Genomic DNA, 71,699 nt, shown 5'->3' on the forward strand with positions numbered 1-71,699 from the left:
TTTTATGTCTTCAATTAAGGACTGAGATCGGGTCATTTCCGCGTCCAACAGGTCATCGCTTTTGTCTAGCAATTTTTGAATATGTTCCATAGCATTCTGTTGTTCAGTTGCAATTTTAGCAAGTGTTTTGTAGCTAGGTTTAGATTCACATTCAGAGTCATCTTCACTTGATGTTTGAAAGTAAGCATCGCGTGAGTTTACCTTGGCACCGCGTGCCATGAAGCAGTAGGTGGGAGCAGAGTCATCCTCATCATTAGCATCAGCGTTGGTGACGGGGTCATTGTCTTCAGTGTTGAAGATGGACTTGGCAACATAAGCAGTAGCTAGAGCCAGGCTTGCCACGCCTGAATCGGAATCCTCCTCAGACTCCACCTCTGCCTCCTCAGAAGCAGACTCCTCCTCTGAATCCATCTCATTGCCAACAAACGCACGAGCCTTGCCAGATGAGCTCTTCTTGTGTGATGAAGACTTTGAAGAAGGCTTTGAGGATTTCTTCTTCTTGTTGTCATTAGAATCATATTCCTTGCTCTTCTTCTTCTTCTTGGTCTCATTGTCCCACTGTGGAGACTCAGAGTTGTAGTGACCAGGTTTCTTGCACTTGTGGCATGTTCTCTTATTGTGATAACGATGGGAAGCTTCATCATTTCTTGAGCTGGATCTTGAAGACTTTCCGAAGCCTTTCTTCTTGGTGAACTTCTGAAACTTCTTCACAAGCATAGCAAGCTCCTTTCCAATGTCTTCAGGATCCTCAGAACAACAGTCAGATTCTTCTTCAGATGAGGAAACAACCTTTGCCTTCAAAGCGCGAGTTCGGCCATAGTTGGGACCATAGATATCTCTTTTCTCAGATAACTGGAACTCATGTGTGTTGAGCCTCTCAAGTATGTCAGACGGATCGAGAGTCTTGAAGTTAGGGCGTTCTTGAATCATCAGGGCCAGGGTGTCAAATGAGCTGTCAAACGATCTCAAGAGTGTCTTTACGATTTCATGCTTGGTGATCTCAGTGGCGCCGAGTGCGTGAAGCTCATTTGTGATATCAGTGAGGCGATCAAATGTGAGCTGGACATTCTCATTGCCATTTCTCTTGAAGCGGTTGAAGAGGTTGCGAAGAACACTGGTCCTTGAGTCTATTTGGGTTGAGACGCCTTCGTTGACCTTGGAGAGCCAGTCCCAGACTAGCTTCGCAGTTTCCGGAGCACTCACACAACCATACTGTCCTTTAGTCAGATGACCACAGATGATGTTCTTAGCAGTCGAATCCAGTTGAATGAACCTCTTGACATCAGCAGCAGTGACACCTTCACCGGCCTTGGGAACGTCGTTCTTGACGACATACCAGAGGTCGACATCAATGGCTTCAAGATGCATACGCATCTTATTCTTCCAGTAGGGGTAATCAGTGCCATCGAAGACATGGCACGCAGCGGAGACTTTGATTATCCCTGTAGTCGACATAGCTAAAACTCCAGGTGGTTAAACCGAATCACACAGAACAAGGGAGCACCTTGCTCTGATACCAATTGAAAGTGCTAGTTATCGACTAGAGGAGGGTGAATAGGCGATTTTTATGAAAGTCTTCAAAACACAGGGGCTTTGAAAACAAACAGTAGAAATAAACCTATTGATATGCAGCGGAAGGTAGACTACCCTAGACAAGCCATAGTCAAGTAAGCAATAAAGTGAAAGCACGAAGACTATTAGCAGCTAGGTAGAATGGATCAGGATGGAAGATAGTATGAAGCCAAACAATCACAGTCTTCACACAGTGAAGTCAATCATATCATGCAAGTAGGCAATGGCTTCACGAAGACAAATTGTAAGTAAAGAGAGGTATGAGATAGAACCAGTTGCTTGTAGACGACAAGGATTTGTTGGACCTATTCCTGTTGCTGTGACAACTGTACGCCTGGTTAGGGAGGCAGAGATTTAACTCAGAAGACCGCGTCTTCACCTTATTCCCTTGATCTAAGAACACTTAGTCCTCGCCCAATCACTCTGGTAAGTCTTCAAGGTAGATTTCCAAACCTTCATAGACTTCGTTCACCGGCAATCCACAATGACTCTTGGATGCTCAGAACGCGACGCCTAACCAGCTGCAGGATTCACAGTCCTCAAGTGTAACAAGTCTTCAGATCACGCGGACAGAAAGACTTCAGTGATGCCTAACACTCTTTGGCTCTGGGTGTTTTGGGCTTTGTCCTCGCAAGGATCTCAAATGCTTCGGAGGTGGGTTGCTCTCAAACGACAAAAGCCGTGCACTAACTCTGAGCAGCCACCAATTTATGGTGTAGGGGGTGGGCTATTTATAGCAGGAGGCAACCCGACCTGATTTGTCCGAAATGACCCTGGGTCACTAAGGAACTAACACGTGTCCAACGGTCAGTAGCTTGACTTGGGCTACAAGTAAAGCTGACTTATCCAGCTCAGGATAAGATTTGCTCTCATTGTCTTCGCTCGAAGACATAGGATTTGGTTGAGCATCACTTCAGTCACTCTGACTTTGTTCACTTGGACCCCACTTAACAGTGCGGTGGTTCCTATGACTCAACAAAGAAGAAAAGGAAACTACAAAACAACTATGTCTTCGCACTCCATAGTCTTCACGTGAATGTCTTCTCAAGTCATAATCTTCGTTGTGACTATCTTCACAAACCACCATTGTCTTCAATGTCTTCACACATTTTTAGGGGTCATCTCTGGTAGATAAATCGAATCAATGTGGGACTACTACCTGTGTTATCCTGCAATTCTCACAAACACATTAGTCCCTCAACCAAGTTTGTCGTCAATACTCCAAAACCAACTAGGGGTGGCACTAGATGGACTTACACTATGAACATAACTAAACCCATATGTTTATAATCCAATCTTGATGAATACTGTGAACCTAACAAGTTTTCCACCCAGTAACTAGATAGGATGGCCTCTCTCCCCAGATCACCCCAATGCACACACTCCAAAAAATTCAAAAAATTCAATAAACATAGACTCCCGAAAATTTTCAGAGATCTTGTACTCAATTTACAGTGAACTTGCTAAAGAAGCTCCCAAGCATCAAGATAGACTAAATTTGCAGTGATCTTGTACTGAAAAGAAGCATTTTGGAGTGGGGCGAGAAGAGGGGCAGCCGCACCTTGGCAAGTGGGGGCGAGAGGACCCACAACGATGAGGAGGCGCACGCGGCCATGGGGACGCGTGTCTGGGAGGCAGCGGTGCTTGCCAGACTCGGCGGCGTACGTGACCTCGATGGCCTGGAGCTCCGCCTTGGCCTCGGCGTCTCGGTGACCCACATGGCGGCGCGCGCTTGGAGAAGACTGGCTTCGTGGTCGACGGCGTCCAGCCAGCGAGGAGGTGGTGGACGACACGCAGGGGCAGCTCTGGCTCGCCGTCCTCGGGGAAGGACGCCGTCGGATAGCAGATCGAAAAAAACCAAGCTTCCTTCTCCTCACCATGATTTGCCATGGGGAGCGATGAGAGGAACGACGAGGGGGAAGCAACGCGGCAGCAACGTGGGGAGAGGGGGCTCTTGCGCAGGGAAGTTGTGCGGGGGAGCAGAGGAAGGGCGCGGGGGAGCTGAGCAAGGAGCTCCGACGAGGGGGACAACGAGCAGGGGAGCTCTGTTCTAGCGCGGGGAGCTTCGTGTTTGTCGGAGGAAAGGGAAGGGGGTTTTCGCAAAATGTCCACGGAGCACAGGAGATTTGGAGGGGGCTCGGACTGCATGAAATAATAGCCAAGGTGGCAATACCGGGTCGATCGGGCGCTGAAATCATTGAGATATTCCTGTGTGATCCAGAACACAACACTAAATATATGGACCAGGTGGTCTTGCCTGAATTGATTGCGGTGGCATCATGGTTTCTGTGGTGGTAGAGGAGAAGCATAACTCGGCAGGAACCAGTGCAATCTCCAACGCGGACGAGCCAGACAATTCAAGCTCTGTCTTTGAACTTCGTACGGGATGCATGTAAACCAATGACGATCCCGCGTCTTAATCACTGGAAAAAACCACTACTGAATTAGTTGGCCCTGAATGTCGACGCTGCATTTTCAGAGGATACTAACTCGGGGGCGTGCAGCGCCATTATCCGAGACAGCGGGGGCTTTTTTGTTGCGGCATCTACAGCAAAACTTGAACATGTCGCGGATGTGTTATTGGCGGAAGCTACAGCTCTGGTTGAAGGCTTAAAATTGGCTAATACAGTTGGGAGCAACTCCTTGTTGGTGCAAACGAATAGTCTGATTTTAGTGGAGCTCTCCAACAAAACTCTGGGCACTCGATGGTGGCAGGCCCAATTCTTGAAGAATGCCGTTTACTGATAGTTAACTACGGAAAGGTCGTTATTATGCATTGTAACCGCGAATCAAATATGGTGGCTCATGTGCTAGCGCAGAATGGAAGCGTTGATCCACCAAACTTGTGGTTGGACTCATCTCCAGTTTTTATTTCTGATTATTTAGCGGACGATGTAAGCGTTGTTTAATTTTAATAAAGCTAGCCATGATGGCCTTTCCCTCAAAAAAATTCTCATGTATGATCGCTCCGTATGTCGTCGATGAGCCTTGCTTTACTTCGTCCACCACGGTCTTGCAATCCGAGGCCACATGTATCCTCTGCTCGTACAAATCATCTGCAATTGCAAGGGCCTCCCTAACTGCCATAGCTTCAAGTGTTTAAGGGTCTGAAATAAATCTGAAAGTGATGCAAGATGCTCCCAAAAAAGATCCACCCAGTCCCTACATACAGCTCCAACTGCGTCATGAGTACCACTCCTCGTCACAGCTTCATCAGTGTTAATTTTAACATGGCCCGCTGATGGTACTAGCCAATTCGATGTTCTGGCTTTGTTGATGTTGCTCCCTGTTCGGACCGGCTTTGACAAAATCTGAATGTCAACAAGGAAAGAAGTAATAAACAGATGGGTTGACAAGGGGCTCTGAAATATTTCCTCATGTATAGCTTTCCTCCTCGCCTTTCAGATCGCCCACATAGTTACTACCAATGTTGTGAACTCCTTCGGTGTCAGGGTCTCAGGCATCATGAACAACCATTCTTTTGCTACCTTCCAAACAACCTGTTTACTATTATCCCATTTGCACATCAAAATCAACCTCCAACCGAGAAGAACCGGCATAACTTCCAACACCGAAAACATCATAGAAGATGCGAGTGAACTCCGTTTTCGATGAAATCGAGCTTGTCATCAAGATGACCATAAGCTCCAAAACTCACGAAGAGAAGAACCAAACAAGAACCAACAAAGATGATGCAAGGATGCAATGGTTTGAGCTCTCTATGAACGATACGATCAAGCTACTCATCGAGAGCCCCCCTTGATAGTACGGCAATCGATCCTATAACCCGGTCTCCCAACTACCATCATGAGACCGGTAAAATAGAAAACCTATCAAGAGCAAACCTTTGCCTTGCACATGGTCCACTTGAGCTAGATGATGACGATCTTGACTCCCTCAAGTTGGACCACCTTTCTTGGTTGTGTTGGCTCGATGAAGACTAGTTGATTGCTCCCCCATACTCCACTATGGGTGAGCCACTCTTCCGCACATCTTCACTAGTCCATTGTCACCACGATGGACGGCAAGCTTCAAGCATTTGATCTCTTCATGATGCTTCACTTGAACTTGCGCACCGCAACATCTTCATAAGTCCATTGTCGCCACAATGGACGGCAAGCTTCAAGCATTTGATCTCTTCATGATGCTTCACTTGAACTTGCACACCGCAACCTAACCCCACAAAGAACTCTCACAAAGATCATGGGTTAGTACACAAAGCGTAATCGACAATGCTTACCACACCATGGGATCGCTTGATCCCTCTCGGTACATCTTGTGCGCTTTGTGTGTTGATCAACTTGATTCACTCTTGACTTAGTCTTGATCAACCTTGACTCTTTCCAACTCTCTTCATTTGGATGATGTCTTGAAGGTAAACATGAATGATCACACAATCTTCTTCTTCAAGACATGCTTGCAATAAGTTCTACTCTCACATGACCAATCTTTGGATAATTCCTTAATAACACCTTGGTCACCACATAAACTCATGACCAATCTTTGGATAATTCCTTAATAACACCTTGGTCACCACATAAACTCCTTGAAACCAACACATGGACTTCAAGAAAAGCCTATGGACAAATCCTTCAAATATAACTCAAGGCAACCATTAGTCCATAGAGATTGTCATCAATTACCAAAACCAAACATGGGGGCACCGCATGTTCTTTCACACGATCTTCGCACAGTATTTGTGGCCCATCGTTAAGAGCCAGCCACGGCCCATGTACAGTTGCATGGCATAACATGTGCTGGTCAATGATACACATGCATGAATCGATCGATGTCGCTGCAACATCAGCGTCGTCTGAGTAGTTAGGAGATCAACACAGTTGTGGTGTTCGCGAATTGGATGAGAAGATGAGATGAATCATCGACTCAACACCATACTGCCATTTGATCGGACGAACAGAGTTGCCTCGATCTCCTTTACATTCCAGCTGTAGAGCCGACATGACGCTTGATCTCGTTGCAGGCGTTGCGTAAATTCTGACAATGACAAATTGGCCCCTCCTCTGGCCTTGTAGGTTGCAACTGAAGCAAGGAGTGTACGAACAAGGTGGGTCTCGGGAACACAATCTTGTCTTGATGATGACGCTAAGGCTGGCCATAGTGGGAGTAACATAAGTAGTCTCATGCACTTGGGACTCGCAAACATACTTATGTGGCAGGCAATTAAAGAAAAAAGAGATGGTTATAGTAACATAGGTAGATACCGTAACATAATAAAAGTTATGCTATTATGTGTCATGCATGACAATAAATGAGACTACCTATGATACTAATTTATGATACTATGTACTATGGATGTAGTATCAATTATCATACATTAGTATCATATGCATGATATTAGTATATGATACTCCCCACTATGACCAGCCTAACAAGCAAGAAACAAGGAAGAAGCGACACACATCGAATGTTACAAATGCACGGTTATTTAGGGAACGCGAATTCTAAGATATTAGGTACACTCCTCGAGTGCGGAATTACAAATTCTAGGATATTTATATGCATGGATGGATGTTGAGGTCGGCGCCACTGCTTCCATGAAGTTTATATTTGAATCTCTAAGATGACCTATATTTAAGAACGGAGGGAGTATTATCAACAACTTGGAAAACAAACCTTGGAGACCATCATAAGTTCATTTCGGCACGCCATCCATCCATGAAGATGCAGGCACGCCATCATGATGCGTCTCAAGGATTTCCTTGAGAAAAGAAGAGCAAAAAGAAAGAAACCTTCAGCCATGCAACACATTGATCTGATCTCCATAGCCGGATGCAGGCAGACCACCGAACAACAGAGGACAGCGCCACCCTTTCGCATCATTGCCAACCCAAACCACCCCCCTAATCCCCCTATGGCGCCGTACTACATTGGCCTCTGTCCCGTTGATTCTGGTGCAAAAGCTGCACTGCCATTGATGGTCCTGTTCCACCTTTACTACTAGCCAGCCAGCCCCTCCCAAAGATTCCTCTCCTCTCATCTCCTTCTCGGGTGCACTTTGTTCGATCAACGAAAAAGCATCCATTCAATTCTATACCATGTGATGTCTCCGCACTTCCTTTTCCAAAGGGCAGAGGAGAAGGACCACGATGCTCTCTCTGTCACTGTCGCTGCCACACTGTTCCCTTCCCCCACTCGTCCATAACTGCGTGCCACCTTCGCACTGTGCCACTACAAGAATCAAGAATGCCTAACCACTTTGGCGGCCTAAATGCTTCATTCATAATAAAGCTCCTGCTAATCCAGTCCAGTGGGTCTCTTCAGCTCGGTTGATAAGTGTCGCAGGCCCTCGTGCTTCTCTGTTTCCTTCCCGGGCGAGGAGGCCGAGGACGAAGCTGCGTCGTCCACAAGGTGCTTTGCTTTAGCTCCGGATGTATCCATTTCCATCTGTTTGCATGATGCCTCCCTTGCAGTGCAGTTCACAGATGCTTGCAGCTGCACTTGGATCCCAATCTCATCACAAGCAATAAAGAAACCATATTCGCCTCCATGGATTTGCTCAGCCCACATGGCGCCCTGCCCATGCACATTCCCTCCTTCTTCTAATCTTCTTCTACCTTTGATGCAGCTGCTCCCATGTGATGTGCGCCTAAGCTGAGCTGAGCAGAGCTCGCCTCACTCCGGACTGACAGCACGGCACCGGTGGATTGGATCTGTCCTTCCGAGATCGATGGACCGGTCCTGCTACTTCCCGCTGCGGTGGGAGAGCACCGGCGACCAGTGGTGGTACGCCTCGCCCATCGACTGGGCGGCCGCCGACGGCCACTACGACATCGTCCGCCAGCTGCTGCACCTCGACCCCAACCTCCTCATCAAGCTCACCTCGCTCCGCCGGATCCGCCGCCTCGAGGCGCTCTGGGACGACGACGCACGCTTCGTCCACGCGCCCCGCCACCGCGCCTCCGTCGCCCGTGGCCTGCTGCTGGAATGCGAGTGCAAGCACGGCGCCGAGAACACGCTGCTCCGGGCCGGCTACGGCGGATGGCTACTCTACACGGCGGCCTCCGCGGGGGACGCGGGCTTCGTGCAGGAGCTGCTGGACAGGGACCCGCTGCTCGTCTTCGGCGAGGGCGAGTACGGGGTCACGGACATGTTCTACGCGGCGGCGAGGGGCGGCAACGCCGACCTGTTCAGGATGCTGCTGGACCACGCCATGTCCCCGAGGTGCTCGACGTATGGTCGCGACGGGGATGGCGCCGGCGCCGGCGGCCGCGCCTCGGTGTTCCGGCTGGAGATGATGAGCAGGGCTGTACACGCTGCCGCCAGAGGAGGGAGCGTGCGGATGCTGAAGGAGCTCATCGACGGTCGCTCCGACGTGTCGGCGTATCTTGATATCCGTGGATCCACCGTGCTTCATGCAGCTGCTGGGAGAGGGCAGCTCGAGGTGAGCCACCTGTGTTCCTGCCATTGCTTACATCTTCCTCTCTAGATGCTGTTGTTTAGTTTGTCTTCGTCGTCTAGTTTAGATCTCGTTATCAGTATGCTTACATGCTTTGGAATTTTGGTGCGCAAAATCGGTTTGCTTGAGGTATATTCGCCTTTCCGGTGGATAATTGGAATTGTGTCCACTATCCAAAATGAAATGTCTAGTGTCATTCAAGGATAATCTATGATAATTATCTAGGAGTACTTAACTTTAACAGACAAGCACTATGATCTAATACAACAATCATAGCAGTAAAGGTATTATTGTTACTACCATCGTGATCAACACTTGGGAACGAGAGGTCTTTTGGATCAGCTCGAGCAATTCATGATCCAGTTTTTTTGTTAGAAGGTTGGTAGTGGTACACAATACTGAAACGTCAAAGCTCCAATCATGAGACCCCCTTCCAATAAACTGAGGCAAAAGCGAATGTACTTCTACTTCTGTCCGGATAGAAAAAGAATTGGTACCAAACAACTTTTAGATCTACGGCTCCCTTTCTGTTTTCTTGATGGTGATATTCAGCCAACTTTCCTTCTGTTTCTTAATGTCACATGTGATCGTTCTTGCTACTGGTGTCATTGAATTGTTAGGTGTGCAAAGGTCCATTTATCTGAAAATTGGAAAATATCTTATGCAGGTTGTCAAGTACCTGATGGCCTCTTTCGACATGATCAACTCAACCGACAACCAAGGGAACACTGCACTACATGTAGCGGCCTACCGAGGGCACCTGCCCGTTGTAAACGCACTGGTTGCTGCATCTCCATCAGCCATATCAGCTGTCAACAATGCAGGCGATACGTTCCTCCACTCGGCGATCGCAGGGTTCAGAACCCCGGGGTTCCGTCGGCTCGACCGGCAGCTGGAGCTCACCAAGCATCTCATTCGAGAGAGAGCCGCAGACATCAGGAAGATCATCAACCTGAGAAACGACGCGGGCCTCACCGCCCTGCACATGGCTGTGGTTGGCTGCGTGCACCCGGACCTCGTCGAGCTCCTGATGACCACGCCGTCCATCGACCTTAACGTCGAAGATGCTGACGGCATGACCCCGCTGGCGCTGCTCAAGGAGCAGCTGCGATCAACCACGTCGGAGAGGCTCATCAAGCAGATAGTCTCCGCCGGAGGGGTGCTGAGCTCGAGCGTGCTGAGAAGCCGGTCGGCCGTCGTTTCGCAGATAAAGATGCGGGGAGGGATTGCGATCAGTCCGGGCACCATGTTCAGGATATCGGATGCGGAGATATTGTTGCACTCGGGCATTGCGGCGACGGAGTCCCGAAGGGCTAGCTCGTGCTCTAGCGATGGCAAGTGTGACCCTGTACATGCGGATGCAAACGGCGAAGGTGATGAGAACCATGGATCGTCGGAGAAGAGGCTCAGCTCTGCCAGCCGAGCCAAGGACCGTCTCAAGATGATGCTGCGGTGGCCTCGCCACAGGGAGAAGATGTCCAGGACGCCGAGGAAATCCGAGGACGGCGGCCCGCTGGACACCATCAAGAAGCTGAACAAGCATGTCGCCGACACCCCGACCCCGCTCAGGCAGGCCTTCACCAAGACGACGGCGCTCAACAACAAGCGCACGCTCGCGGTCAAAAGCTCCGCCCCCAGCTCGGCCAGCAAGAAGAAGCTCATCCACGGCATCATGGAGGCGATGCCGCACCTCGCGGCCTCATCGCCAAAGACCCGGTCCCCGCCGAGCACGCTCCCGAGGTCCTCCATGTCCTCCGCGCCGACATCCACCAAGCTCAAGGACATCTGCTTCGAAGAAGAGGAGAGCACGATGGTGACGCCGCCGTTCGGCAAGCTCAAGGACATCATCCTGGACAACGACGAAGGCGCGGACGATCCGTCGTGCTCGAACTCGTCCTTGGCCGACGAGGGGGTCGGCGTGGCCGCCCGGAGGAACCACGGCTGCGGGAACGGGAGGCTCATCAACATCTGCTTCGGCGCGCAGGGGCTCACGGTGGAAGACTCTGCCAGCGGGCAGCAGACGAGCAAGATGTTCAAGCAGCAGTGCCTCCGGGTGTCCTGACCTGGCCTGCGTTCGGCTTTGCGGTTCAGCGATATATGTGTGTGTGTGTTGAACTCCCCCGGCTCGGTTTGGTTTGGTTTGGTTTGGCGTGCTGCTCCGCGTACAAGAGCAAATGTTTGTTGATTTGCTGAGATAAATTCCGTGTATGTATCATAGTAAGGCGTGCTTGACTTTTGCAAGGGCTTGAGCTTGCTATCATCAAGTTATCGACGTGATTCCCCTATACATATACACGAAATGTTTGAGCTGTACCAAGCAAACTTTGGAGCCCGTTTAAAAAGCACGAAAAAAATTTAATTGAATTTCCAAAAGAACCGAAATAATTTTACATGCATGTATTATATGTTTGTGTATTACTTCTTTGTAAATTTTACCTGAATAGTTATGCTGTTAATGAGGGATTCGGTTTAGCTAAAGGTATGCACTGAGTAGGTAACAAACATAGTTGGATAATTATCATATAACTCAGAGAAAGCCTATATTACTTTTAGAGAGATTGCATTGGTGGTAACACGTGAGCACAATATAGTAGTAGAGCTAAAAAACCTAGCAAAGATTGTACTTCCTCCGTCCCATAATGTAAGACATGTTTTGACACACATTATGGGACAGAGGGAGTAGATAGCAAGGGAAGATACTAACATGTCGAAAGTATAATGATGAGCAAGAATGAACACAAGAAACCTAGTCAGCAGATTGATAACCTGCTTTTGAGAACAAACATGTTTTCGACAGCTCTCGGCATGCACCAAACAGGCTCGCCATCTACAAGACCTGAATAAGAAGCTTCGAGAACATGTCCGCCTGTAGAAAATCAGAAGAAGACAAATGAAGTTTCATGAACATGAAAATTCAAAAAAAAATCTTGAACATGATTTGGACTTATGCTAATTACCAATTTCACTTTGATTACCTAAATTTTCCATGCTTTTGTACTAAGTTCTGAAAAGATACCAATTGTAAAAACTCACAAGGTCTAAGCAGTTGACTATATGTTAATTGCAATAACAAATTGGAAAGAACAAAGAAGATAGAAATATTGACCAAGACGTTCCATGGTCACATGGGATTGAAATTAATTATTACACAGCCAGTCAAAGCCTTCGGTTGAAACAATGCTATGAGGTATAAGGAAGCAAGTCCAAAACTTGAAACGGTGTACATCTATGTAGCACAGCATGAGGAAATCAGAACAAGTTTTAAGAACACGGATCCAAGCAGCTTTATGTACCATCGTAATTTATGTTCCATGAATGACGTGAAAAACATAATAACTATGTGTACAGCTCAAAATCCAATGCTCTCATAAAGCTCCTTCCTTACTTTACACAATACAAGCAAGAAAAGGGATAACCCGATGAAATTACCCCCTGTGGCATATATGAACTATGGAAGCTCCAAAATAATCCACTACATGGCATGAAAAATGAATGTGCACCACAGACTGAAATTGGAAGATTTCAATCCCATATGCCAAAAAAATGAAAGAAGATTGAGTGGATGCTCCAGCCTACTGTCTTGTGATGGTAGGCTACTCCTAACTAAAGTTGTGTTCTCTGCTCTGACTATGTTCTTCATGAGTACTTTGGCTCTTCCTGCAAGCACCATTGAACAAATCAACAAATACTTAAGGCATTTCTTTTGGAGAAAATTTGGTCAAGAACAACAGGGACCAGCTCTTATTTCATGGAAGAAGGTTTGTCAGCTAAAGGATGAGGGGGGATTAGGAATACTGGATATTGCTCTCCATAGCAAGACACTCCTGATGAAAAACCTCCACAAGTTATTCAATAAAGAGGATTTGTCATGGGTTAAATTAATCTAGAGTACTTACTACAACACACAGCTTCCAGGGCACAAGATGGAAGGTTCCAGCTGGTGGAAGAGCCATTTAAAGCTTCTTCCACTGTTCAAAGAAAATTACAAGTGCACAATGGGTAATGGACAAACCGTCCTTTTTTGGCATGACAAGTGGCTGGATACTTCTCTTATCACAAATTCTCAGAGTTGCATTCCTTTGTCAAAAATGATACACACACAGCAGCCCCATGGATATCAGAAGAGAACCTCCATCTACTGCTTCACACTCCACTCTCAGAACTACTAGCATACAAGCAACTGAACGATCTCCAAGGTCTAGTGAATATGCATTGGAATGACCAAAGAGGGGATAAATGGAAGGGCTCTGGGCAAGGCCAACGCTATTCCTCAATCAGAATGTATAAAGCTATATGGCCAAGACTGAAAGCAATTTCCTGTTCAAATGGATCTGGAAGACTTCTAACAGACTAAGGCATACAATTTTCTTCTGGCTGCTATTACATGATAGAGTCAAGACCAGAAATTTGTTGAGAAAGAATATACATGTGGACAACTATAATTGTGTTTACTGTAGGGAGCACACGGAAGAAACCTTGAGGCATCTTTTCTCGGATTGTACCTTTGCACAAGAATGCTGGGAATGCATTGTTCCAAACAGAAAGCTAGGAATATCAAGCTTGGATGACATCATGTGTGACGCCCCCGATTTGACCGTACACTAATCATACACGCAAACGTGTACGATCAAGATCAGGGACTCACGGGAAGATATCACAACACAACTCTAAAAATAAAATAGGTCATACAAGCATCATAATACAAGCCAGGGGCCTCGAGGGCTCGAATACAAGTGCTCGATCATAGACGAGTCAGCGGAAGCAACAATATCTGAGTACAGACATAAGTTAAACAAGTTTGCCTTAAGAAGGCTAGCACAAAAGTAGCAACGATCGAAAAGGCAAGGCCTCCTGCCTGGGACCTCCTAACTACTCCTCGAAGCCGAACTCCATGTAGAATCATCCTCGGGATCTCTAGCTCCTGGACTCCAGCATCTGGTTGCAACAATCAGGTATAGAAAGGGGAAAAGAGGGAGAAAAGCAACCGTGAGTACTCATCCAAAGTACTCGCAAGCAAGGAGCTACACTACATATGCATGTGTATATGTGTAAAGGGCCATATTGGTGGACTGAACTGCAGAATGCCAGAATAAGAGGGGGATAGCTAATCCTGTCGAAGACTACACTTCTGGCAGCCTCCATCTTGCAGCATGTAGAAGAGAGTAGATGGTAAGTTCACCAAGTAGCATCGCATAGCATAAACCTACCCGGCGATCCCCTCCTCGTCGCCCTGTTAGAGAGCGATCACCGGGTTATATCTGGCACTTGAAAGGGTGTGTTTTATTAAGTATCCAGTTCTAGTTGTCATAAGGTCAAGGTACAACTCCGGGTCGTCCTTTTACCGAGGGACACGGCTATTCGAATAGATAAACTTCCCTGCAGGGGTGCACCACATAACCCGCACGCTCGATCCCATTTGGCCGGACACACTTTTCTGAGTCATGCCCGGCCGCGGAAGATCAACACGTCGCAGCCCCACCTAGGCTCAACAGAGAGGTCAACACGCCGGTCTAAATCCTATGCGCGCAGGGGTCTGGGCCCATCGCCCATTGCACACCTGCACGTTGCGTACGCGGCCGGAAGCAGACCTAGCCTAGCAGGCGTTCCAGTCCAATCCGGCGCGCGCCGCTCCGTCGCTGACGTCAAGAAGAGCTTCGGCTGATACCACGACGTCGAGTGCCCATAACTGTTCCCGCGTAGTTGGTTAGTGCGTATAGACCAAATGGCCAGACTCAGATCAAATACCAAGATCTCGTTAAGCGTGTTAAGTATCCGCGAACGCCGAGCAGGGCCAGGCCCACCTCTCTCCTAGGTGGTCTCAACCTGCCCTGTCGCTCCGCCATAAAGTAACAGTCGGGGGCCGTCAGGAACCCAGGCCCACCTCTACCGGGATGGAGCCACCTGTCCTTTCAGCCCCCTCATCAGAATCACTTGCGGGTACTCAGCGAGCCGACCCGACTTTAGTCACCACATGTGTCATGGATATAAAGTATATAGTATATACCCGTGATCACCTCCCGAAGTGATCACGGCCCAGTAGTATAGCATGGCAGACGGACAAGAGTGTAGGGCCACTGATGGAACACTAGCATCCTATACTAAGCAGTAGGATAGCAGGTAAGGGTAACAACTGTAGCAACAATGACAGGCTATGCATCAGTATAGGATTAACCGAAAGCAGTAACATGCTACACTACTCTAATGCAAGCAGTATAGAGAAGAATAGGCGATATCTGGTGATCAAGGGGGGGCTTGCCTGGAAGCTCAGCCGAGAAGGAGGGGTCATCGTCGACGTAGTCGATCACAGGGGCAACATCGGTCTCGGGGTCTACCGGAGAGAAGAGGGGGAAGAAACAGTAAATATAAAGCAAACATAGCATCACAAAGCATAACGTGGTAATACGACGTGTCGGGTGTGACCTAACGTATGTCTACACGAATAGGTGAAGGGGGAAATTCAACTGGGAATGTTTTCCCGGTTCCGGACCTGTGCCAGACAGATGACCGGAGGGGGAAAGTTCCATGTTCAGCATGCTAGAGGCATGTGACAAATGAACGGACCGCGTATTCGGATTCGTTGGATTTTTCTGAGCAACTTTCATGTAGAAAACATTTCCATCCGAGTTACGGTTTGTTTTCTATGAATTTTTAAAGATTAAAGTATTTTCTGGAATTATTAATATTAACAAAAAAGGAATTATGACGTCAGCAGAGTGTCAACATGACATCAGCAGGTCAACAGACCCGCTGACTGGTCAAACTGGCCAGTGGGTCCCGCATGTCATAGACAGAGGGCTAGCAGTGGTTATTTTAATTGCACAGGGGGGTTAATTAGCAGCGGGGCCCCACATGTCAGTGACTAATTAGTCTAACAAGTTAATTTTATTTATAAAAAATGTTTAGTTAGCCTAATTAACAGACGGGGCCCACATGTCAGTGCACAGTAACTGCGTTGACCAGAGTCAACGTGGTCAACTAGGGCGCCGGGGCCCCCGGCAGCCTCACTGGGGTGGCCCCCATAGGGCCACGTTGGCGCCAGGTCAGCACGGCGGCCGGAGCAACGCCGGCGACCAAAACGCACGGCGGCGCGCACGGGAGGCCGCCGGTTTGCGCTACGGTGGCTCAAATCGGATGCGGCTCGACTCGTTCGAACGAGAAGACGACGGCGAGGCGATCTGGGGTGGTGGCAGAGGCTGCGGTGGTCGGGAACGTCGACGGTGAGCGGCGAGGCGGACGCCGGACTTCGGTCGTCATCGGGATCGGGGCTGGGTGCGTTAGCTGGCAACCCAAGCGGCTAGACGAGGCCTACGCGGTGCGGTGAGCGCGATGGTGGCACGCACGTGACCCAAGGGTCACCGTGGCTATGCCGGCGACAAGCGCGAGCGGCGGAGTGTTCGTTCGTCGGTGGCATCAGCGGCTACGAAACGTGGGCGAGCTAACGGAGAGGGGGGGGAAGCGGGAGCTCACAGCGGAGCCGTAGGGAGTGGCAGTGAGCTCGGGGAGGGCGCGAGGTAGCCGGAATCGGCGACGAACGCCGGCGATCCGAAGGTTGAAGACGAGCTCGTTCCGGTCGGAGTAGAGGCGCTCGGCTCGGTCCCGATGGCGTAGGCGATGTAGACGATGACGAGGAAGACGGTGAGCTCCAGATCGAGGCGCGGGAGGCACGGTGGCCACGGAATCGAGCGGCGACGGCGGCGAGCATTTTGGGTGAGGTGGGGAACGAGAGAGGGAGAGGCACGCAGGGGCGAATGGATGAAAATGACGAGAGGGGAGGCCACGGTGGAGATCTTATCCACCCCGACGGCCTGTAGCGGCGTGGTCGGCGAGGTGGGTTCGGCGGCGACGGCGGGCGCGCCTCGGTCGCTTGAACAGAGAACGGGGGAGAAGGAGGAGGCCGTGGTGAGCTGAGCTCTAGGCACTGTGCACTTAGGCCTGTGCACAGTGGCCTTTTCTATTTTCCTTTTTTTATAGAAAAGGGGTTTAGTAATATTTTGAGCTTCCATATGATTTTGCAAAAAAGTGAAACTTGGTCACATAATTACTTTGCAATATCCAGCACTGCCACAAAAAGTTTGGGCATTTTTGGACTTCATTTGAATTTATTCAATAATGAAAACGACATTTTAAAGGCTGTTTTTGCTCTGTTAAAATGCATTAGGCCCATTTAGAAATGATGATGATGTTGTGTTCCTTAACAGTAAATAGTTTTGGATTATTTGCTAAAAGGTGAACATTTTTCCAACAAGCTTTGATCAACTTCATTTTGCACTTGCAAATTGAATTTGATTCCAAAGTGGAATTTCAAATGAGATTTGAATCAAAGGTGATTAAGCACTGTTTGGAAGAATGATTAGCTTAATCACAGTGGGTTACCGTAGCATGACACTGAGGGTGTTACAAATCTCCTCCACTACAAGAAATCTCGTCCCGAGATTTTAAGGGGTAGAGTAAGGGGGGAAAACTCGGGAATGACGGAGCTCAACACATGATAGGTGCTGAAGGAAATATGCCCTAGAGGCAATAATAAAGTTATTATTTTATTTCCTTATATCATGATAAATGTTTATTATTCATGCTAGAATTGTATTAACCGGAAACATGATACATGTGTGAATACATAGACAAACAGAGTGTCACTAGTATGCCTCTACTTGACTAGCTCGTTGATCAAAGATGGTTATGTTTCCTAGCCATAGACATGAGTTGTCATTTGATTAACGGGATCATATCATTAGGAGAATGATGTGATTGACTTGACCCATTCCGTTAGCTTAGCACTCGATCGTTTAGTATGTTGCTATTGCTTTCTTCATGACTTATACATGTTCCTATGACTATGAGACTATGCAACTCCCGTTTACCGGAGGAACACTTTGTGTGCTACCAAACGTCACAACGTAACTGGGTGATTATAAAGGTGCTCTACAGGTGCTTCCAAAGGTACTTGTTGGATTGGCGTATTTCGAGATTAGGATTTGTCACTCCGATTGTCGGAGAGGTACCTCTGGGCCCACTCAGTAATGCACATCACTATAAGCCTTGCAAGCATTGTAACTAATGAGTTAGTTGCGGGATGATGTATTACGGAACGAGTAAAGAGACTTGCCGGTAACGAGATTGAACTAGGTATTAAGATACCGACGATCGAATCTCGGGCAAGTAACATACCGATGACAAAGGGAACAACGTATGTTGTTATGCGGTCTGACCGATAAAGATCTTCGTAGAATATGTGGGAGCCAATATGAGCATCCAGGTTCCGCTATCGGTTATTGACCGGAGAGGTGTCTCGGTCATGTCTACATAGTTCTCGAACCCGTAGGGTCCGCACGCTTAACGTTACGATGACGGTTATATTATGAGTTTATGTGTTTTGATGTACCGAAGGAGTTCGGAGTCCCGGATGAGATCGGGGACATGACGAGGAGTCTCGAAATGGCCGAGACGTAAAGATCGATATATTGGACGACTATATTCGGACTTCGGAAAGGTTCCGAGTGATTCGGGTATTTTTCGGAGTACCGGAGAGTTACGGGAATTCGTATTGGGCCTTAATGGGCCATACGGGAAAGGAGAGAAAGACCACAAAGGGTGGCCTCACCCCTCCCCATGGACTAGTCCGAATTGGACTAGGGAGGGGGGGCGCTCTCTTCCCTGTTTCTCCTTCTCCCTTCCCTTCTCCTATTCCAACAAGGAAAGGAGGAGTCCTACTCCCGGTGGGAGTAGGACTCCCCCCTTGGCGCGCCCTCCTCCTTGGCCGCGGCCTTCCCCTTGCTCCTTTATATACGGGGGCAGGGGGGCACCCCATAGACACAACAATTGATCTATTGATCTCTTAGCCGTGTGCGGTGCCCCCCTCCACCATATTACACCTCGATAATATCGTAGCGGTGCTTAGGCGAAGCCCTGCGTCGGTAGAACATCATCATTGTCACCACGCCGTCGTGCTGACGAAACTCTCCCTCAACACTCGGCTGGATCGGAGTTCGAGGGACGTCATCGAGCTGAACGTGTGCTGAACTCGGAGGTGCCGTGCGTTCGGTACTTGATCGGTCGGATCGTGAAGACGTACGACTACATCAACCGCGTTGTGTTAACGCTTCCGCTTTCGGTCTACGAGGGTACGTGGACAACACTCTCCCCTCTCATTGCTATGCATCACCATGATCTTGCGTGTGCGTAGGAAATTTTTTGAAATTACTACGTTCCCCAACAGGTGCCTGGGGGCTATCTCAATGAACATGGCATAGAGGCATCTCTCGAGTTAAAATTTAAGAAAGACGTTGAGAGCAAGGTAAGGAGTTGCAATAAGAAGCTTCAACCGGGTAGGCAATCGTTTGTTGCCCGAAATAGAGGGTGAATGGGATTCGGAGCAATGGGAATAATTATTGCGTCTGATACCAGAATAGATCGTCTCTCGGAAGGTGTCTCGGGATTTTCATAAGAAGCCAAGCGTGAGGAGTAACTTTAGAAACAGGGGTGTATAGGAGAGTCAGGTTTCGATCCTGTGGAACTGTGGGTTATGGGCCCACCATGTGGTTAAAAGTAGGAAGGCCGTTGGCATCTTACACGGTCATGATAGCAAGACATGTCAGAGGGTAGCCTGTCAGTTATGTTGGCAACAACGTTGGTACCAAGGGCGAGGGACAAAGAGAACCATTTTCCTGCTCGTTGAACGAGGCGGACCAATAGGCAAAGTTCTCGTCCATCGGTGGCTACCGGAATGTCATCAACAATAGTAACAGGGTCTTACTGACAGAGTGGTACAACAAGGTGCTTACCTAAGCAGGGAAATGTCACTGCTCAGTTAAGTCAGATTACTGGAAAGGTTAAACAATACAATGGAAATGATAGTATGATTATCAGATTAAACAGAACAATGGAAAGGAAAATGTGTTTAAACACATATTTCAGGGGTATATCCTTCCCAAGGACAAGCAGAGCCTGATAACCATGATAGGATATTATGTAGAAAACCCTCTAGGTGAGGGGAGAGAAATTTCATGACATAACCCAAACAACGGTGTTTGGATAATTGAGCAAGAAACAATTAGCATTGGGATAAGTGTTCTTATTGAAAATCGGAGTACCACAGACATGCTTCGACATAGCATTGACATGGTCTTCAAGCAAAGGTCAGACCTTGCATACACAAAGGATCCATCAGGAAAAACTTATTAAACAAGTCATTCAATTTCCTCATGGAAGAATGGTTAACCTTGTTAAAAAGGAAACTATAACACTAGGTCCTCCGGCCAGGTGTGCTAGGCATGACATCACCTTACCGTGTCATAAGAGATCCAATGTTATAACTCTTGAAAGTATGTTCCAACCATCACATCTGACCAAGTTTCAAATCTGATTGGTGCCAGGACACCTCAGACTCAGGATGCCTGAGAAGAAAAGGTGCAACACAAATTGTCGAGATGACATTGTAAGATTCTCGGGAATTGAACTATGGAAGCGAGTTCCGAAACAAGAGTTCATCATTAAATCAAGGAGAGGATGAGGAGGTGGCTGATGGTCTCGGCGACAATTCATCGAGATTTCCAAAAGATGGATCTCCACAATTATGTGAACAAGGATATAAAATTTAACAGATCAAATGATATAATGATGTATGCTCGAGGGAAACATACGCAATTAATCACTGCTTGAAAGGTGCACCCGAAATATGGGCTTAGGTAGCAGGATCAATGTTAGAATGGTGATTCGGTAACCAATGGTCTAAGAATGAAATGTCGACCATTAACTTCAAAGCAATAGGGTTGCTAGAAGTACAGAATCCAAGCAACATGGTTCACGTGTTGGTATCCCGGTTAGAATCAACACGGGGACCAAGAAAGAATGGTGAGGGTGAGAAGTATCACTGTATCAAGAATTCTTAAGAGGTGGAGTAATGCTCACGACATTCTTGACATCAAAGATGGTAATACTCCACGGTAGAACATAACATAGGTTGGATAGCAGGGAAATCAAGATACAATACAAAATATGAACAAGTTTGTGTTGGGGGGAGGCAAGAATGTTGTCGATGATAACACAATTCATCGAGGGGCAAGGATGGTATTTCTCATCATGAATTCAATTGATATCTCGGATGAAGTTAAAATGTTGACGATGATCACGACACACTTGTCGAGAGGTTTCTCGAAGATGTAATCGATCGGCAATGACATCAAGTCAAAGGAATGGTGAAGCGAAAAGTTATTGGAACCAAGGGTACGACACAAACTTGAAATCAAGCTTGTTGTTCAAGGCGAACTGATATGACGAGGAAGGTCAACGTAAGCTTAGCTCATCATCGAAAGTTGTGTTCCGGGAAGGACCGGGTAGCACAGTTAAAAAGTTTGCACGATAATGATATAGCCGGTAAGGCTAGGAATGACTTGAAGGATTATTAAACTCGTAAGCAACAAGGATTACTTAGAGTTATTGAATCGGAGTGCGGAATCGATTCACTTATCGGTGTTCTCGGGTGACTAATAACTCAGAGCCCGTGGAAAATTGGAATCAGTGAGAATGTATCACTTGATGAAGAACTCATAAGAAGTTATGCAGTTCCATGATAATCTCGAGATACCAGGGGGTAATACTCGACGACAGATCAAGGTAAAGGTTGGACTAGGGTATTGCCCTGCAGAAGACAAGTGCTCAAACTTGCACGAGAAACGGAATCAAGGAGAAACATGGTCGGAACCACGTCCACGGATACCAGATGAACTTATTACAAGGGGATAATTATTTTAAGAGAAGCTTCCATGATAAGGTATACATCGTGTCCATGGGCATGAACACAGGGTTCAAGGTCGACTCCCACTTGTTCAACGCATAACCTTTCATTCACTTCTCGCGTTTGATGAAGTTGCAGTGTTTGAAATTTTTATCTGGCAAAATACCAGAAGAGTATGACTCATGAAATCTTTCGAGTTCACACATATTATGGAAGGCATAGGTTCAACCCATCGGGGCATATTAGGAATATATGCCACAAGCTTCAAGAGTAATTATCACCAGCTCAAAAGCAGAGCATGGTTGACAAAGCAGAGGATACAATTTAGCAAGCTTCAAGAGTAATTATCACCAGACTCGGCGGCGTACGTGACCTCGATGGCCTGGAGCTCCACCTTGGCCTCGGCGTCTCGGTGACCCACATGGCGGCGCGCGCTTGGAGAAGACTGGCTTCGTGGTCGACGGCGTCCAGCCAGCGAGGAGGTGGTGGACGACACGCAAGCAGCTCTGGCTCGCCGTCCTCGGGGAAGGACGCCGTCGGATAGCAGATCGAAAAAACCAAGCTTCCTTCTCCTCACCATGATTTGCCATGGGGAGCGATGAGAGGAACGACGAGGGGGAAGCAACGCGGCAGCAACGTGGGGAGAGGGGGCTCTTGCGCAGGGAAGTTGTGCGGGGGAGCAGAGGAAGGGCGCGGGGGAGCTGAGCAAGGAGCTCCGGCGAGGGGGACAACGAGCAGGGGAGCTCTGTTCTAGCGCGGGGAGCTTCGTGTTTGTCGGAGGAAAGGGAAGGGGGTTTTCGCAAAATGTCCACGGAGCACAGGAGATTTGGAGGGGGCTCAGACTGCATGAAATAATAGCCAAGGTGGCAATACCGGGTCGATCGGGCGCTGAAATCATTGAGATATTCCTGTGTGATCCAGAACACAACACTAAATATATGGACCAGGTGGTCTTGCCTGAATTGATTGCGGTGGCATCATGGTTTCTATGGTGGCAGAGGAGAAGCATAACTCGGCAGGAACCAGTGCAATCTCCAACGCGGACGAGCCAGACGATTCAAGCTCTGTCTTTGAACTTCGTACGGGCTGCATGTAAACCAATGACGATCCCGCGTCTTAATCACTGGAAAAAACCACTACTGAATTAGTTGGCCCTGAATGTCAACGCTGCATTTTCAGAGGATACTAACTCGGGGGCGTGCAGCGCCATTATCCGAGACAGCGGGGGCTTTTTTGTTGCGGCATCTACAGCAAAACTTGAACATGTCGCGGATGTGTTATTGGCGGAAGCTGCAGCTCTGGTTGAAGGCTTAAAATTGGCTAATACAGTTGGGAGCAACTCCTTGTTGGTGCAAACGAATAGTCTGATTTTAGTGGAGCTCTCCAACAAAACTCTGGGCACTCGATGGTGGCAGGCTCAATTCTTGAAGAATGCCGTTTACTGATAGTTAACTTCGGAAAGGTCGTTATTATGCATTGTAACCGTGAATCAAATATGGTGGCTCATGTGCTAGCGCAGAATGGAAGCGTTGATCCACCAAACTTGTGGTTGGACTCACCTCCAGTTTTTATTTCTGATTATTTAGCGGACGATGTAAGCGTTGTTTAATTTTAATAAAGCTAGCCATGATGGCCTTTCCCTCAAAAAAATTCTCATGTATGATCGCTCCGTATGTCGTCGACGAGCCTTGCTTTACTTCGTCCACCACGGTCTTGCAATCCGAGGCCACATGTATCCTCTGCTCGTACAAATCATCTGCAATTGCAAGGGCCTCCCTAACTGCCATAGCTTCAAGTGTTTAAGGGTCTGAAATAAATCTGAAAGTGATGCAAGATGCTCCCAAAAAAGATCCACCCAGTCCCTACATACAGCTCCAACTGCGTCATGAGTACCACTCCTCGTCACAGCTGCATCAGTGTTAATTTTAACATGGCCCGCTGATGGTACTAGCCAATTCGATGTTCTGGCTTTGTTGATGTTGCTCCCTGTTTTCAGACCGGCTTTGACAAAATCTGAATGTCAACAAGGAAAGAAGTAATAAACAGATGGGTTGACAAGGGGCTCTGGAATATTTCCTCGTGTATAGCTTTCCTCCTCGCCTTTCAGATCGCCCACATAGTTACTACCAATGTTGTGAACTCCTTCGGTGTCAGGGTCTCAGGCATCATGAACAACCATTCTTTTGCTACCTTCCAAACAACCTGTTTACTATTATCCCATTTGCACATCAAAATCAACCACGATCTTCGCACAGTATTTGTGGCCCATCGTTAAGAGCCAGCCACGGCCCATGTACAGTTGCATGGCGTAACATGTGCTGGTCAATGATACACAGGCATGAATCGATCGATGTCGCTGCAACATCAGCGTTGTCTGAGTAGTTAGGAGATCAACACAGTTGTGGTGTTCGCGAATTGGATGAGAAGATGAGATGAATCATCGACTCAACACCATACTGCCATTTGATCGGACGAACAGAGTTGCCTCGATCTCCTTTACATTCCAGCTGTAGAGCCGACATGACGCTTGATCTCGTTGCAGGCGTTGCGTAAATTCTGACAATGACAAATTGGCCCCTCCTCTGGCCTTGTAGGTTGCAACTGAAGCAAGGAGTGTACGAACAAGGTGGGTCTCGGGAACACAATCTTGTCTTGATGATGACGCTAAGGCTGGCCATAGTGGGAGTAACATAAGTAGTACCATGCACTTGGGACTCGCAAACATACTTATGTGGCAGACAATTAAAGAAAAAAGAGATGGTTATAGTAACATAGGTAGATACCATAACATAATAAAAGTTATGCTATTATGTGCCATGCATGACAATAAATGAGACTACCTATGATACTAATTTATGATACTATGTTCTATGGATGTAGTATCAATTATCATACATTAGTATCATATGCATGATATTAGTATATGATACTCCCCACTATGACCAGCCTAACAAGCAAGAAAACAAGGAAGAAGCGACACACATCGAATGTTACAAATGCACGGTTATTTAGGGAACGCGAATTCTAAGATATTCGGTACACTCCTCGAGTGCGGAATTACAAATTCTAGGATATTTATATGCATGGATGGATGTTGAGGTCGGCGCCACTGCTTCTATGAAGTTTATATTTGAATCTCTAAGATGACCTATATTTAAGAACGGAGGGAGTATTATCAACAACTTGGAAAACAAACCTTTGAGACCATCATAAGTTCATTTCGGCACGCCATCCATCCATGGAGATGCAGGCACGCCATCATGATGCGTCTCAAGGATTGCCTTCAGAAAAGAAGAGCAAAAAGAAAGAAACCTTCAGCCATGAAACACATTGATCTGATCTCCATAGCCGGATGCAGGCAGACCACCGAACAGCAGAGGACAGCGCCACCCTTTCGCATCATTGCCAACCCAAACCACCCCCCTAATCCCCCTATGGCGCCGTACTACATTGGCCTCTGTCCTGTTGATTCTGGTGCAAAAGCTGCACTGCCATTGATGGTCCTGTTCCACCTTTACTACTAGCCAGCCAGCCCCTCCCAAAGATTCCTCTCCTCTCATCTCCTTCTCCGGTGCACTTTGTTCGATCAACGGAAAAGCATCCATTCAATTCTATACCATGTGATGTCTCCGCACTTCCTTTTCCAAAGGGCAGAGGAGAAGGACCACGATGCTCTCTCTGTCACTGTCGCTGCCACACTGTTCCCTTCCCCCGCTCGTCCATAACTGCGTGCCACCTTCGCACTGTGCCACTACAAGAATCAAGAATGCCTAACCACTTTGGCGGCCTAAATGCTTCATTCATAATAAAGCTCCTGCTAATCCAGTCCAGTGGGTCTCTTCAGCTCGGTTGATAAGTGTCGCAGGCCCTCGTGCTTCTCTGTTTCCTTCCCGGGCAAGGAGGCCGAGGACGAAGCTGCGTCGTCCACAAGGTGCTTTGCTTTAGCTCCGGATGTATCCATTTCCATCTGTTTGCATGATGCCTCCCTTGCAGTGCAGTTCACAGATGCTTGCAGCTGCACTTGGATCCCAATCTCATCACAAGCAATAAAGAAACCATATTCGCCTCCATGGATTTGCTCAGCCCACATGGCGCCCTGCCCATGCACATTCCCTCCTTCTTCTAATCTTCTTCTACCTTTGATGCAGCTGCTCCCATGTGATGTGCGCCTAAGCTGAGCTGAGCAGAGCTCGCCTCACTCCGGACTGACAGCACGGCACCGGTGGATTGGATCTGTCCTTCCGAGATCGATGGACCGGTCCTGCTACTTCCCGCTGCGGTGGGAGAGCACCGGCGACCAGTGGTGGTACGCCTCGCCCATCGACTGGGCGGCCGCCGACGGCCACTACGACATCGTCCGCCAGCTGCTGCACCTCGACCCCAACCTCCTCATCAAGCTCACCTCGCTCCGCCGGATCCGCCGCCTCGAGGCGCTCTGGGACGACGACGCACGCTTCGTCCACGCGCCCCGCCACCGCGCCTCCGTCGCCCGTGGCCTGCTGCTGGAATGCGAGTGCAAGCACGGCGCCGAGAACACGCTGCTCCGGGCCGGCTACGGCGGATGGCTACTCTACACGGCGGCCTCCGCGGGGGACGCGGGCTTCGTGCAGGAGCTGCTGGACAGGGACCCGCTGCTCGTCTTCGGCGAGGGCGAGTACGGGGTCACGGACATGTTCTATGCGGCGGCGAGGGGCGGCAACGCCGACCTGTTCAGGATGCTGCTGGACCACGCCATGTCCCCGAGGTGCTCGACGTATGGTCGCGACGGGGATGGCGCCGGCGCCGGCGGCCGCGCCTCGGTGTTCCGGCTGGAGATGATGAGCAGGGCTGTACACGCTGCCGCCAGAGGAGGGAGCGTGCGGATGCTGAAGGAGCTCATCGACGGTCGCTCCGACGTGTCGGCGTATCTTGATATCCGTGGATCCACCGTGCTTCATGCAGCTGCTGGGAGAGGGCAGCTCGAGGTGAGCCACCTGTGTTCCTGCCATTGCTTACATCTTCCTCTCTAGATGCTGTTGTTTAGTTTGTCTTCGTCGTCTAGTTTAGATCTCGTTATCAGTATGCTTACATGCTTTGGAATTTTGGTGCGCAAAATCGGTTTGCTTGAGGTATATTCGCCTTTCCGGTGGATAATTGGAATTGTGTCCACTATCCAAAATGAAATGTCTAGTGTCATTCAAGGATAATCTATGATAATTATCTAGGAGTACTTAACTTTAACAGACAAGCACTATGATCTAATACAACAATCATAGCAGTAAAGGTATTATTGTTACTACCATCGTGATCAACACTTGGGAACGAGAGGTCTTTTGGATCAGCTCGAGCAATTCATGATCCAGTTTTTTTGTTAGAAGGTTGGTAGTGGTACACAATACTGAAACGTCAAAGCTCCAATCATGAGACCCCCTTCCAATAAACTGAGGCAAAAGCGAATGTACTTCTACTTCTGTCCGGATAGAAAAAGAATTGGTACCAAACAACTTTTAGATCTACGGCTCCCTTTCTGTTTTCTTGATGGTGATATTCAGCCAACTTTCCTTCTGTTTCTTAATGTCACATGTGATCGTTCTTGCTACTGGTGTCATTGAATTGTTAGGTGTGCAAAGGTCCATTTATCTGAAAATTGGAAAATATCTTATGCAGGTTGTCAAGTACCTGATGGCCTCTTTCGACATGATCAACTCAACCGACAACCAAGGGAACACTGCACTACATGTAGCGGCCTACCGAGGGCACCTGCCCGTTGTAAACGCACTGGTTGCTGCATCTCCATCAGCCATATCAGCTGTCAACAATGCAGGCGATACGTTCCTCCACTCGGCGATCGCAGGGTTCAGAACCCCGGGGTTCCGTCGGCTCGACCGGCAGCTGGAGCTCACCAAGCATCTCATTCGAGAGAGAGCCGCAGACATCAGGAAGATCATCAACCTGAGAAACGACGCGGGCCTCACCGCCCTGCACATGGCTGTGGTTGGCTGCGTGCACCCGGACCTCGTCGAGCTCCTGATGACCACGCCGTCCATCGACCTTAACGTCGAAGATGCTGACGGCATGACCCCGCTGGCGCTGCTCAAGGAGCAGCTGCGATCAACCACGTCGGAGAGGCTCATCAAGCAGATAGTCTCCGCCGGAGGGGTGCTGAGCTCGAGCGTGCTGAGAAGCCGGTCGGCCGTCGTTTCGCAGATAAAGATGCGGGGAGGGATTGCGATCAGTCCGGGCACCATGTTCAGGATATCGGATGCGGAGATATTGTTGCACTCGGGCATTGCGGCGACGGAGTCCCGAAGGGCTAGCTCGTGCTCTAGCGATGGCAAGTGTGACCCTGTACATGCGGATGCAAACGGCGAAGGTGATGAGAACCATGGATCGTCGGAGAAGAGGCTCAGCTCTGCCAGCCGAGCCAAGGACCGTCTCAAGATGATGCTGCGGTGGCCTCGCCACAGGGAGAAGATGTCCAGGACGCCGAGGAAATCCGAGGACGGCGGCCCGCTGGACACCATCAAGAAGCTGAACAAGCATGTCGCCGACACCCCGACCCCGCTCAGGCAGGCCTTCACCAAGACGACGGCGCTCAACAACAAGCGCACGCTCGCGGTCAAAAGCTCCGCCCCCAGCTCGGCCAGCAAGAAGAAGCTCATCCACGGCATCATGGAGGCGATGCCGCACCTCGCGGCCTCATCGCCAACGACCCGGTCCCCGCCGAGCACGGTCCCGAGGTCCTCCATGTCCTCCGCGCCGACATCCACCAAGCTCAAGGACATCTGCTTCGAAGAAGAGGAGAGCACGATGGTGACGCCGCCGTTCGGCAAGCTCAAGGACATCATCCTGGACAACGACGACGGCGCGGACGATCCATCGTGCTCGAACTCGTCCTTGGCCGACGAGGGGGTCGGCGTGGCCGCCCGGAGGAACCACGGCTGCGGGAACGGGAGGCTCATCAACATCTGCTTCGGCGCGCAGGGGCTCACGGTGGAAGACTCTGCCAGCGGGCAGCAGACGAGCAAGATGTTCAAGCAGCAGTGCCTCCGGGTGTCCTGACCTGGCCTGCGTTCGGCTTTGCGGTTCAGCGATATATGTGTGTGTGTGTTGAACTCCCCCGGCTCGGTTTGGTTTGGTTTGGTTTGGCGTGCTGCTCCGCGTACAAGAGCAAATGTTTGTTGATTTGCTGAGATAAATTCCGTGTATGTATCATAGTAAGGCGTGCTTGACTTTTGCAAGGGCTTGAGCTTGCTATCATCAAGTTATCGACGTGATTCCCCTATACATATGCACGAAATGTTTGAGCTGTACCAAGCAAACTTAGGCTCAAACAACACGGGCTAGCTACGATGGAAATGCATTTTGGAGCCCGTTTAAAAAGCACGAAAAAAATTTAATTGAATTTCCAAAAGAACCGAAATAATTTTACATGCATGTATTATATGTTTGTGTATTACTTCTTTGTAAATTTTACCTGAATAGTTATGCTGTTAATGAGGGGATTCGGTTTAGCTAAAGGTATGCACTGAGTAGGTAACAAACATAGTTGGATAATTATCATATAACTCAGAGAAAGCCTATATTACTTTTAGAGAGATTGCATTGGTGGTAACACGTGAGCACAATATAGTAGTAGAGCTAAAAAACCTAGCAAAGATTGTACTTCCTCCGTCCCATAATGTAAGACATGTTTTGACACACATTATGGGACAGAGGGAGTAGATAGCAAGGGAAGATACTAACATGTCGAAAGTATAATGATAAGCAAGAATGAACACAAGAAACCTAGTCAGCAGATTGATAACCTGCTTTTGAGAACAAACATGTTTTCGACAGCTCTCGGCATGCACCAAACAGGCTCGCCATCTACAAGACCTGAATAAGAAGCTTCGAGAACATGTCCGCCTGTAGAAAATCAGAAGAAGACAAATGAAGTTTCATGAACATGAAAATTTAAAAAAAATTCTTGAACATGATTTGGACTTATGCTAATTACCAATTTCACTTTGATTACCTAAATTTTCCATGCTTTTGTACTAAGTTATGAAAAGATACCAATTGTAAAAACTCACAAGGTCTAAGCAGTTGACTATATGTTAATTGCAATAACAAATTGGAAAGAACAAAGAAGATAGAAATATTGACCAAGACGTTCCATGGTCACATGGGATTGAAATTAATTATTACACAGCCAGTCAAAGCCTTCGGTTGAAACAATGCTATGAGGTATAAGGAAGCAAGTCCAAAACTTGAAACGGTGTACATCTATGTAGCACAGCATGAGGAAATCAGAACAAGTTTTAAGAACACAGATCCAAGCAGCTTTATGTACCATCGTAATTTATGTTCCATTAATGACGTGAAAAACATAATAACTATGTGTACATCTCAAAATCCAATGCTCTCATAAAGCTCCTTCCTTACTTTACACAATACAAGCAAGAAAAGGGATAACCCGATGAAATTACCCCCTGTGGCATATATGAACTATGGAAGCTCCAAAATAATCCACTACATGGCATGAAAAATGAATGTGCACCACAGACTGAAATTGGAAGATTTCAATCCCATATGCCAAAAAAATGAAAGAAGATTGAGTGGATGCTCCAGCCTACTGTCTTATGATGGTAGGCTACTCCTAACTAAAGTTGTGTTCTCTGCTCTGACTATTTTCTTCATGAGTACTTTGGCTCTTCCTGCAAGCACCATTGAACAAATCAACAAATACTTAAGGCATTTATTTTGGAGAAAATTTGGTCAAGAACAACAGGGACCAGCTCTTATTTCATGGAAGAAGGTTTGTCAGCTAAAGGATGAGGGGGGATTAGGAATACTGGATATTGCTCTCCATAGCAAGACACTCCTGATGAAAAACCTCCACAAGTTATTCAATAAAGAGGATTTGTCATGAGTTAAATTAATCTAGAGTACTTACTACAACACACAGCTTCCAGGGCACAAGATGGAAGGTTCCAGCTGGTGGAAGAGCCATTTAAAGCTTCTTCCACTGTTCAAAGAAAATTACAAGTGCACAATGGGTAATGGACAAACCGTCCTTTTTTGGCATGACAAGTGGCTGGATACTTCTCTTATCACAAATTCTCAGAGTTGCATTCCTTTGTCAAAAATGATACACACACAGCAGCCCCATGGATATCAGAAGAGAACCTCCATCTACTGCTTCACACTCCACTCTCAGAACTACTAGCATACAAGCAACTGAACGATCTCCACGGTCTAGTGAATATGCATTGGAATGACCAAAGAGGGGATAAATGGAAGGGCTCTGGGCAAGGCCAACACTATTCCTCAATCAGAATGTATAAAGCTATATGGCCAAGACTGAAAGCAATTTCCTGTTCAAATGGATCTGGAAGACTTCTAACAGACTAAGGCATACAATTTTCTTCTGGCTGCTATTACATGATAGAGTCAAGACCAGAAATTTGTTGAGAAAGAATATACATGTGGACAACTATAATTGTGTTTACTGTAGGGAGCACACGGAAGAAACCTTGAGGCATCTTTTCTCGGATTGTACCTTTGCACAAGAATGCTGGGAATGCATTGTTCCAAACAGAAAGCTAGGAATATCAAGCTTGGATGACATCATGTGTGACGCCCCCGATTTGACCGTACACTAATCATACACGCAAACGTGTACGATCAAGATCAGGGACTCACGGGAAGATATCACAACACAACTCTAAAAATAAAATAGGTCATACAAGCATCATAATACAAGCCAGGGGCCTCGAGGGCTCGAATACAAGTGCTCGATCATAGACGAGTCAGCGGAAGCAACAATATCTGAGTACAGACATAAGTTAAACAAGTTTGCCTTAAGAAGGCTAGCACAAAAGTAGCAACGATCGAAAAGGCAAGGCCTCCTGCCTGGGACCTCCTAACTACTCCTCGAAGCCGAACTCCATGTAGAATCATCCTCGGGATCTCTAGCTCCTGGACTCCAGCATCTGGTTGCAACAATCAGGTATAGAAAGGGGAAAAGAGGGAGAAAAGCAACCGTGAGTACTCATCCAAAGTACTCGCAAGCAAGGAGATACACTACATATGCATGGGTATATGTGTAAAGGGCCATATTGGTGGACTGAACTGCAGAATGCCAGAATAAGAGGGGGATAGCTAATCCTGTCGAAGACTACACTTCTGGCAGCCTCCATCTTGCAGCATGTAGAAGAGAGTAGATGGTAAGTTCACCAAGTAGCATCGCATAGCATAAACCTACCCGGCGATCCCCTCCTCGTCGCCCTGTTAGAGAGCGATCACCGGGTTATATCTGGCACTTGAAAGGGTGTGTTTTATTAAGTATCCAGTTCTAGTTGTCATAAGGTCAAGGTACAACTCCGGGTCGTCCTTTTACCGAGGGACACGGCTATTCGAATAGATAAACTTCCCTGCAGGGGTGCACCACATAACCCAACACGCTCGATCCCATTTGGCCGGACACACTTTTCTGAGTCATGCCCGGCCGCGGAAGATCAACACGTCGCAGCCCCACCTAGGCTCAACAGAGAGGTCAACACGCCGGTCTAAATCCTATGCGCGCAGGGGTCTGGGCCCATCGCCCATTGCACACCTGCACGTTGCGTACGCGGCCGGAAGCAGACCTAGCCTAGCAGGCGTTCCAGTCCAATCCGGCGCGCGCCGCTCCGTCGCTGACGTCAAGAAGAGCTTCGGCTGATACCACGACGTCGAGTGCCCATAACTGTTCCCGCGTAGTTGGTTAGTGCGTATAGACCAAATGGCCAGACTCAGATCAAATACCAAGATCTCGTTAAGCGTGTTAAGTATCCGCGAACGCCGAGCAGGGCCAGGCCCACCTCTCTCCTAGGTGGTCTCAACCTGCCCTGTCGCTCCGCCATAAAGTAACAGTCGGGGGCCGTCAGGAACCCAGGCCCACCTCTACCGGGATGGAGCCACCTGTCCTTTCAGCCCCCTCATCAGAATCACTTGCGGGTACTCAACGAGCCGACCCGACTTTAGTCACCACATGTGTCATGTATATAAAGTATATAGTATATACCCGTGATCACCTCCCGAAGTGATCACGGCCCAGTAGTATAGCATGGCAGACGGACAAGAGTGTAGGGCCACTGATGGAACACTAGCATCCTATACTAAGCAGTAGGATAGCAGGTAAGGGTAACAACTGTAGCAACAATGACAGGCTATGCATCAGTATAGGATTAACCGAAAGCAGTAACATGCTACACTACTCTAATGCAAGCAGTATAGAGAAGAATAGGCGATATCTGGTGATCAAGGGGGGGCTTGCCTGGAAGCTCAGCCGAGAAGGAGGGGTCATCGTCGACGTATTCGATCACAGGGGCAACATCGGTCTCGGGGTCTACCGGAGAGAAGAGGGGGAAGAAACAGTAAATATAAAGCAAACATAGCATCACAAAGCATAACGTGGTAATACGACGTGTCGGGTGTGACCTAACGTATGTCTACACGAATAGGTGAAGGGGGAAATTCAACTGGGAATGTTTTCCCGGTTCCGGACCTGTGCCAGACAGATGACCGGAGGGGGAAAGTTCCATGTTTAGCATGCTAGAGGCATGTGACAAATGAACGGACCGCGTATTCGGATTCGTTGGATTTTTCTGAGCAACTTTCATGTAGAAAACATTTCCATCCGAGTTACGGTTTGTTTTCTATGAATTTTTAAAGATTAAAGTATTTTCTGGAATTATTAATATTAACAGAAAAGGAATTATGACGTCAGCAGAGTGTCAACATGACATCAGCAGGTCAACAGACCCGCTGACTGGTCAAACTGGCCAGTGGGTCCCGCATGTCATAGACAGAGGGCTAGCAGTGGTTATTTTAATTGCACAGGGGGGTTAATTAGCAGCGGGGCCCCACATGTCAGTGACTAATTAGTCTAACAAGTTAATTTTATTTATAAAAAACGTTTAGTTAGCCTAATTAATAGACGGGGCCCACATGTCAGTGCACAGTAACTGCGTTGACCAGAGTCAACGTGGTCAACTAGGGCGCCGGGGCCCCCGGCAGCCTCACTGGGGTGGCCCCCATAGGGCCACGTTGGCGCCAGGTCAGCACGGCGGCCGGAGCAACGCCGGCGACCAAAACGCACGGCGGCGCGCACGGGAGGCCGCCGGATTTGCGCTACGGTGGCTCAAATCGGATGCGGCTCGACTCGTTCGAACGAGAAGACGACGGCGAGGCGATCTGGGGTGGTGGCAGAGGCTGCGGTGGTCGGGAACGTCGACGGTGAGCGGCGAGGCGGACGCCGGACTTCGGTCGTCATCGGGATCGGGGCTGGGTGCGTTAGCTGGCAACCCAAGCGGCTAGACGAGGCCTACGCGGTGCGGTGAGCGCGATGGTGGCACGCGCGTGACCCAAGGGTCACCGTGGCTATGCCGGCGACAAGCGCGAGCGGCGGAGTGTTCGTTCGTCGGTGGCATCAGCGGCTACGAAACATGGGCGAGCTAACGGAGAGGGGGGGAGTGGCAGTGAGCTCGGGGAGGGCGCGAGGTAGCCGGAATCGGCGACGAACGCCGGCGATCCGAAGGTTGAAGACGAGCTCGTTCCGGTCGGAGTAGAGGCGCTCGGCTCGGTCCCGATGGCGTAGGCGACGTAGACGATGACGAGGAAGACGGTGAGCTCCAGATCAAGGCGCGGGAGGCACGGTGGCCACGGAATCGAGCGGCGACGGCGGCGAGCATTTTGGGTGAGGTGGGGAACGAGAGAGGGAGAGGCACGCAGGGGCGAATGGATGAAAATGACGAGAGGGGAGGCCACGGTGGAGATCTTATCCACCCCGACGGCCTGTAGCGGCGTGGTCGGCGAGGTGGGTTCGGCGGCGACGGCGGGCGCGCCTCGGTCGCTTGAACAGAGAACGGGGGAGAAGGAGGAGGCCGTGGTGAGCTGAGCTCTAGGCACTGTGCACTTAGGCCTGTGCACAGTGGCCTTTTCTATTTTCCTTTTTTTATAGAAAAGGGGTTTAGTAATATTTTGAGCTTCCATATGATTTTGCAAAAAAGTGAAACTTGGTCACATAATTACTTTGCAATATCCAGCACTGCCACAAAAAGTTTGGGCATTTTTGGACTTCATTTGAATTTATTCAATAATGAAAACGGCATTTTAAAGGCTGTTTTTGCTCTGTTAAAATGCATTAGGCCCATTTAGAAATGATGATGATGTTGTGTTCCTTAACAGTAAATAGTTTTGGATTATTTGCTAAAAGGTGAACATTTTTCCAACAAGCTTTGATCAACTTCATTTTGCACTTGCAAATTGAATTTGATTCCAAAGTGGAATTTCAAATGAGATTTGAATCAAAGGTGATTAAGCACTGTTTGGAAGAATGATTAGCTTAATCACAGTGGGTTACCGTAGCATGACACTGAGGGTGTTACAAATCTCCTCCACTACAAGAAATCTCGTCCCGAGATTTTAAGGGGTAGAGTAAGGGGGGAAAACTCGGGAATGACGGAGCTCAACACATGATAGGTGCTGAAGGAAATATGCCCTAGAGGCAATAATAAAGTTATTATTTTATTTCCTTATATCATGATAAATGTTTATTATTCATGCTAGAATTGTATTAACCGGAAACATGATACATGTGTGAATACATAGACAAACAGAGTGTCACTAGTATGCCTCTACTTGACTAGCTCGTTGATCAAAGATGGTTATGTTTCCTAGCCATAGACATGAGTTGTCATTTGATTAACGGGATCATATCATTAGGAGAATGATGTGATTGACTTGACCCATTCCGTTAGCTTAGCACTCGATCGTTTAGTATGTTGCTATTGCTTTCTTCATGACTTATACATGTTCCTATGACTATGAGACTATGCAACTCCCGTTTACCGGAGGAACACTTTGTGTGCTACCAAACGTCACAACGTAACTGGGTGATTATAAAGGTGCTCTACAGGTGCTTCCAAAGGTACTTGTTGGATTGGCGTATTTCGAGATTAGGATTTGTCACTCCGATTGTCGGAGAGGTACCTCTGGGCCCACTCAGTAATGCACATCACTATAAGCCTTGCAAGCATGGTAACTAATGAGTTAGTTGCGGGATGATGTATTACGGAACGAGTAAAGAGACTTGCCGGTAACGAGATTGAACTAGGTATTAAGATACCGACGATCGAATCTCGGGCAAGTAACATACCGATGACAAAGGGAACAACGTATGTTGTTATGCGGTCTGACCGATAAAGATCTTCGTAGAATATGTGGGAGCCAATATGAGCATCCAGGTTCCGCTATCGGTTATTGACCGGAGAGGTGTCTCGGTCATGTCTACATAGTTCTCGAACCCGTAGGGTCCGCACGCTTAACGTTACGATGACGGTTATATTATGAGTTTATGTGTTTTGATGTACCGAAGGAGTTCGGAGTCCCGGATGAGATCGGGGACATGACAAGGAGTCTCGAAATGGCCGAGACGTAAAGATCGATATATTGGACGACTATATTCGGACTTCGGAAAGGTTCCGAGTGATTCGGGTATTTTTCGGAGTACCGGAGAGTTACGGGAATTCGTATTGGGCCTTAATGGGCCATACGGGAAAGGAGAGAAAGACCACAAAGGGTGGCCGCACCCCTCCCCATGGACTAGTCCGAATTGGACTAGGGAGGGGGGCGCTCTCTTCCCTGTTTCTCCTTCTCCCTTCCCTTCTCCTATTCCAACAAGGAAAGGAGGAGTCCTACTCCCGGTGGGAGTAGGACTCCCCCCTTGGCGCGCCCTCCTCCTTGGCCGGCGGCCTTCCCCTTGCTCCTTTATATACGGGCCAGGGGGCACCCCATAGACACAACAATTGATCTATTGATCTCTTAGTCGTGTGCGGTGCCCCCCTCCACCATATTACACCTCGATAATATCGTAGCGGTGCTTAGGCGAAGCCCTGCGTCGGTAGAACATCATCATTGTCACCACGCCGTCGCGCTGACGAAACTCTCTCTCAACACTCGGCTGGATCGGAGTTCGAGGGACGTCATCGAGCTGAACGTGTGCTGAACTCGGAGGTGCCGTGCGTTCGGTACTTGATCGGTCGGATCGTGAAGACGTACGACTACATCAACCGCGTTGTGTTAACGCTTCCGCTTTCGGTCTACGAGGGTACGTGGACAACACTCTCCCCTCTCATTGCTATGCATCACCATGATCTTGCGTGTGCGTAGGAAATTTTTTGAAATTACTACGTTCCCCAACAGTGGCATCCGAGCCTGGTTTTATGCGTTGATGTTATATGCACGAGTAGAACACAAGTGAGTTGTGGGCGATATAAGTCATACTGCTTACCAGCATGTCATACTTTGGTTCGGCGGTATTGTGAGATGAAGCGGCCCGGACCGACATTACGCGTACGCTTACGCGAGACCGGTTTCACCGTTGCGAGCACTCGTTGCTTAAAGGTGACTGGCGGGTGTCTGTCTCTCTCACTTTAGTTGAACCGAGTGTGGCTACGCCCGGTCCTTCCGAAGGTTAAAACAGCACCAACTTGACAAACTATCGTTGTGGTTTTGATGCGTAGGTAAGAACGGTTCTTGCTAAGCCCGTAGCAGCCACGTAAAACTTGCAACAACAAACTAGAGGACGTCTAACTTGTTTTTGCAGGGCATGTTGTGATGTGATATGGTCAAGACATGATGCTATATTTTATTGTATGAGATGATCATGTTTTGTAACCGAGTTATCGGTAACTGGCAGGAGCCATATGGTTGTCGCTTTATTGTATGAAATGCAATCGCCATGTAATTGCTTTACTTTATCACTAAGCGGTAGCGATAGTCGTAAAAGCAATAGTTGGCGAGATGACAACGATGCTACGATGGAGATCAAGGTATCGCGCCGGTGACGATGGTGATCATGACGGTGCTTCGGAGATGGAGATCACAAGCACAAGATGATGATGGCCATATCATATCACTTATATTGATTGCATGTGATGTTTATCTTTTATGCATCTTATCTTGCTTTGATTGACGGTAGCATTATAAGATGATCCCTCACTAAAATTTCAAGATAAAAGTGTTCTCCCTGAGTATGCACCGTTGCGAAAGTTCTTCGTGCTGAGACACCACGTGATGATCGGGTGTGATAAGCTCTACGTTCAAATACAACGGGTGCAAAACAGTTGCACACGCGGAATACTCAGGTTAAACTTGACGAGCCTAGCATATGCAGATATGGCCTCGGAACACGGAGACCGAAAGGTCGAGCGTGAATCATATAGTAGATATGATCAACATAGTGATGTTCACCATTGAAACTACTCCATCTCACGTGATGATCGGACATGGTTTAGTTGATATGGATCACGTGATCACTTAGAGGATTAGAGGGATGTCTATCTAAGTGGGAGTTCTTAAGTAATATGATTAATTGAACTTGAATTTGTCATGAACTTAGTCCTGATAGTATTTTGCATATTATGTTGTAGATCAATAGCTCGCGTTGTTGCTTCCCTGTGTTTATTTTTGATATGTTCCTAGAGAAAAATTATGTTGAAAGATGTTAGTAGCAAAGATGCGGATTGGATCCGTGATCTGAGGATTATCCTCATTACTGCACAGAAAAATTATGTCCTTGATGCACCGCTAGGTGACAGACCTATTGCAGGAGCAGATGCAGACGTTATGAATGTTTGGCTAGCTCAATATGATGACTACTTGATAGTTTAGTGCACCATGCTTAACGGCTTAGAATCGGGACTTCAAAGACGTTTTGAACGTCATGGACCATATGAGATGTTCCAGGAGTTGAAGTTAATATTTCAAGCAAATACCCGAGTTGAGAGATATGAAGTCTCCAACAAGTTCTATAGCTAAAAGATGGAGGAGAATAGCTCAAGCAGTGAGCATGTGCTCAGATTGTCTGGGTACTACAATCGCTTGAATCAAGTGGGAGTTAATCTTCCAGATAAAATAGTGATTGACAGAATTCTCTAGTCACCATCACCAAGTTAGTAGAACTTCGTGATGAACTATAGTATGCAAGGGATGACCAAAGTAATTCCCGAGCTCTTCGTGATGCTGAAATCGACGAAGGTAGAAATCAAGAAAAACATCAAGTGTTGATGGTTGACGAGACCACTAGTTTCAAGAAAAGGGCAAAGGGAAGAAGGGGAACTTCAAGAAGAACGGCAAGCAAGTTGCTGCTCAAGTGAAGAAGCCTAAGTCTGGTCCTAAGCCTGAGACTAAGTGCTTCTACAGCAAAGGGACTGGTCAATGGAAGCGGAACTACCCCAACTATTTGGTGGATAAGAAGGATGGCAAAGTGAACAAAGGTATATTGGATATACATGTTATTGATATGTACTTTACTAGTGTTTATAGCAACCCCTCGGTATTTGATACTGGTTCAGTTGCTAAGAGTAGTAACTCGAAACGGGAGTTGCAGAATAAACAGAGACTAGTAAAAGGCGAGGTGACGATGTGTGTTGGAAGTAATTCCAAGATTGATATGATCATCATCGCACACTCCCTATACTTTCGGGATTAGTGTTGAAACTAAATAAGTGTTATTTGGTGTTTGCGTTAAGCATGAATATGATTTGATCATATTTTTTGCAATACGGTTATTCATTTAAATTAGAGAATAATTGTTGTTCTGTTTACATGAATAAAACCTTCTATGGTCATACACCCAATAAAATGGTTTGTTGGATCTCGATCGTAGTGATACACATATTCATAATAATGAAGCCAAAAGATGCAAAGTTAATAATGATAGTGCAACTTATTTGTGGCACTGCCGTTTAGGTCATATTGGTGTAAAGCGCATGAAGAAACTTCATACTGATGGGATTTTGGAATCAGTTGATTATGAATCACTTGATGCTTGCGAACCGTGCCTCATGGGCAAGATGACTAAAACGCCGTTCTCCGGAACTATGGAGAGAGCAACAGATTTGTTGGAAATCATACATACAGATGTATGTGGTCCGATGAATATTGAGGCTCGTAGCAGGTATCATTATTTTCTGACCTTCACAGATGATTTGAGCAGATATGGGTATATCTACTTAATGAAACAGAAGTCTGAAACATTTGAAAAGTTCATATAATTTCAGAGTGAAGCGGAAAATCATCGTAACAAGAAAATAAAGTTTCTACGATCTGATCGTGGAGAAGAGTATTTGAGTTACGAGTTTGGCCTTCAGTTAAAACAATGTGAAATAGTTTCACTACTCACGCCACCTGGAACACCACGGTGTAATGGTGTGTCCGAACATCGTAACCGTACTTTATTAGATATGGTGCGATATATGATGTCTCTTACCGATCTACCACTATCGTTTTGGGGTTATGCATTAGAGACAGCTGCATTCACGTTAAATAGGGTACCATCTAAATCCGTTGAGACGACATCTTATGAACTGTGGTTTGGCAAGAAACCAAAGTTGTCGTTTCTTAAAGTTTGGGGTTGCGATGCTTATGTGAAAAAGTTTCATCCTGATAAGCTCAAACCCAAATCAGAGAAATGTGTCTTCATAGGATACCCAAAGGAGACAGTTGGGTACACCTTCTATCACAGATCCGAAGGCAAGACATTCGTTGCTAAGTATGGATCCTTTCTAGAGAAGGAGTTTCTCTCGAAAGAAGTGAGTGGGAGGAAAGTAGAACTTGATGAGGTAATTGTACCTGCTCCCTTATTGGAAAGTAGTTCATCGCAGAAACCAGTTTCTGTGACGCCTATACCAATTAGTGAGGAAGTTAATGATGATGATCATGGAACATCAGATCAAGTTATTACTGAACCTCGTAGGTCAACCAGAGTAAGATCCGCACCAGAGTGGTACGGTAATCCTGTTCTAGAGGTTATGTTACTAGACCATGACGAACCTACGAACTATGAAGAAGCGATGGTGAGCCCAGATTCCGCAAAATGGCTTGAGGCCATGAAATCTGAGATGGGATCCATGTATGAGAACAAAGTATGGACTTTGATTGACTTGCCCAATGATCGGCGAGCCATAAAAAAATAAATGGATCTTCAAGAGGAAGACGGACGCTGATAGTAGTATCACTATCTACAAAGCTAGACTTGTCGGAAAAAGGTTTTTGACAAAGTTCAAAGTGTTGAATACGATGAGATTTTCTCACTCGCAGCGATGCTTAAGTCTGTCCGAATCATGTTAGCAATTGCCACATTTTATGAAATCTGGCAAATGGATAACCAAAACTGCATTCCTTAATGGATTCATTAAAGAAGAGTTGTATATGATGCAACCAGAAGGTTTTGTCAATCCTAAAGGTGCTAACAAAATATGCAAACTCCAGCGATCCATCTATGGACTGGTGCAAGCATCTCGGAGTTGGAATATAAGCTTTGATAAGTTTATCAAAGCATATAGTTTTATACAGACTTGCGGTGAAGCCTGTATTTACAAGAAAGTGAGTGGGAGCACTACAACATTTCTGATAAGTATATGTGAATGACATATTGTTGATCGGAAATAATGTAGAATTATTCTGCAAAGCATAAAGGAGTGTTTGAAAGGAGTTTTTCAAAGAAAGACCTCGGTGAAGCTGCTTACATATTGAGCATCAAGATCTATAGAGATAGATCAAGACGCTTGATAAGTTTTTTTCAATGAGTACATACCTTAACAAGATTTTGAAGTGGTTCAAAATGGAACAGTCAAAGAAAGAGTTTCTTACCTGTGTTACAAGGTGTGAAATTGAGTAAGACTCAAAGCCCGACCACAGCAGAAGATAGAAAAATAATGAAAGTCATTCCCTATGCCTCGGCCATAGGTTCTATAAAGTATGCCATGCTATGTACCAGATCTATTGTATACCCTACACTGATTTTGGCAAGGGAGTACAATAGTGATCTAGGAGTAGATCACTGGACAGCAGTCAAAATTATCCTTACTGGAATAAGGATATGTTTCTCGATTATGGAAGTCACAAAAGGTTCGTCGTAAAGGGTTACGTCGATGCAAGTTTTGACACTAATCTAGATGACTCTAAGTCTCGGTCTAGATACATATTGAAAGTGGGAGCAATTAGCTAGAGTAGCTCCGTGCAGAGCATTGTAGACATAGAAATTTGCAAAATACTTATGGATCTGAATGTGACAGACCCGTTGACTAAAATTATCTCACAAGCAAAACATAATCACACCTTAGTACTCTTTGGGTGTTAATCACATAGCGATGTGAACTAGATTATTGACTCTAGTAAACCCTTTGGGTGTTGGTCACATGACGATGTGAACTATGGGTGTTAATCACATGGTGATGTGAACTATTGATGTTAAATCACATGGCGATGTGAACTAGATTATTGACTCTAGTGCAAGTGGGAGACTGAAGGAAATATGCCCTAGAGGCAATAATAAAGTTATTATTTATTTCCTTATATCATGATAAATGTTTATTATTCATGCTAGAATTGTATTAACCGGAAACATGATACATGTGTGAATACATAGACAAACAGAGTGTCACTAGTATGCCTCTACTTGACTAGCTCGTTGATCAAAGATGGTTATGTTTCCTAGCCATAGACATGAGTTGTCATTTGATTAACGGGATCATATCATTAGGAGAATGATGTGATTGACTTGACCCATTCCGTTAGCTTAGCACTCGATCATTTAGTATGTTGCTATTGCTTTCTTCATGACTTATACATGTTCCTATGACTATGAGATTATGCAACTCCCGTTTACCGGAGGAACACTTTGTGTGCTACCAAATGTCACAACGTAACTAGGTGATTATAAAGGTGCTCTACAGGTGCTTCCAAAGGTACTTGTTGGGTTGGCGTATTTCGAGATTAGGATTTGTCACTCCGATTGTCGGAGAGGTATCTCTGGGCCCACTCAGTAATGCACATCACTATAAGCCTTGCAAGCATTGTAACTAATGAGTTAGTTGCGGGATGATGTATTACGGAACGAGTAAAGAGACTTGCCGGTAACGAGATTGAACTAGGTATTAAGATACCGACGATCGAATCTCGGGCAAGTAACATACCGATGACAAAGGGAACAACGTATGTTGTTATGCGGTCTGACCGATAAAGATCTTCGTAGAATATGTGGGAGCCAATATGAGCATCCAGGTTCCGCTATCGGTTATTGACCGGAGAGGTGTCTCGGTCATGTCTACATAGTTCTCGAACCCGTAGGGTCCGCACGCTTAACGTTACGATGACGGTTATATTATGAGTTTATGTGTTTTGATGTACCGAAGGAGTTCGGAGTCCCGGATGAGATCGGGGACATGACGAGGAGTCTCGAAATGGCCGAGACGTAAAGATCGATATATTGGACGACTATATTCGGACTTCGGAAAGGTTCCGAGTGATTCGGGTATTTTTCGGAGTACCGGAGAGTTACGGGAATTCGTATTGGGCCTTAATGGGCCATACGGGAAAGGAGAGAAAGACCCCAAAGGGTGGCCGCACCCCTCCCCATTGACTAGTCCGAATTGGACTAGGGAGGGGGGGCGCTCTCTTCCCTGTTTCTCCTTCTCCCTTCCCTTCTCCTATTCCAACAAGGAAAGGAGGAGTCCTACTCCCGGTGGGAGTAGGACTCCCCCCTTGGCGCGCCCTCCTCCTTGGCCGCGGCCTTCCCCTTGCTCCTTTATATATGGGGGCAGGGGGGCACCCCATAGACACAACAATTGATCTATTGATCTCTTAGCCGTGTGCGGTGCCCCCCTCCACCATATTACACCTCGATAATATCGTAGCGGTGCTTAGGCGAAGCCCTGCGTCGGTAGAACATCATCATTGTCACCACGCCGTCGTGCTGACGAAACTCTCCCTCAACACTCGGCTGGATCGGAGTTCGAGGGACGTCATCGAGCTGAACGTGTGCTGAACTCGGAGGTGCTGTGCGTTCGGTACTTGATCGGTCGGATCGTGAAGACGTACGACTACATCAACCGCGTTGTGTTAACGCTTCCGCTTTCGGTCTACGAGGGTACGTGGACAACACTCTCCCCTCTCATTGCTATGCATCACCATGATCTTGCGTGTGCGTAGGAAATTTTTTGAAATTACTACGTTCCCCAACAGGTGCCTGGGGGCTATCTCAATGAACATGGCATAGAGGCATCTCTCGAGTTGAAATTTAAGAAAGACGTTGAGAGCAAGGTAAGTAGTTGCAATAAGAAGCTTCAACCGGGTAGGCAATCGTTTGTTGCCCGAAATAGAGGGTGAATGGGATTCGGAGCAATGGGAATAATTATTGCGTCTGATACCAGAATAGATCGTCTCTCGGAAGGTGTCTCGGGATTTTCATAAGAAGCCAAGCGTGAGGAGTAACTTTAGAAACAGGGGTGTATAGGAGAGTCAGGTTTCGATCCTGTGGAACTGTGGGTTATGGGCCCACCATGTGGTTAAAAGTAGGAAGGCCGTTGGCATCTTACACGGTCATGATAGCAAGACATGTCAGAGGGTAGCCTGTCAGTTATGTTGGCAACAACGTTGGTACCAAGGGCGAGGGACAAAGAGAACCATTTTCCTGCTCGTTGAACGAGGCGGACCAATAGGCAAAGTTCTCGTCCATCGGTGGCTACCGGAATGTCATCAACAATAGTAACAGGGTCTTACTGACAGAGTGGTACAACAAGGTGCTTACCTAAGCAGGGAAATGTCACTGCTCAGTTAAGTCAGATTACTGGAAAGGTTAAACAATACAATGGAAATGATAGTATGATTATCAGATTAAACAGAACAATGGAAAGGAAAATGTGTTTAAACACATATTTCAGGGGTATATCCTTCCCAAGGACAAGCAGATCCTGATAACCATGATAGGATATTATGTAGAAAACCCTCTAGGTGAGGGGAGAGAAATTTCATGACATAACCCAAACAACGGTGTTTGGATAATTGAGCAAGAAACAATTAGCATTGGGATAAGTGTTTTTATTGAAATATCGGAGTACCACAGACATGCTTCGAGATAGCATTGACATGGTCTTCAAGCAAAGGTCAGACCTTGCATACACAAAGGATCCATCAGGAAAAACTTATTAAACAAGTCATTCAATTTTCTCATGGAAGAATGGTTAACCTTGTTAAAAAGGAAACTATAACACTAGGTCCTCCGGCCAGGTGTGCTAGGCATGACATCACCTTACCGTGTCATAAGAGATCCAATGTTATAACTCTTGAAAGTATGTTCCAACCATCATATCTGACCAAGTTTCAAATCTGATTGGTGCCAGGACACCTCAGACTCAGGATGCCTGAGAAGAAAAGGTGCAACACAAATTGTCGAGATGACATTGTAAGATTCTCGGGAATTGAACTATGGAAGCGAGTTCCGAAACAAGAGTTCATCATTAAATCAAGGAGAGGATGAGGAGGTGGCTGATGGTCTCGGCGACAATTCATCGAGATTTCCAAAAGATGGATCTCCACAATTATGTGAACAAGGATATAAAATTGAACAGATCAAATGATATAATGATGTATGCTCGAGGGAAACATACGCAATTAATCACTGCTTGAAAGGTGCACCCGAAATATGGGCTTAGGTAGCAGGATCAATGTTAGAATGGTGATTCGGTAACCAATGGTCTAAGAATGAAATGTCGACCATTAACTTCAAAGCAATAGGGTTGCTAGAAGTACAGAATCCAAGCAACATGGTTCACGTGTTGGTATCCCGGTTAGAATCAACACGGGGACCAAGAAAGAATGGTGAGGGTGAGAAGTATCACTGTATCAAGAATTCTTAAGAGGTGGAGTAATGCTCACGACATTCTTGACATCAAAGATGGTAATACTCCACGGTAGAACATAACATAGGTTGGATAGCAGGGAAATCAAGATACAATACAAAATATGAACAAGTTTGTGTTGGGGGGAGGCAAGAATGTTGTCGATGATAACACAATTCATCGAGGGGCAAGGATGGTATTTCTCATCATGAATTCAATTGATATCTCGGATGAAGTTAAAATGTTGACGATGATCACGACACACTTGTCGAGAGGTTTCTCGAAGATGTAATCGATCGGCAATGACATCAAGTCAAAGGAATGGTGAAGCGAAAAGTTATTGGAACCAAGGGTACGACACAAACTTGAAATCAAGCTTGTTGTTCAAGGCGAACTGATATGACGAGGAAGGTCAACGTAAGCTTAGCTCATCATCGAAAGTTGTGTTCCGGGAAGGACCGGGTAGCACAGTTAAAAAGTTTGCACGATAATGATATAGCCGGTAAGGCTAGGAATGACTTGAAGGATTATTAAACTCGTAAGCAACAAGGATTACTTAGAGTTATTGAATCGGAGTGCGGAATCGATTCACTTATCGGTGTTCTCGGGTGACTAATAACTCAGAGCCCGTGGAAAATTGGAATCAGTGAGAATGTATCACTTGATGAAGAACTCATAAGAAGTTATGCAGTTCCATGATAATCTCGAGATACCAGGGGGTAATACTCGACGACAGATCAAGGTAAAGGTTGGACTAGGGTATTGCCCTGCAGAAGACAAGTGCTCAAACTTGCACGAGAAACGGAATCAAGGAGAAACATGGTCGGAACCACGTCCACGGATACCAGATGAACTTATTACAAGGGGATAATTATTTTAAGAGAAGCTTCCATGATAAGGTATACATCGTGTCCATGGGCATGAACACAGGGTTCAAGGTCGACTCCCACTTGTTCAACGCATAACCTTTCATTCACTTCTCGCGTTTGATGAAGTTGCAGTGTTTGAAATTTTTATCTGGCAAAATACCAGAAGAGTATGACTCATGAAATCTTTCGAGTTCACACATATTATGGAAGGCATAGGTTCAACCCATCGGGGCATATTAGGAATATATGCCACAAGCTTCAAGAGTAATTATCACCAGCTCAAAAGCAGAGCATGGTTGACAAAGCAGAGGATACAATTTAGCAAGCTTCAAGAGTAATTATCACCAGACTCGGCGGCGTACGTGACCTCGATGGCCTGGAGCTCCACCTTGGCCTCGGCGTCTCGGTGACCCACATGGCGGCGCGCGCTTGGAGAAGACTGGCTTCGTGGTCGACGGCGTCCAGCCAGCGAGGAGGTGGTGGACGACACGCAAGCAGCTCTGGCTCGCCGTCCTCGGGGAAGGACGCCGTCGGATAGCAGATCGAAAAAAACCAAGCTTCCTTCTCCTCACCATGATTTGCCATGGGGAGCGATGAGAGGAACGACGAGGGGGAAGCAACGCGGCAGCAACGTGGGGAGAGGGGGCTCTTGCGCAGGGAAGTTGTGCGGGGGAGCAGAGGAAGGGCGCGGGGGAGCTGAGCAAGGAGCTCCGGCGAGGGGGACAACGAGCAGGGGAGCTCTGTTCTAGCGCGGGGAGCTTCGTGTTTGTCGGAGGAAAGGGAAGGGGGTTTTCGCAAAATGTCCACGGAGCACAGGAGATTTGGAGGGGGCTCAGACTGCATGAAATAATAGCCAAGGTGGCAATACCGGGTCGATCGGGCGCTGAAATCATTGAGATATTCCTGTGTGATCCAGAACACAACACTAAATATATGGACCAGGTGGTCTTGCCTGAATTGATTGCGGTGGCATCATGGTTTCTATGGTGGCAGAGGAGAAGCATAACTCGGCAGGAACCAGTGCAATCTCCAACGCGGACGAGCCAGACGATTCAAGCTCTGTCTTTGAACTTCGTACGGGCTGCATGTAAACCAATGACGATCTCGCGTCTTAATCACTGGAAAAAACCACTACTGAATTAGTTGGCCCTGAATGTCAACGCTGCATTTTCAGAGGATACTAACTCGGGGGCGTGCAGCGCCATTATCCGAGACAGCGGGGGCTTTTTTGTTGCGGCATCTACAGCAAAACTTGAACATGTCGCGGATGTGTTATTGGCGGAAGCTGCAGCTCTGGTTGAAGGCTTAAAATTGGCTAATACAGTTGGGAGCAACTCCTTGTTGGTGCAAACGAATAGTCTGATTTTAGTGGAGCTCTCCAACAAAACTCTGGGCACTCGATGGTGGCAGGCCCAATTCTTGAAGAATGCCGTTTACTGATAGTTAACTTCGGAAAGGTCGTTATTATGCATTGTAACCGTGAATCAAATATGGTGGCTCATGTGCTAGCGCAGAATGGAAGCGTTGATCCACCAAACTTGTGGTTGGACTCACCTCCAGTTTTTATTTCTGATTATTTAGCGGACGATGTAAGCGTTGTTTAATTTTAATAAAGCTAGCCATGATGGCCATTCCCTCAAAAAAATTCTCATGTATGATCGCTCCGTATGTCATCGATGAGCCTTGCTTTACTTCGTCCACCACGGTCTTGCAATCCGAGGCCACATGTATCCTCTGCTTGTACAAATCATCTGCAATTGCAAGGGCCTCCCTAACTGCCATAGCTTCAAGTGTTTAAGGGTTTGAAATAAATCTGAAAGTGATGCAAGATGCTCCCAAAAAAGATCCACCCAGTCCCTACATACAGCTCCAACTGCGTCATGAGTACCACTCCTCGTCACAGCTGCATCAGTGTTAATTTTAACATGGCCCGCTGATGGTACTAGCCAATTCGATGTTCTGGCTTTGTTGATGTTGCTCCCTGTTCGGACCGGCTTTGACAAAATCGGAATGTCAACAAGGAAAGAAGTAATAAACAGATGGGTTGACAAGGGGCTCTGAAATATTTCCTCATGTATAGCTTTCCTCCTCGCCTTTCAGATCGCCCACATAGTTACTACCAATGTTGTGAACTCCTTCGGTGTCAGGGTCTCAGGCATCATGAACAACCATTCTTTTGCTACCTTCCAAACAACCTGTTTACTATTATCCCATTTGCACATCAAAATCAACCACGATCTTCGCACAGTATTTGTGGCCCATCGTTAAGAGCCAGCCACGGCCCATGTACAGTTGCATGGCGTAACATGTGCTGGTCAATGATACACATGCATGAATCGATCGATGTCGCTGCAACATCAGCGTCGTCTGAGTAGTTAGGAGATCAACACAGTTGTGGTGTTCGCGAATTGGATGAGAAGATGAGATGAATCATCGACTCAACACCATACTGCCATTTGATCGGACGAACAGAGTTGCCTCGATCTCCTTTACATTCCAGCTGTAGAGCCGACATGACGCTTGATCTCGTTGCAGGCGTTGCGTAAATTCTGACAATGACAAATTGGCCCCTCCTCTGGCCTTGTAGGTTGCAACTGAAGCAAGGAGTGTACGAACAAGGTGGGTCTCGGGAACACAATCTTGTCTTGATGATGACGCTAAGGCTGGCCATAGTGGGAGTAACATAAGTAGTCTCATGCACTTGGGACTCGCAAACATACTTATGTGGCAGGCAATTAAAGAAAAAAGAGATGGTTATAGTAACATAGGTAGATACCGTAACATAATAAAAGTTATGCTATTATGTGTCATGCATGACAATAAATGAGACTACCTATGATACTAATTTATGATACTATGTACTATGGATGTAGTATCAATTATCATACATTAGTATCATATGCATGATATTAGTATATGATACTCCCCACTATGACCAGCCTAACAAGCAAGAAAACAAGGAAGAAGCGACACACATCGAATGTTACAAATGCACGGTTATTTAGGGAACGCGAATTCTAAGATATTCGGTACACTCCTCGAGTGCGGAATTACAAATTCTAGGATATTTATATGCATGGATGGATGTTGAGGTCGGCGCCACTGCTTCCATGAAGTTTATATTTGAATCTCTAAGATGACCTATATTTAAGAACGGAGGGAGTATTATCAACAACTTGGAAAACAAACCTTGGAGACCATCATAAGTTCATTTCGGCACGCCATCCATCCATGGAGATGCAGGCACGCCATCATGATGCGTCTCAAGGATTGCCTTGAGAAAAGAAGAGCAAAAAGAAAGAAACCTTCAGCCATGCAACACATTGATCTGATCTCCATAGCCGGATGCAGGCAGACCACCGAACAGCAGAGGACAGCGCCACCCTTTCGCATCATTGCCAACCCAAACCACCACCCTAATCCCCCTATGGCGCCGTACTACATTGGCCTCTGTCCCGTTGATTCTGGTGCAAAAGCTGCACTGCCATTGATGGTCCTGTTCCACCTTTACTACTAGCCAGCCAGCCCCTCCCAAAGATTCCTCTCCTCTCATCTCCTTCTCGGGTGCACTTTGTTCGATCAACGGAAAAGCATCCATTCAATTCTATACCATGTGATGTCTCCGCACTTCCTTTTCCAAAGGGCAGAGGAGAAGGACCACGATGCTCTCTCTGTCACTGTCGCTGCCACACTGTTCCCTTCCCCCACTCGTCCATAACTGCGTGCCACCTTCGCACTGTGCCACTACAAGAATCAAGAATGCCTAACCACTTTGGCGGCCTAAATGCTTCATTCATAATAAAGCTCCTGCTAATCCAGTCCAGTGGGTCTCTTCAGCTCGGTTGATAAGTGTCGCAAATCCTCGTGCTTCTCTGTTTCCTTCCCGGGCGAGGAGGCCGAGGACGAAGCTGCGTCGTCCACAAGGTGCTTTGCTTTAGCTTCGGATGTATCCATTTCCATCTGTTTGCATGATGCCTCCCTTGCAGTGCAGTTCACAGATGCTTGCAGCTGCACTTGGATCCCAATCTCATCACAAGCAATAAAGAAACCATATTCGCCTCCATGGATTTGCTCAGCCCACATGGCGCCCTGCCCATGCACATTCCCTCCTTCTTCTAATCTTCTTCTACCTTTGATGCAGCTGCTCCCATGTGATGTGCGCCTAAGCTGAGCTGAGCAGAGCTCGCCTCACTCCGGACTGACAGCACGGCACCGGTGGATTGGATCTGTCCTTCCGAGATCGATGGACCGGTCCTGCTGCTTCCCGCTGCGGTGGGAGAGCACCGGCGACCAGTGGTGGTACGCCTCGCCCATCGACTGGGCGGCCGCCGACGGCCACTACGACATCGTCCGCCAGCTGCTGCACCTCGACCCCAACCTCCTCATCAAGCTCACCTTGCTCCGCCGGATCCGCCGCCTCGAGGCGCTCTGGGACGACGACGCACGCTTCGTCCACGCGCCCCGCCACCGCGCCTCCGTCGCCCGTGGCCTGCTGCTGGAATGCGAGTGCAAGCACGGCGCCGAGAACACGCTGCTCCGGGCCGGCTACGGCGGATGGCTACTCTACACGGCGGCCTCCGCGGGGGACGCGGGCTTCGTGCAGGAGCTGCTGGACAGGGACCCGCTGCTCGTCTTCGGCGAGGGCGAGTACGGGGTCACGGACATGTTCTACGCGGCGGCGAGGGGCGGCAACGCCGACCTGTTCAGGATGCTGCTGGACCACGCCATGTCCCCGAGGTGCTCGACGTATGGTCGCGACGGGGATGGCGCCGGCGCCGGCGGCCGCGCCTCGGTGTTCCGGCTGGAGATGATGAGCAGGGCTGTACACGCTGCCGCCAGAGGAGGGAGCGTGCGGATGCTGAAGGAGCTCATCGACGGTCGCTCCGACGTGTCGGCGTATCTTGATATCCGTGGATCCACCGTGCTTCATGCAGCTGCTGGGAGAGGGCAGCTCGAGGTGAGCCACCTGTGTTCCTGCCATTGCTTACATCTTCCTCTCTAGATGCTGTTGTTTAGTTTGTCTTCGTCGTCTAGTTTAGATCTCGTTATCAGTATGCTTACATGCTTTGGAATTTTGGTGCGCAAAATCGGTTTGCTTGAGGTATATTCGCCTTTCCGGTGGATAATTGGAATTGTGTCCACTATCCAAAATGAAATGTCTAGTGTCATTCAAGGATAATCTATGATAATTATCTAGGAGTACTTAACTTTAACAGACAAGCACTATGATCTAATACAACAATCATAGCAGTAAAGGTATTATTGTTACTACCATCGTGATCAACACTTGGGAACGAGAGGTCTTTTGGATCAGCTCGAGCAATTCATGATCCAGTTTTTTTGTTAGAAGGTTGGTAGTGGTACACAATACTGAAACGTCAAAGCTCCAATCATGAGACCCCCTTCCAATAAACTGAGGCAAAAGCGAATGTACTTCTACTTCTGTCCGGATAGAAAAAGAATTGGTACCAAACAACTTTTAGATCTACGGCTCCCTTTCTGTTTTCTTGATGGTGATATTCAGCCAACTTTCCTTCTGTTTCTTAATGTCACATGTGATCGTTCTTGCTACTGGTGTCATTGAATTGTTAGGTGTGCAAAGGTCCATTTATCTGAAAATTGGAAAATATCTTATGCAGGTTGTCAAGTACCTGATGGCCTCTTTCGACATGATCAACTCAACCGACAACCAAGGGAACACTGCACTACATGTAGCGGCCTACCGAGGGCACCTGCCCGTTGTAAACGCACTGGTTGCTGCATCTCCATCAGCCATATCAGCTGTCAACAATGCAGGCGATACGTTCCTCCACTCGGCGATCGCAGGGTTCAGAACCCCGGGGTTCCGTCGGCTCGACCGGCAGCTGGAGCTCACCAAGCATCTCATTCGAGAGAGAGCCGCAGACATCAGGAAGATCATCAACCTGAGAAACGACGCGGGCCTCACCGCCCTGCACATGGCTGTGGTTGGCTGCGTGCACCCGGACCTCGTCGAGCTCCTGATGACCACGCCGTCCATCGACCTTAACGTCGAAGATGCTGACGGCATGACCCCGCTGGCGCTGCTCAAGGAGCAGCTGCGATCAACCACGTCGGAGAGGCTCATCAAGCAGATAGTCTCCGCCGGAGGGGTGCTGAGCTCGAGCGTGCTGAGAAGCCGGTCGGCCGTCGTTTCGCAGATAAAGATGCGGGGAGGGATTGCGATCAGTCCGGGCACCATGTTCAGGATATCGGATGCGGAGATATTGTTGCACTCGGGCATTGCGGCGACGGAGTCCCGAAGGGCTAGCTCGTGCTCTAGCGATGGCAAGTGTGACCCTGTACATGCGGATGCAAACGGCGAGGTGATGAGAACCATGGATCGTCGGAGAAGAGGCTCAGCTCTGCCAGCCGAGCCAAGGACCGTCTCAAGATGATGCTGCGGTGGCCTCGCCACAGGGAGAAGATGTCCAGGACGCCGAGGAAATCCGAGGACGGCGGCCCGCTGGACACCATCAAGAAGCTGAACAAGCATGTCGCCGACACCCCGACCCCGCTCAGGCAGGCCTTCACCAAGACGACGGCGCTCAACAACAAGCGCACGCTCGCGGTCAAAAGCTCCGCCCCCAGCTCGGCCAGCAAGAAGAAGCTCATCCACGGCATCATGGAGGCGATGCCGCACCTCGCGGCCTCATTGCCAACGACCCGGTCCCCGCCGAGCACGCTCCCGAGGTCCTCCATGTCCTCCGCGCCGACATCCACCAAGCTCAAGGACATCTGCTTCGAAGAAGAGGAGAGCACGATGGTGACGCCGCCGTTCGGCAAGCTCAAGGACATCATCCTGGACAACGACGACGGCGCGGACGATCCGTCGTGCTCGAACTCGTCCTTGGCCGACGAGGGGGTCGGCGTGGCCGCCCGGAGGAACCACGGCTGCGGGAACGGGTGGCTCATCAACATCTGCTTCGGCGCGCAGGGGCTCACGGTGGAAGACTCTGCCAGCGGGCAGCAGACGAGCAAGATGTTCAAGCAGCAGTGCCTCCGGGTGTCCTGACCTGGCCTGCGTTCGGCTTTGCGGTTCAGCGATATATGTGTGTGTGTGTTGAACTCCCCCGGCTTGGTTTGGTTTGGTTTGGTTTGGCGTGCTGCTCCGCGTACAAGAGCAAATGTTTGTTGATTTGCTGAGATAAATTCCGTGTATGTATCATAGTAAGGCGTGCTTGACTTTTGCAAGGGCTTGAGCTTGCTATCATCAAGTTATCGACGTGATTCCCCTATACATATACACGAAATGTTTGAGCTGTACCAAGCAAACTTAGGCTCAAACAACACGGGCTAGCTACGATGGAAATGCATTTTGGAGCCCGTTTAAAAAGCACGAAAAAAATTTAATTGAATTTCCAAAAGAACCGAAATAATTTTACATGCATGTATTATATGTTTGTGTATTACTTCTTTGTAAATTTTACCTGAATAGTTATGCTGTTAATGAGGGGATTCGGTTTAGCTAAAGGTATGCACTGAGTAGGTAACAAACATAGTTGGATAATTATCATATAACTCAGAGAAAGCCTATATAACTTTTAGAGAGATTGCATTGGTGGTAACACGTGAGCACAATATAGTAGTAGAGCTAAAAAACCTAGCAAAGATTGTACTTCCTCCGTCCCATAATGTAAGACATGTTTTGACACACATTATGGGACAGAGGGAGTAGATAGCAAGGGAAGATACTAACATGTCGAAAGTATAATGATGAGCAAGAATGAACACAAGAAACCTAGTCAGCAGATTGATAACCTGCTTTTGAGAACAAACATGTTTTCGACAGCTCTCGGCATGCACCAAACAGGCTCGCCATCTACAAGACCTGAATAAGAAGCTTCGAGAACATGTCCGCCTGTAGAAAATCAGAAGAAGACAAATGAAGTTTCATGAACATGAAAATTCAAAAAAAAATCTTGAACATGATTTGGACTTATGCTAATTACCAATTTCACTTTGATTACCTAAATTTTCCATGCTTTTGTACTAAGTTCTGAAAAGATACCAATTGTAAAAACTCACAAGGTCTAAGCAGTTGACTATATGTTAATTGCAATAACAAATTGGAAAGAACAAAGAAGATAGAAATATTGACCAAGACGTTCCATGGTCACATGGGATTGAAATTAATTATTACACAGCCAGTCAAAGCCTTCGGTTGAAACAATGCTATGAGGTATAAGGAAGCAAGTCCAAAACTTGAAACGGTGTACATCTATGTAGCACAGCATGAGGAAATCAGAACAAGTTTTAAGAACACGGATCCAAGCAGCTTTATGTACCATCGTAATTTATGTTCCATGAATGACGTGAAAAACATAATAACTATGTGTACAGCTCAAAATCCAATGCTCTCATAAAGCTCCTTCCTTACTTTACACAATACAAGCAAGAAAAGGGATAACCCGATGAAATTACCCCCTGTGGCATATATGAACTATGGAAGCTCCAAAATAATCCACTACATGGCATGAAAAATGAATGTGCACCACAGACTGAAATTGGAAGATTTCAATCCCATATGCCAAAAAAATGAAAGAAGATTGAGTGGATGCTCCAGCCTACTGTCTTGTGATGGTAGGCTACTCCTAACTAAAGTTGTGTTCTCTGCTCTGACTATTTTCTTCATGAGTACTTTGGCTCTTCCTGCAAGCACCATTGAACAAATCAACAAATACTTAAGGCATTTCTTTTGGAGAAAATTTGGTCAAGAACAACAGGGACCAGCTCTTATTTCATGGAAGAAGGTTTGTCAGCTAAAGGATGAGGGGGGATTAGGAATACTGGATATTGCTCTCCATAGCAAGACACTCCTGATGAAAAACCTCCACAAGTTATTCAATAAAGAGGATTTGTCATGGGTTAAATTAATCTAGAGTACTTACTACAACACACAGCTTCCAGGGCACAAGATGGAAGGTTCCAGCTGGTGGAAGAGCCATTTAAAGCTTCTTCCACTGTTCAAAGAAAATTACAAGTGCACAATGGGTAATGGACAAACCGTCCTTTTTTGGCATGACAAGTGGCTGGATACTTCTCTTATCACAAATTCTCAGAGTTGCATTCCTTTGTCAAAAATGATACACACACAGCAGCCCCATGGATATCAGAAGAGAACCTCCATCTACTGCTTCACACTCCACTCTCAGAACTACTAGCATACAAGCAACTGAACGATCTCCAAGGTCTAGTGAATATGCATTGGAATGACCAAAGAGGGGATAAATGGAAGGGCTCTGGGCAAGGCCAACGCTATTCCTCAATCAGAATGTATAAAGCTATATGGCCAAGACTGAAAGCAATTTCCTGTTCAAATGGATCTGGAAGACTTCTAACAGACTAAGGCATACAATTTTCTTCTGGCTGCTATTACATGATAGAGTCAAGACCAGAAATTTGTTGAGAAAGAATATACATGTGGACAACTATAATTGTGTTTACTGTAGGGAGCACACGGAAGAAACCTTGAGGCATCTTTTCTCGGATTGTACCTTTGCACAAGAATGCTGGGAATGCATTGTTCCAAACAGAAAGCTAGGAATATCAAGCTTGGATGACATCATGATTCTGCACTCTTCTCTCCCAAAAGAATTTGCTTTGGACATTATCATCCAAGAATATTGGAGAATTTGGACATTGAGAAATGGAAAGATTTTTAGACAGGAGGTGCCAGTATTAACTGCGGGAAGTATTGGGTCAAAGAAGATTTAGTCCTTATGAAACACAGAATCGACGTAAATTTTTTGGACAGTTTTAAGGAATGGGCTGCTACACATCTATGATGTTTGTAGAGGATGTGGTTACTTTTACTTAACTTTATCATGTTTCTGAGGCTAGGAATTGGATAAGTAGCTCTTAGTGTGTTTTTCTATTTATTTTTCCTTTCTTTGTAAATATTATTGTTGGAGTTAATTAATGAAAAATACCACGGTTTTGGCTTCAAAAAAAAATGAATGTGCAACACAGAATGAACAGGACCATACAGCTGGTAGAGCAAAAAAACTGAGAAACGATGGGAGGAAAAACAAACGTACCCGGACGGAAGACATTCTTACAAACGGAGACCAGGCACGGCAGCACGCTCCTAAGATGTTCAGTCCAAAAAGAGCAAATCCACCAATGAGACGCAGAGAAGCAGATTATATGGAGGATTCAAGAGGTACATTCAGTACAACGACGGTTACAGGAAGTCGACGGATGAGCTTCAATCGCCGCCATTATCGGCCGCTGCCGTGGCCCGTACGCAGCGATGGAAAGGGGTGCCGGTGCAAGTACGTTGGCGAAATAGGAGTCCGATCGGCTGCGCTCCGCACTAATCCGCTGCGCTCCGCATCGGCCGCAAGCGCTGGGTTTTTTTTTTCGGAATCAATAAATCCCGGACATGCCACGTTTTAGCTTCTCGTCCCGAACGTGCTCATTGCCATTGGATCGAAACGCACACATCTTGACGCTCCTGGCTGGCCACGTCATCCCAGCGGCTCGTTCGGGACGAGGGTGAAGTCTCCGGAACGCTCTTTCTTTTTCACTGGCCCACTACACTGTCTCCTTCACCTCATCCATTCCCCACACTCCCACCGAGCAAAATCCCGAGCGATCCTGCGGCTCTCCATGGGCGGAGGCAGCGGCGATTCCGGAGTTTCCCGGCGTGCGCTGCGGAGGAGAGTGGAGGTGGAGGCCCGGCGATGAGCTGCCTGGGACAGCGGCATGGACGCATCCGCGACGGGGAGACGCGATGGAGTCCTCCCCGACGGCGTCCTCTCGTCGGCGAAGAGTGAATCTCCCTCCATGGGATCTCGCAGGCTCACTTCGAGGTCAAGCTTGATTGTGGTCAGGCCTGCCACGCCCTCTATGGCCAGTTCCGGCGGCCCGTGCAGCCCGCTTCCGCTTGCCCCGTCGTTCCCCGCCTCCGTCCATCGACGGGGGAGCTCTGGATTTTGCGGGTGGAGGCCATGGACGCTGGTGGCAAGCAACCTTTGCCACGCCCCGTCCCCCTCTCCAACTCTTCGACGATCCTCCTCAAGGTCGGCGGCGGCGGTGGCGACGACGAGGGAGCCGAGCATGCGGCGGCTGGATCGAGCGCGTGGAGGCGCACTGCGCGCGCGGTCTTGCATCATCTTCTGTGCAAGCAAGTCGCTGCGCCACCAGGGAGCTCGAGGCGGCCGTGTCGTGCACCCAATCCACCGACTGTCGCCTCCTGCACCAGGATGCCGTCTTCGCCCGCCTCTACCAGGCCCGCCCTCCTCTCCTGGGTGCAATTCGTCGAGCAGCTTGTGCGCGGCCAGCTGGTCTGATGCTCTCGTGTGCGGGGGGTCTGATAGGCGGTGAGCAGGATCTTGCGCTGGGGTCTGATGGGCTTGGTTGGTGAGCAGGATCTTGCGCTGGGGTTCAGGTTCAATGCTAAGGGCACCATAGACTGTGACAGGTACCAATAGAAGATGTTTCATTTTGTTATTGCTAGTGTCGCAGGATTCTAGATGCAATATGTTTTGTCAACTGATGTTTGTGTGGGTTCATGGTATAATTGATGGCTATGCATGACTCTGAAACTCATCTAAGTAATCTGGTTCGCACTTTATTCCTTTGTAGATCGATGCTACTACTGATGAAGTTGGTAAATTTCATTTTTATTAACCCTAGCAAATTTATTTCATTGGTCATGGTTATTTTAGTATTTTGACCATGGCAAATTTAGTTAACAAATCATAGCAAATTTTATTTTCTCGTTAATTAAGCATGGCAATTTTATTTCCATTTTGATCATGGTAAATTTAGTAATTGACAACTACAAATTTAGTTTATACACCATGGCAAATTATAGTTTCATGTATTTGCATGTCAAATTAACTTTAATTTCCAAGACGATGGCAAATTTTTAGTAGATCATCATGGCAATTTTACAGGGCAATGTCAAACTTTTCTTACCATGGCAATTTTTTCAGTGAATTTGCCATGGCAAATTCACTAGACCTCCCATAACAAATTCACAAACATGCCCATGGCAAGTTTGGTTTTTTCAAGCCGATGTCAAACTTTTCTTGCCATGGCAAGTTTCTCTTTTCAAGCTGATGTCAAAGTTTTTCTTGCTATGGCAGTTTCTTTTTTCAAGATGATTTCAAACTTCATCAAGATGTCCCACGGCAAATTCACTTACATGCCCATGGCAAGTTTCTTTTTTCAAGCCGATGCCAAACTTTTCTTGCCATGGCGACTTTCTTCTTTCAAGACGATGTCAAACTTTTCTTATCATGGCAAATTTTTTTTGAATTTGCATGGCAAAATTCACTAGATGTCCCACGGCAAATTCACTAACATGCCCATGGCAAGTTTCTTTTTTCAAGCCGATGTCAAACTTTTCTTGCCATGGTAACTTTCTTTTTTCTAGATGATGTCAAACTTTTCTTACCATGGCAATTTTTTTAGCCAATTTGCCATGGAAAATTTACCTAAATTCCCATGGCAATTTTTATTTTTTATTGACATGGCAAGTTTTACTTTTTATTTGCCATGGCTAATTTACCTTTTATTAACAGGGAAAATTTACCTAAATTCCCATGGCAATTTTTAGCTTTTATTGCCATGGCAAGATTTACTATTTATTTGACCTTTATTAACATGGCTGATTTTACTTTTTTTTGCCGTGTAAAATATATGCAAATTTTAATATGATTTTGGTTATGATCATGGCAAATTTAACTATATGCACCATGACCATTCTTTCTTCCTTTTTGCAACATGGCAAATTTCTTTTGCACAGGACCATGGCAAATTAAGTCTATGCATCATGGAAATTTTATTGTATGCATCATGGCATTTTGTAGTCTACATTTTAGTCTATGGATCATGCCATGAGATTATAGCCTATGCATTTCTATCACAAGATCTTGTCAACATTCCATAATTTAAATATGATGGAAAATTTACATTTTCTGGAACGTTGCAAATTTTTACTATGTAGCATGGTAAATATACTTGTGTTCCCATGGCAATTTTTCATTTATTTTTTCATGGCAAAATTTACTCCATTTTTTTGCCATGGAAAAATTTAATCCATTTTTGCCATGGCAAAAATACTTTTATTCACATGGCAAATTTTAGTTTAACTTGCCATGTGAAGTTTTTCTGCCTTTTATATTTGTGTATTGAAAGATGGCAAAGTTAAGAAATTTTTCTCATTATTTTTTTTTGCGTTTTCGGGCTTTTTTAGCACAGCAGTATGCAATTGGGTTGTGCCTCACCTTTTCTGTTTCTGAGCTGACGACTTGTGTGCCAAGTGGGCCACCATGGGGTCGTTCGGTTCTGACCGAGCTGAATCGTTCGGTAGGTTCCCCACGATGTAACGAACGACTCGTTCGGGTTGGGAGTCTCCCAGCCCGAACGTTCGGTAGTTATCGACGTCTTTTTTTTTACCTGACTTAAATCTGACCGACATAGGGGTTAACCATAGGGTTCGACAGTCATCCAATGACCAGGAATATCCAATCACTAATGGCTAGGAGATTCGACAGTCATCCAACGACCAGGAATATCCCGGAGGTGAAATCCAACAGCCAGAACAACTAATGGCGTGAGAGAACTAGAAAGATGCCCAGTTTTCATGTCCTGATAATTAATGTCTTTAGAAAATGTCGGGCTACATACGCCTAGCTCACAAAACGAGTCTGGTCTCTCCAGCCTCCGCTAAGGGCATGTACAATGCATGGCCTCAAAATGATGCCTGGCTTCAAGATGATGCCTCACATGTTATGTAGGATCGGATATAACGTAAAATAGGTTCGGATAGGGAAGCGGGATCCTCTCCAGGAAGCAGGTGTTTGAAGAGAAAAAGCGCGATCCAGTGACAAAAGCTAAAAAGGTTGGAGTAAAAAATAAAGATGCATGTGTACTAGAATTTTTATTTTCTATTTCTTAATGAGGTCCACTAGTGGTAGCTTGCATTTGGGAGAAAAAATAAATGTAGATGCCTCAAATTACTTTTTATCATGAGGCATATGTATCCATATACCATCATTGTACATGCCCTAATAGCATCGCTGCTTATACGTGATCTCAATTCTCAAAGATACCACACGATCCCTTCGCATCAAAAAATTGTTAATTCGAGCATTGGAGCATTGAAGGTGGAGGGAGTTCACAACATTGAACTAGATTTAACATTTCCACACGTTTTTCCTGTTACAAAATGCCCAGCAAACAACTAAAGCACTTCCTGTACTACATCAAAATTTGAATTTACAGCAGGAAGCAACAAAACATCCAAAACTAATAAGAGAAGCTATGCTGAGCAAACAACTAGCCGCTAGGGGAAAACACACTTGGATCACAGTGCAGATGGGAGGCGAGCAGTGTGACGGAACCATTTGGTCCTCCTGTATTTCCAGGGCTTTTATCAGATTAATACACCCGACAACAGCTCCCAGCACCGCGTCTCGATTCTGGGACAAAGTTCATTTGGGAGATGAACTCACATTTTCATTTGCAGCTGTACATGGTGGCCTCGATCTCTATCCTCCCTTCCAAGGGCCGTGCAGGAAAACATGGTGGCCTCGATCTCTATCCTCCCTTCAGGGCCGTGCAGGAAAACATGGTTGCCTCGATCTCTATCCTCCCTTCCAAGGGCGTGCATCCTGCAAGCACATGATTCAACACCTCCAGCGGCATCAAATTTGATGAGGGAATTCAGTGCACCGTTTCAGAAAAAATGTCTGATATGTGCACAGCTACCCAGCAATTTTCCCATACACATCGATTGTTCTGTCTTTGATGAGAAGGCTCCAACATGTCAAGAGACATTAATCGATTTCTACTTCCTCCACATCTTTGCTGCTAGGGAAACTGCATGGCTCATCTTCCTCTTCTTCCTCATCTACTTTCATAAATAGTCCAAGTTTTTCCAACATGCTGCCAGAACCAGGAAGAAAACTGGGCATGCCATCCTGGGAATGCTCAGGACTCGTCTCATCAACAGAACTTACAATATGTTCCGTGGTGATTGTACCAAGCATTTCTAGGTCCTTGGGATGGACGCTGTCATTAATTTCTACAGTTCTCTCCATCTGCATCGGGTTTAAACAAACTTTTAGCAACAAGACAAAAAAAAAGATGAGTCGCATAGCACCAGCAAATGCAGTTCATTCACTTGCCTCCTGCAAGGCCTGACGAGCCTTTTCCCTCTCAAGGTCCCGCTTACACTTAGATTCAGCTTCGGCTTCAGCTCTGCGAGCTTCCATGGCTGCATTACCTTCAGCCAAAAGCCGTTCTTTTTCTGTGTCCATAGGCAAGACAATTCTTAGAAAAGCAGGAGCTTACTACTCCCTCCGTCCCAAAATTCTTGTCTTAGATTTGTCTAAATACAGATGTATCAAGTCACGTTTTAGTATTAGATACATCCATATCTAGACAAATCTAAGACAAGAATTTTGGGACGGAGGGAGTACTTGGCAGCAAGCAAACAAACAGATGTATATGCTTTTTACCTTCCTTCTGCAGTTTCTCCAGCTCCTCCTGTTTATCTCCACCCTCACCCTGAGCTCATTAGGTAATTACATGTCAGAAAGAGGTGCAGCGAGTAATGAAGGAAAGAAAGCAAGATGTAAAAAGCTCCCAAACCTGGCTGAGAATCCCACGAGCTTTAACAATAACATCAGCATAACGGCTCCTCAAAAGAGCTGCTCGTAAGAGCTTGTCCGGGGAGACTTGCCTGTCGGGTTTTGCATTCTCCCCTATATATTCATTGGGAAAGGATCAGATGATCCGACCAGATCAATGCACCAAGACCCCTTGATGGTCTCATATGAACCTGCTTACATAATCATGCTTACCCTCAGATGCAGCCTTGGACTCATTGTCCTGCTCACGGAGTTCCACATCACCGGCAGTGTCTGATTTAACCAATGGTAATTGGTTTAGTATGACAAATAAAAGCAGATTCCTCGCAACATGTAGCCAAAGGGGCATTGGGGATAAGACTTACGGTTAGCATCAACAGGGTTAATAACATCACTCTTTTCTTGCTCTGCAGGTTGTTCTGGTATTTTAGTAACCTGCAACGAAGAAACCAATTATTGCAACGCAACAAGGTAGCACATATAAGAGGTTCGCCAGTCAATGGAAACAAAACAATACACTCTTGCCACAACATTAGTAGAACTGGATATCATGATTACTGATCAAAGTTGACCCAGAGTATCGTAAAGATCCACACAACCAGATCACCCATTCTGCGATCTGGTTCAGTCTGACTAAAGCGAGTCAACCAATGAAGTACAAGCTACGAAGCTAACCGCGGACACTGACACGGAGATCACCCGTTATGTGATCTGGTACAGTCTGCCTAAAGCGAGTCAACCATACAAGCTATGAAGCTAACTGTGGACACTGACAAGGCGTGGTACTATCAGAAATAAATTGGACGAGGGAACAGAAGGGCTGGTGACTACAGAGGCGGTAAAGAAAATGGCAAGCGAATAATGGATGAATGTAGAGCTAAGGAGAGAAAGAACTGGCGGGTTTAATCCTGCTAACATACTTCATAGGTCCATATCTTCACTACTAAGAACTGGCTTAAATGAAGGATCACCCAGTAAAAAACTGCCAAAGTACCTTCGCAAGCTTTGCTGGGCTACCAACCTTTTCAGATTCGCTTTCAGTGTCACTGCCCGAGTCAGAATCTGCATTACCAAAATAGGAAATACGATCTGAGGACTAGAAACCGTAATAAATATATCATATATAGTAGGGTCTTGTAGACAACTGGGACTGACTGTTTAAAATAATTAATTGGAACAAAGAATCTGTAGTTTCCAATACTTTCCAAAAAGCATCTATCAACCTCAACCCTTGCACCACATATCAGTTCACTAAGAATCAGTGTGAGACAATTGCAGGATGGCACTTTGTCATCCTGGGTGACACTGACATCATGATATTTTAACTATTTCATTAAGTTTCTATGGATTCTGCTACGTCTCCTGAAAGATAATATTGGTTGTAAAAAATAAATGAGAAGAACAAATTTGCAGCACATGTCAATCTCATATAATATTCTGAATTTCAGATGGTTCACCAACAGTAAAAAAGTTTGCTTCTCAACTTTTGCTTCACTACCTTACGTGAACTCGTAAAATGAGATTTCAACGACGTTTAGCCAAAGACTTAAACAAAAATATGGACTAGACATAAGCACAAATCTCTATAAAATGAACATGAGAAGGGAAATATAGAGATGGTCAAAGTAGTGAGAGTAGTGGCACGAAGAGAAACATGTTTTACAAGGATGTACCCAATGGCAAACACAAATGTAGATAACTAAAACTCATATGTACACACCGCTGGATGAAGATCCCGAGTCACTGCTGGAACTACTTGGACTACCACATTTGTTAGTTCTGATCTGAGGATCCTTCTCTATCAATATAGGGGATGCATTGCCGCAAATGTCCACATCCTCCTCAATAGGCTCACCACCTGAGTGCACAAAAAGGTCAATCTCTAGCAAGTGCATTGATGGTGTCAAAGTTATATCTATTGAGAACCTCAAAGGGTACATGATAAAATACCTTTGCAGGGATTTGTGGACAAGTGACTGAGGCCAGGAACGTTCACAGCCTCATTCTCAGAGGGCTCTGACTTTTTCTGCTGGTTATCTCTCTCTTGCAAATATTTGTCGACACGCTTCTTCAGTTCTAATAGTATATCATCACTGAGTGCATGGATATCAATCTCTATCTCTCCATCCCCAGGCTGATCTGTGTTGTTGTCAATACACTGCTGTAACAAATCAATGATGTGACCAGGTAATAATTCTGGCTCCTCGGACAAAGAAGCTAAGCAGTTTCCAAAGGATTCTTTCTCCTCAAATGTCATCTTCGGCTTCATAATCTCAGTTGGCCTGACACGCTCAATTGACAAGTCACTGCGGTCAACAGGAGGGGTCTTTCTCCTCTTTGAGTCGGCCCTATCAACCTCAACATGTGGCTTCGTTGCAGCAGAAGCCAACTTCTTCTCCACTGTCTTCCATCTAGACTCAAACATTTTATTCAGTTGAATGGCCATATCATGCACTGCATGCCCTCGAGGATTGTAAGTTATCGCATTGCTAAAGGTCAGCCTGACATCAGCTGCAAAATCAGATGGCCTTGTGTAGGAACCAGAATCTAGCTTCTTCTTGATGGTCCCAAGGTCCATCGGGTGCTTGATAATGTCATTATAATCTGGAATGTTGAGCTTTTCCACATCTACCGGAACATTAAAAATATGACTACATTTCTGAGTCATGAGCTTCTTCAGAATACCTTCACACATCTGCAGAATCGTAGCTTCGGGCAACACCATAGACGTTTCAGGCCGGGGCTTTGTAGGCAAGAAGCGCCCCTTGGCACCACGGAGAACATGGCTCCCCGCTTTCACTTTTTTAGCTCGAGGGGCAGCAGAGGATGAGTACGCAGGTGCTCTGCTGACAGGCATGATGGCCAAAAACTCTGGCTTCTTAAGGAGATCCCGGACCGAATCAAGCTCTGAGCGGAATCTCTGGCGAAGGTACCGCCGCTCAGACGATGACATCTTAGAGGGGACAAAGATCTCCCGCTTCACACCAAAGCCATCACTGTTAAGGCTGATGCACTTGCGTTTTGGCCCAGACGAATCTTGCGAGTCGACACGAACAGGGCTGCCTGACTCGCCAACAGTCTCTGCATACCCACGGGGCACACCTCGGTAGGCCATTTCATCATAGCTCCGTTTAATCTGCCTCTGCGGCGCAAACTCCATGAGGACCGTTGGTGTCATGTTACCAGGCGCCAGCGAGGTGGCACAGATCTGCTGAATAAATGATAAACAGCTTCAGACACACACGACACACACACACAACGAATTGAAACCTAGTAGGGATTTAAATGGAAGCACACAAACCGAAATTTACAGGTGTTCAAATGCTCTGCAGCAAAACCCTAACATTACCAATCCTTACCGAGCGATAGAGCACAAATCCGACAGCCTAACGCTCAAATCTTCTAATTCGCGCCCAGAACCAGACGCCTACCGACCCGAAAGCGAAAACCCCCAAATCATAACAGCCGAACAATTCGAAGCGAAAGAGGATGCAGGCACGGACCTGGAGGCTGGATCTGAGGCGCGGGGAACCCTAGGTTGGGATTCCGGAGCGATGCGTCCTTCTCCCTTGGTGAGCGCGGCAGCGAGCTGGACTTGCGCCGGATCTGGAGAGCGCGCGCGGTGGCCGCCGCGGGTTCGAGTCGCCTCCCCCTTATCCTCTTTCCTTTTATCTTCTCTCCTCCTCTTTCTTCTCTCTTGCTCTCCTTTCCTCGCGCCTCCAGTCGTCTCGTCGCGCTGTTTTTCCTTGCCGAAGCGACCGAGCCCTTGCCGAAGCGACCGAGCCCGAACCCGAAGCGGAGTTGGATCTGGATCCTGCGCACGAGGCTGGTCGAGACCCAAAATGGAGCGGGACGGAGCGAAACGATTCGGTTGGATGCGACTTGACGCGCGCGGGGTGGGCGCTCTCTTGGTGGGTATTTATAGGTGCGGGGGGGTTCGGGGGGCGGTGCGTGCCGGATCCTGGCCGTCGGTTCGCGAGGATCGGACGGGCGGACGGGGAGATCTGGGCGCGGGGCCCGCCGGGGCCGACGTGACGTGGAGGGGGTCGCTCTTTGACTTTGTTCGAGAAGGTTTCTGCTTGGACAAGGATCGCGCGCCTTCTGACGCTGTATCGTGGGGCGACAAGGTCTTAGGGCCCGCATGTCATTGTATTCGGGTAGGTTTTCGTGCGGTTCGATAATTTCTGGGGAGCGGCCGTCTTTTGTCGAACCCGCGGGATCTGGATCTGGGTACGCGCGGAGGGCGGGGTGACTTTTAGGTGAAGGCTGGTGACACGTGGAAGCACGTGCGTGGCTGCGTGCCTTCCGCGGTGGGGCTCCTGGCCTGCCCTGCTGGGTTTTTCTTTTTTGATTGAAGCTCTCCTGGGTGTTTCGCGCGGGCCGCCCCTATATCTTGCCTTCAGCGTCCATCTTCCGACTCGCTCAAGGCGAGTTAGATGGGCCAGCCCACGCGCGCGGCAGGCCATCGCCTCTTTTTTTGTTTCTTCTTCTGTTTATTTTGTTTTTTGCTTTATTTTTGTACATTTGTTTATAGTTTTAAATAATCAATAAACATATATATATATATATTACAAAATACTCTCTACAAAAGATTTTTGGAAAATGTTAATCAAGCATTCAAAAAATGTTGATTGTCTATACAAAAATTGTTAATCATGTACTAAAAAAATGATGAAATATTTTGACCATGTATATAAAACTGTTAATCAAGAATTTTGAAAAAACAAATGTTGAGCAAGTATTTGAAAAATGTTAATCAGGCATTTGGAAATCCTAAATGTGTATAGAAAAATGTTGACCACTATCAGACAAGTCGATGGCCGTCGGATCAGAAGCAACACATATGTCTGATTTGGTAATCAAGTCACACGGGAGATTTAGGCGCTTTCGATCGCTAATTTGTTGCTGCTCTATAACTGCTTCCATAAACGTTGCTTCCTCTCATTTGTTTCCTAACATCCATAAATTAGGCCATAACTACTTTCGTAAAAAACGTGACTCTCAATTCTAGGTTTTTGTGTCAGACTATTTGCTTCCTTATGAAACAGATCTTGATCCCATTATGCTTTCATATTATTTTAAATTTTCTTCCATGAGTTTCATGTGGATTTGACATCGTAGGCATTTTTCCCGTTCAATGCAAAATTAAGCTTGCTTCCACGTTGTATTAAACTTGCTACGGTGAATAGATATTTAGTTTCTTAGCTAAAGGAAAAAAATTCAAGCGACTAGAGGATTGCTCTACCCAAATAAAACCTCCTTTCTACCAAAGATAACCATTATTATGACTACACATAACACATGCTTCAAGCATATTAGGGATCTGATTCCCAGAAATACAAAGGTGCTCAATTTGCTTTCATCATATAAAATTCATGCTTCCAACAATACAAACCATGCTTCATACTCCACAGTCCATTTTCTCTCCAAGCGTTATCGTATGTTGTTCCTTCTTTTTCAGGTATGATTCCAAGTGTTATGATGTGGATTTTTGGCTTACTAGCGATTAATTGCTCTGTACATAGCATGTACACTACCTGCCTACTACCGCTGATACGGTACCATCCAAGACCCTCCCTGCTATGCTCCATCCACCGCATTTGAGAAAGCCTCGATGACTTTATTTCTTTCACAAATATGCGGGTATCGATATTGTGAGGCATAAGAGTCTGGCGAGAGTAGCAAGGAGGCCGACACCATCGAGGGGACGATACCCTTGACTTTTGACAACCCACTGTGTGTCTTGCTACTTTGCTTGCAAGATGATGACAAAACATTGGGCACTCAGATGCTTGATCTCACATCACACGCCATGCTCACCATCGATGATCATGACATGCTCACAGTCGGCGGTAAAGCATGATCTTCCTCTCAAGTTAGCCGTACAGAATTTTGAAATCGTGAGTAGTTTCAGTTGAACAAATGTGACACCTATGAAACAATATGAAGCATGGAAATGAAGCCAAATGAACACAATTAATGTGGAAGCATAAGTGTGAGGTACATGAAGCAAACAGTACACAGTGAAGAAGCATAACCATTGCTTGTATGAAGTTCATTTGCATTATGAACATACAAATGAATCATGAAAATTGGATGCATCATCTTTATGCAATCTCAACGTAACTTCTACATAGTGGAAGCACATCTTATAATGGGATACAAAAGATCTCTGCGTAGTCATTCAAATTAAGACGAAAGAAGAGGGTGACATGCATCTTGTCCATAATACATGTAAAAATTAGGAATCGTGATTTAGTTGTTGAATAAGTGGAATATAACACCTACAGGCACATATGAGGCATAGAGTCGAGACAAAAATAAACACAATGTGGAAGCAGAGTTTGATATGTATGAAGCAAACTTGACCACACTCGGCTTCTAATTATGAGGATTAGATGATCTAGGTCTAGCTCTAATTTATCAACTAGGACCAAATAGAACTAGAACTAGAGAACTAAAGGAGGCTCCAAAACTTGTGTGTAGGAAAGGTGCAAAAGCCTCTAGTATATATACGTTGAAGGGGAAGGAGAGGGAGTCACATGGGGAGGGAAAGTCTCCCCCCCTTTCCGCACAAAAGGAGCCCCCCACCTCCAATTCGGCCTCCCTCTCTCATTTCCACGGGGAGAAGGAGCGCCACCACTATTGGGCCCTTGTGGCCCAATTCTCCTTCCACCTATTGGCCTTTTAAGGCCCATTGGTATGTAATTAAATATAAATCTCATAACTATTGTTAGATCATCTTATTATTAATTTATCTCCAAAAACATTTCCGTCAATATATTATTTATCGGTAATACACGATAAAATAACACTTCCGTGATGATACTTCTTTGCCACAGTAGGTCACGTTTTCTGTCATGCATATACATCTATGATGATTTTATGACAGAATCAAGATAGTCATACATGTGCTGTCGTAGAAGTGTTCCATGACACTACTAAAATTATCATCATGAAAGTATCCACTTCCATGGCGATAAATGCCGCGTCATGGAAGTGTTTTCGTCAAGGGTAACCGACACGTGGCATTGATAACCCACAAGTATAGGGGATCGCAACAGTTCTCGAGGGTAGAGTATTCAACCCAAATTTATTGATTCGACACAAGGGGAGCCAAAGAATATTTGCAAGTATTAACAACTGGGTTGTCAATTTAACCACACCTGGAGATTAATTATCTACAGTAAAGTGATCAGTAGCAAAGTAGTATGATAGTTTTGATAGTAGTAGCAATAGCAATAGTAACGGTAACAATGATAGCAATGATTTTGTAGCAAGTGTAACAGTAACAGTAGCAGTAGTAACTTAGCCAGAACAATATAAGAGAAATTCGTAGGCATTGGATCAATGGATTCGTTGGATGATATTCATCATATAACAGTCATAACCTAGGGCAATACGACACTAGCTCCAATTCATAAATATAATGTAGGCATGTATTCCGTAAATAGTCATACATGCTTATGGAAATAACTTGCATGACATCTTTTGTCCTACCCTCCTGTGGCAGCGGGGTCCATATGGGAACTAAGGATATTAAGGCCTCCTTTCAACAGAGAACCGGAACAAATCATTAACACATAGTGAATACATGAACTCCTCAAACTACGGTCATCATTGGAAAGTATCCCAACTACTGTCACTCCGGGGTTTACGGATCATAACACGTAATAGGTGACTATAGCTTGCAAGATCGAATCTAGAACATAGATATAATTGTGATAACTTAAACGGTTCATATCTGAAATCATGGCACCCGGGCCCAAAGTGACAAGCATTAAGCATGGCAAAGTCATAGCAACATCAATCTCATAACATAATGGATACTAGGGATCAAGCCCTAACAAAACTAACTTGATTACATGATGAATCTCATCCAACTCCTCACCAACCAACGAGCCTACGAAGGAATTACTCACTCCCGGTGGGGAGCATCATGGAATTGGCGGTGGAGAAAGGTTGGTGATGATGAAGATCGGAGATCCCCCTCTCCGGAGCCCCAAACGGACTTCAGATCTGGCCTCCTGATGAAGAACAGGAGGTGGCGGCGGCTCTGTTTCGTGAAACGCGATAATTCTTCCTCCTTGATTTTTCTCTCCAAAAATATGATTTTATAGAGTTGGAATCAGGGTCTGCGGGGCAACCAGGTGGGCACAACCCACCTGGGCGCGCCAGGAGGGGGGGCGCGCCCTGGTGGGTTGTGCTCACCCAGGGCCCCCCTCCGGTGGTTCTTGGATCCAGTATTTTTATTTTATTTCATAAAAAATCTCCAAAAAGTTGTGTGTCATTCTGAGAACTTCTATTTCTACACAAAAACAACACCATGGTAGTTTTGCTGAAAACAGCTTGAGTCCGGGTTAGTTTCATTCAAATCATGCAAATTAGAGTCCAAAACAAGAGGAAAAGCGTTAGGAAAAGTAGATACGACGGAGACGTATCAACTCCCCCAAGCTTAAACCTTTGCTTGTCCTCAAGAAATTCAGTTGATAAACTGAAAGTAAAAAAGAAAAACTTCTACGAACTCTTTTGCTCTTGTTTACATAAATAAGCTTAAGTAGCACCCAAGTTTTCAACAAAGATCATGACTAACCATGTCGACAATAACTCTTAGAAATTATATTAACTCATATCAATGGCATAATCAACTAGCGAGCAATAATGAAATATCTCAAATGGCAACACTTCGTCAAAACAACCGTGATATAATATGACAATAGTGGTATCTCGCTAGCCCTTTCTGAGACTGCAAAACATAAATGCAGAGCACCTCCAAAGTTCAAGAAGCGACTAAACATTGTAATTCATGGTAGAAAAGATCCGGTCATGATGCACCCAACATTAGCTATACACAATGCATGAGGATGACAATAGTGCTCTCAGGTCTGGTGCTTTTTGAGAAGATGATGACTCAACATAAAAGTAAAGAGATAGTCCCTTCGTAGAGGGAAGTAGTGATTTGCAGCGGTGCATGAGCTCAAAATTTTAAAACAGAGGTAAATGAAATTTTGAGAAATGCACCCTTCTTGTTTACTTCGCGACCATTAGTTATCGGTATCTTCCATGCTAAACACATTAGTGGCGGTTCACAAGCGATAGAAAGTAAAGGTTTACTCCCCCTCCACCAACAAGCACACTCCACGACTGATCCGAATCCACGGGTACCGTCCATACCAACAACAATCCTGGGGGAGTTTTGTTTAATTATTTGCAACTTTGAATTCGGGACTGGGAATCCCTATTACCGCCCCTCTCGTGCAAGAAGGGGCGGAGCTACAGGGTGTCCAGGTTGGGCCGCAGCCCACCCTAGAATTTTGGACCATGATATACTATGTGTTAGAGATGGGCCGAAGAAAAATAAAAAAAAGTCCAATACCAACCCATGTCTGGCTAGCCCAAACAAAAGCTACCCAGCTGCTCACACGCATCGAGTCACTTTGCCCCGTGGATGACCTCGCTCGCTGACTTCGCTCCTTATTTTGTCTTGCCGCCGCCATGGCGCGACTCGCTTCCTGCCTCGCCGTCCCAGGAGCGGAGGAGACGCCTTCCTCTCTGTCTCACTTGCCCGGTGCTCGAAGCCTCCGCTCGTCCGCCGCTCCCACCGCCCTGCGCATCTGTGCAGTGCTACCTCTTGAGCACTGCGTTGGTTTTCCCTTGAAGAGGAAAGGGTGATGCAGCAAAGTAGCGTAAGTATTTCCCTCAGTTTTTGAGAACCAAGGTATCAATCCAGTAGGAGGCTACGCGCGAGTCCCTCGTACCTACACAAAACAAATAACTCCTCGCAACCAACGC

The 71,699-nt window shown here is 46.6% G+C and overlaps 3 protein-coding genes, 1 long non-coding RNA gene and 1 pseudogene across 8 annotated transcripts; 3 read left to right on the top strand and 2 right to left on the bottom strand.

Annotated features, from left to right (window-relative positions):
- The first annotated feature begins 7,670 nt into the window (after positions 1-7,670).
- Positions 7,671-11,257, top strand: LOC120966457 (uncharacterized). 2 transcript variants are annotated; one of them, XM_073501484.1, is made up of 3 exons: positions 7,671-7,941; positions 8,159-8,974; positions 9,657-11,257. In XM_073501484.1, the coding sequence occupies exons 2-3, from the start codon at positions 8,261-8,263 to the stop codon at positions 11,049-11,051; spliced, it is 2,109 nt and encodes a 702-aa protein (XP_073357585.1). In that variant the 5' UTR covers positions 7,671-7,941; positions 8,159-8,260; the 3' UTR covers positions 11,052-11,257. The 2 variants fall into 2 exon arrangements, with proteins under 2 accessions (XP_073357585.1, XP_073357586.1); XM_073501485.1 differs by lacking the exon at positions 7,671-7,941 and having other exon boundaries at positions 8,020-8,974.
- A 14,271-nt stretch (positions 11,258-25,528) lies between these two features.
- LOC120966456 (uncharacterized) lies at positions 25,529-28,986 on the top strand. Its single transcript, XM_045229920.2, has 3 exons — positions 25,529-25,653; positions 25,871-26,686; positions 27,369-28,986. Exons 2-3 carry the CDS (start codon positions 25,973-25,975, stop codon positions 28,761-28,763), a joined length of 2,109 nt encoding a protein of 702 aa, XP_045085855.2. The 5' UTR covers positions 25,529-25,653; positions 25,871-25,972; the 3' UTR covers positions 28,764-28,986.
- Positions 28,987-31,584: 2,598 nt separating this feature from the next.
- Positions 31,585-56,450, bottom strand: LOC120966458 (uncharacterized). Its single transcript, XR_012187797.1, has 3 exons — positions 56,337-56,450; positions 54,058-54,157; positions 31,585-31,678 (listed from the first exon to the last, which is right to left on the bottom strand). It is a non-coding gene; the product is annotated as an uncharacterized lncRNA (long non-coding RNA).
- Positions 50,307-53,571, top strand: LOC109753920 (uncharacterized; annotated as a pseudogene).
- A 3,979-nt stretch (positions 56,451-60,429) lies between the features above and the next one.
- Positions 60,430-65,802, bottom strand: LOC109753922 (transcription factor GTE10). Of its 4 annotated transcripts, none has more exons than XM_073501488.1 (10): positions 65,411-65,802; positions 63,858-65,115; positions 63,628-63,765; positions 62,929-62,969; positions 62,273-62,342; positions 62,121-62,180; positions 61,909-62,021; positions 61,776-61,824; positions 61,443-61,564; positions 60,430-61,355 (listed from the first exon to the last, which is right to left on the bottom strand). In XM_073501488.1, the coding sequence occupies exons 2-10, from the start codon at positions 65,083-65,085 to the stop codon at positions 61,092-61,094; spliced, it is 2,085 nt and encodes a 694-aa protein (XP_073357589.1). In that variant the 5' UTR covers positions 65,086-65,115; positions 65,411-65,802; the 3' UTR covers positions 60,430-61,091. The 4 variants fall into 4 exon arrangements, with proteins under 4 accessions (XP_073357589.1, XP_073357587.1, XP_020168431.1 ...); XM_073501486.1 differs by having other exon boundaries at positions 62,902-62,969; XM_020312842.4 differs by having other exon boundaries at positions 62,902-62,969; positions 63,858-65,118.
- Between the last annotated feature and the right edge of the window lie 5,897 nt (positions 65,803-71,699).

Source organism: Aegilops tauschii, chromosome 6 (assembly GCF_002575655.3).
Source record: "Aegilops tauschii subsp. strangulata cultivar AL8/78 chromosome 6, Aet v6.0, whole genome shotgun sequence".
NCBI lineage: Eukaryota > Viridiplantae > Streptophyta > Magnoliopsida > Poales > Poaceae > Aegilops > Aegilops tauschii.

Bases quoted from the DNA above. Each gene is read 5' to 3' on its own strand.
- LOC120966457 (XM_073501484.1), top strand. From the start codon at position 8,261: ATGGACCGGTCCTGCTACTTCCCGCTGCGGTGGGAGAGCACCGGCGAC. The intron at 8,975-9,656 runs GTGAGCCACCTG...TATCTTATGCAG, and splicing joins CTGGGAGAGGGCAGCTCGAG to GTTGTCAAGTACCTGATGGC.
- LOC120966456 (XM_045229920.2), top strand. From the start codon at position 25,973: ATGGACCGGTCCTGCTACTTCCCGCTGCGGTGGGAGAGCACCGGCGAC. The intron at 26,687-27,368 runs GTGAGCCACCTG...TATCTTATGCAG, and splicing joins CTGGGAGAGGGCAGCTCGAG to GTTGTCAAGTACCTGATGGC.
- LOC109753922 (XM_073501486.1), bottom strand. From the start codon at position 65,085: ATGACACCAACGGTCCTCATGGAGTTTGCGCCGCAGAGGCAGATTAAA. The intron at 62,970-63,627 runs GTGTGTACATAT...TTGGTAATGCAG, and splicing joins CTCGGGATCTTCATCCAGCG to ATTCTGACTCGGGCAGTGAC. The intron at 62,181-62,272 runs GTAAGTCTTATC...TGGTTAAATCAG, and splicing joins TAACCCTGTTGATGCTAACC to ACACTGCCGGTGATGTGGAA.